This window comes from Pinus tabuliformis, chromosome J, assembly GCF_031772625.1.
Source record: "Pinus tabuliformis cultivar Carrire ecotype Pingquan chromosome J, CPIR1, whole genome shotgun sequence".
NCBI classification, from domain to species: Eukaryota; Viridiplantae; Streptophyta; class Pinopsida; order Pinales; family Pinaceae; genus Pinus; species Pinus tabuliformis.
In genome coordinates, this window is record NC_142295.1 from 1,444,941,011 (window position 1) to 1,445,013,099 (window position 72,089).

Here is a 72,089-nt window from a genome sequence, read left to right on the forward strand (position 1 = left end):
TTTCTGTTGGAGATGTGGAGATCCCAATTACAGGGACAAACATGAGGCTCCTTACCAGGACGAGGCACAATGAGGAAAAAGAACTTGGTGTTAATAACCAAGGCATAACTCAACCTTGCGAGGTTGTGCATAAACATCGATTTGCAGGCTTGAGATACACTAAAGGAGAATTCAAAGGTGTCAGATGCTTCCGAGACATCGTTAAAATCATCAAGGAAAGAGAATGATGAGAACACATCACCATCATCCCATGGCAATGGCCATTGCAGGGAAAGAGTTGAGGCAAGCTCTCATCGCCATAATGACACCAGAGACGACAAGGAAAGGTATAACCACTCTCGACATCCGAATGTTCATTTCGATTATAATCATGTTTTTAATGATGAACGTAAAACATGGCATAGAAAGACATGTAACATTTGTGGATTACAGAACCATGCATTTTCTAAGTGTTGGAAAAGAATAGCAGCACCCAAAAGGAGGAGGCATGAAAGACCCTCTCAACTGCAGGTAAAGAAACATGTAAAGCAAATATGGAGGAGGAAAATGTATTGCAGTCATTGCAACAGAGGTGGCCATCAAAGAGCCACTTATTGGAGGATACATCGATAGCAGTGCCTTAAAGACAAAGTGTCGGTGCATGAACCAGGTAAAACAATTGTTCGACAAGCAAAACCACCACAAGGGGATGACCCATTCACAACGATAAGTGAAAAATGATTTCTAAATATGTTGTCTTGTCATGGTCATGCTTTTGTAAATCATTTGTTGCATTTTAAAATGTAAAAGTGATGATGTTTTCCATCACTTGTTAGGCAACAATGATGTCTAGTCTTATTTTTTGTTGCATGATAAACTGTGAAAGTGATGTCATGTTTCCATCACTTGTTGAAGCAACAATGATAAGTTGGCCTTGTTTTCGTAGTTGGGGTATTGTTTCCATTTTGATGTAAACTTGACCACCGAGTATGTGCTATAAACTTGTGGCAAGTATGGGAGGCTTGGGTCATTAGTTGGTCATGAAAGTCAAGCATGTAATTTGCAAAACAATGTACTACAGGTTGCAGAGGTTGCAGGTGTCAACTCACTGCTTAAGGCTCTGAAGAACAAAGGTGAAGGAGATGGGAGTGAGGCCTTTCAGGATGCCTATGATGCAGACAAGGTACAAAGAAGTTGCAGATTATTTTTCATGCTTTTGGAGGACCAAAAGCTCCTTAGTGGGGAGGATTGATCCAGGTGGCTCCAGAGACACACACAGGACAAAGAGGGCTTATGGAAGCTCAAAAATCAAAGTGTTTGGATTATGCTCGAACCAATTTCATGTTAAAGATCTTATCATCGTGATCGCGGTGGTGCAAACGGTTCGTCAATCCGAGTCCGGATGAGGAAGATAGAGGTAATCAAAGTTTTGGTTGAGTTTCACTGACTGGATAGGCTTAATGGAGCCACAATTTAGAAATTTTATGGCGAACAAAATCCGATCAACTCTGGCTGGATTCTAGGTGAAATTGTCGCCTTGTTAAAAAGACTCCTTCGGTCAATGTTTGAAAATTTTCAAAAATCACATTCTTATATATATAAAACAAAAAAATATATAAAGGAGGTGGTGGGCCACCACCCCCACCACCCCACACCTTACCATATGCCATAATCAAATGTACACACCATATTAAGAGCCAAGTTTACGGAGGCCGATGGGTATCGAGCCCGCGCCAACCATGTGGGTTGGCCCGCCACCATGCGGCAGCCGCATGTCACACCAAAAAAATCAACGGTACCATGTCATATCCATTTAACACACAAACAACCCACCAATTAAATACATGTGTGCGGAGGGTGCAGGGCGGGCTGCCTAATGCAGACCCGACCCCCTAGACATATATGCGGATTTGTTTTAAAAAACTATAATGTTTTAAATCTAGAGGGGTGGGGATTGACCAACCGACCCCTCCTCCACTAATTTCGACTTATACCAATTTGCCAAATGGATTCATTGATACCTCCACCCAAAAATTTTATATTAACACGTCATTTCATCTGTGTGCCCAGGAAGCATGGAGGAGTAGGAGCATGCATGGAAATCGAGGTGATATTTTTTTTAATTAATTTATTGCAGGTGGAACCATGACTGAGCAAAGTTTCCAGGAGGGTAAAATTTTTGCAGTGTCCAAATTGGACAAATGTTATGTAAATCTTACACCTCTCAGTGACACGAACCTGATGGCACAGTCAATTTCCTGATCTTAGCATCAAATTTGCAGAGGACCTGGAGGAGGGAATCTTTGAGGAATCTAGGGGGAATCTAAAAGATTCCTTAAACCCCAGATTTTCATTTTCTCAGAATTCAGAAATTTGACAGTCGATTTTGCACTATTCGACGCCACAAATCTGATGGTGTGTTCAGATTTTCCATTTGCTCATTTCATTTTTCGACCACTTTTCAAAGTGGAATGCAGGTGTCAGCATTCAATGTGTGAGCAATCCTTTCCATGCGATTCGACGCCACGAGATTGATGGTACAGCCAGCTTCAGCAGTTTGACATCCTTTGCTTCATATGGCCCCAGGATGTGAGGTATATGCAATATGTTCATGTACTTCTTTTGCTATGCATTATGCTACACAGATCCATGTTTGATGTTTGATGTGGGATCTTGTTTCTTACTCGTTTTCATGATTCCTACTTGATGTGATGTAGAATCATTTGTGTGATGTACTTGTTGTCATGATTCGTCATGTTTTATTTGAGATCCCTTTGTCGTTATGTTGATGGGATACTCATGTGTCACCATGTATGATTGCATTGAAATCCCTTTTATGCCATGTTGGCGGGATGTTCATTATCATCATGCATGAGTTTGTGTCATACTGATAGGAGTCCTTTTTGACTGAGAGTTCTTGTAGCGGAACATCTCTTGGAGCCACTCCTACGTGAGGGAATTTTCCTTGTATGATAGCGACATCACCTCTTATGTACATCATCACTATTGACAGCACTTAATGCAACAGCCTACACCATCTTGACATCGGGGCCTAGAGACGTAGTCCCTCCTGGACGAACTCCGTTATCAACGGCTTATGTTTTCATGTGTTGATGAATGTCATGTTCCTCTTCTTTACAGTATGTAGATGTATTCATTTATGTTCTTTTAAAAATGCAATTTAACACATCACGAAAGTAAAAGGTCTTGGAAGAGTCCTTTGTCACACTCGAACTTGGATCAAACCCACTGGTATAAACACAATGAATACCTGCCAAGAAATCTGGGACATCACTGTAATGATCCCCAAAAGTTTTATAAATGCAAAAGCCAAAGCACCTAGTTTAGTAGGAATCATTGTGTCCATTGCACTCTAACCAGTTGATGCTCGATTCAGTATTCGCCCAAATGGAGTTGCATTAAAGGACATTGGTGCACGAAATATACACCTATGTAGATTGTTGAAAACACGATTGGAAATTTTAATTCCAACCAGTGAAGGAAGCATAGACCTCACAAGAACACACAGAGAGCAACTTAATGTCAAAGCAACATAAACCAAAATGAGAAGGGATTTTCTAATAGGGGAACTCTCATTTTATTTTGTAGGGTTTTCCCATGCCACCCAGTATTTACTAATTATTTGAAGTAGCTGAAATATTATTTGGACCATTAGTATTATAGGTATCAAACTACATAACAGAGAGAAAGAAGATGAGAAGTGAGTTCCGTCAGGAAATTTGTTAAACTTGGTTGACTCTATAGGCAATGGAATTACAGGGATCATAAGGAGTTTGGGTTTTTTCATCTTCCTCTAGTTGGTCTACTGAATAGTCTACTAGCTAACCAATGATTTCTAACACCATCTGAAAAAATTATCTCCTTCTAGAGGAGAAACCTATGATCACAATGGTAGTGACCTACATCAACATTATTTATTATAATCAAAAACATAGATATTGTGTCTATTAAGAATAAAGATGCATTGAACACAAGGAAACATACGAGTATCACAATCTAAAAATGTGAAAGTATGTGAAAAAATATAGCAAGATACATTTAAGAAGACAATGGAATTAGAGGTATCATAAATAGTTTGGGTTTTGTCATCTTCCTCTAGAGGGTCTAGTGAATAGTCTACTAACTCATCAATGATTTCTAATGCCATTTGAAAAAATTATCTCCTTCTAGAGGAGAAACCTATGCTCACAATGGTAGTGACCTACACCAACATGATTTATTATAGTTAAAAACATAGATACTGTGTCTATTAAGAAAAAAGATGCATAGGACACAAAGAAACATATAAGTATCAAAATCTAAAAATGTGAAAGTATGTGAAAAAGTATAAAATGATATGTTTAAGAAGAAATATATTAAATCTCAACGTCATAAGAAAAATTGACAAGAGAAAAGGAAGAAATGAGGCCATGTATTTACATGGCTAAGGAGTTATGTCAAATTTTTTCTTACAACCTGATTGAAATTCAATTGTACTTAACCAGATGTTATACAACTATTTATGAATTGTTATGAAAATTTATTACCTTATATTTTAGTACTGTACTTGATATCAATGCTTTTTTAGATCATTTTATCTTACTAGTAATTTGGTTTGGGTAACATTGTTTGTTTTTGTTTCATATGCTTGAGGATATTCACAACCCATTTGAAAGGTTTGGACCAGTAAAAGATGTTTATCTTCCCAAAAATTACTATACAGGGTATGGCCATCTTGATTATTTTAGATATTGGTATTTATGCTTGTTTATAACTTTTGAAGTTTTAGCTTTATGAAAGATTGACACAATGTTCATGTTATGCATTAATTGGAAATTTATATGAACATCTAATGTTATTCGATATCACTTATGATTTTATGTGAGACCCTGTTTTTTCAGAATTATATTTATTTTTATAGTATATTTTCATAGTTTAACTTGTCTTTGTAATAAAAATCATATGTAGTTGATAAAGTAATAATGGTATTGAGCATTGTAATTTCTTTTTGTAAAGGGGCCATCACTAGGAGATCTAGAACTCATGAATCTATGGAGAATCTTATTCTACATATTAGTAACTACTTACAGGGCTTGTTAGGTCCCATATATGTATATCTATAAGCAGGAGAATGTCAATAAACCTTAGCAGTTTCTTGGTACTGGTAAAGATGATGTGAGTTCTTGTCCAACTCCTGTTGACCTAGGCACCATATTGTGTTCAATGCTTTCTATATATCTTGTATTGTGCCAAGACTTGGCATGATTTTGGATGTGATATATACATATATTTTTTGAAATCGCATACATTGTTCACCAATCTCTCTTAATAGACATTACATATGTTGAATTGTATTTGATCAGTCTCTCTATCTAGTTTGCTTAAAAGTTGTCTAATTGGAATCCTTGAACTCCTAAAGTCAACATGGAGAATCTTGGGCATTAGTCAAACTGTCCATGATATGTGCTATACATGAGTACTGTTTCGGCAAGTTTATTTAGAGTCAATCTAAATCTACATGTTTTATATGTGGTTATCCTAACTATTGGGATAGGGAAACCATTTTTGTACATTGAGTGCCATCATATGTGCAATAAAATTATAGACTCGGATCCTTTAGTTTCTTGAAAATTGTTATCAGAGGATCACACCTATTTTCTGTGGTAGGGTGCCCTCTTTACATTCCCAGGGCAAGCAGCGTGCAACCCATCTCTTTTGGAAGTGGTGCCTCCCATTGTTTATGTAATCTTTATTTATCACACTTGTTCTTTCACAATTGTTATTTTACTGTTATTTCATAAATATGTGTCATGTTGGGTTTATTATGTTGCTCTATCAATGCATGCTCCATTTTTGATAATTTGTGGCCGGGGTTTCTTGTTTTGACACCTTCAAGCAATAAGTGAATTTTTTATATGGACCACCTCGAGTTTTGGGTGCTGCTTACAATTTTGGATAGAAGACACTGGTGACTATATTTGGTAAAATTTCTTCAAAGTTGGCATAAGAACCATGGAGGTGCAAACAGTACAAGTTAGTGTTACTACCTAGTTCTAAAAACTTGCTAAAACTATTAGGGTATACCAAGATAAAATTAAAGTGAACCTACTCCATCGAAAATTAGACCTCTGGGAAGATTATGGTTCCAATTTTCATTTCAGTTAATGCACAATCCATAGAGATGCAACCAATGCAAATTCCCTCTGCCAAGAGAGATTAAAAGCAACAAGGCTTGGCAAATTGAGCATACCTCCACTAGCAGATCCAAATTAGGGGAGACTTGTTACATTCAGGAAGGGGCAAGTTAGATTGTTATAGGTTGAAAATACAGAGAAGTCAGAGTATAAATCTTATATATAGCAAGTACATTGTTGCTATATATGAGCAAGGTCTACATAAGAATGCCATAATTGTTGATGGGAATGTATATGTGTGAAAAGTATAGGAAAATTTGGATAATATTTGTAAATGTATGGGATTGGGAAGTTGGGTTTTGGGAAAGCCCTATTTTTTCTAAGATGTGCTTCACAAGAACCCTGATCTTTCTAGTTGCCTTGAGAGTCGCTCTCCAGCCCAGTATGGTAGAGATGTTAAAATGTCCTGTCTGATCCTGTCCTCAAATCATTTTGACTCAGTCAAACTACATAAGAAAAATGGGTTCGGGGGGAGGATGTGTTACACAACAGGGGGACATGGGGGTCAAATGTGATTCACATGTTTACATCATTACCTTATATATGCAAAAACTTTGCCCTTGTGGAGGTGTAAGGCCCTTAGTAGACATCATTATACTTATTGCAGCCCCAATCCCCAATATCCCCTCCTGCAATGGATCCTAAACTTGTAACATGATTTTAAATATGATATTCACCATCAGTATGAACATTTTCACGGGGTTTTGAGGTTATTTCTATGGAAATATCATATATGTGAAGATGAAATTGAATGAAAAAAATAAGAAGTTGAGAATATGCAGAATATTTGCAAGAAACCCTTCTCCAAGAGTTGAAACAAATCACACATTTTCCACTTGCAAACAATCACCTTATGCCTTCAAAATTTTACTCTCCAAACCTGCAGTAACACCCTACAAGACTGTCTTCTTTTTAGAAGTTGATTTATACAACTTGCAAACTGACCCCCAAGGTCACAATGTCTTGTACTATAGCTTCCTTTGTAATGCAAATCTTTGAACTTGATCTTAGAGATTTAAACCTCCCCCTTTGAAGTTGATGGTCACCATCAATATCCAAGTAATGGTATTTATCTTGGGCTTAGTGTACCACTTTTTGGATCAATGATGCTATCATTTCTTCTTGACATGGAAAGGCTCTCTCTCTCTCCTCATATAACAGAATCTAATTTGGCTTTTTGTACTTACTTTTGATGCAACATTTCTTGCTGATTAGGCTCTACATTTAACCAAGGTGATGCAAATAACTACCCAGGTTTAAATTGAATATACACCCATGTGTAGTTTGATGCCATTTTTTCCCATGTAACAAAGTTTGAAAGTACCCCACCCTCTGATCCTATAGGCAAGGGTAAGATATTTTATTTATCTATTTTTTACTAAGTGGAGTGTTCACTATAAATATTGATGTTTCAATTTTTTTTATACAGTTTGTTTTGAGAAAGTGTTAAGTAACAACATGAATAACTGTGAAAACTTACATTTTAACTTCGTTGGAACATCCAAAAATATTTCAAAAAATTGAAGTAATAACATGAATAACTATGAAAACATATACACAAGGAATTATAAATTTGTTTGAATATCCAAAGATAATAATTTATGTATCCAAAATTGAGTTGTTGTAAATTGATTTGTATACCTCATGTTTATAATTGATTATGTATGTATGCAAAATTATAAAGCATAGGTTCATACATATATCAAACTTTCTAAGACACGTTGATTTGTAATAGACTATGGGAGACCTCCTCTGCTAGCACCAAAAAATTGTGAAATTTGATCATAGTACTCTTTCCATGCTTTATTGTGTGGTAAATGGGTTGTTATTACATATGTCCTCTCCTAGGTGCCTGCTTTCCAAAACCCATGAATCATGATAGTGGGTGGAGGAAAGACAATTTTTTTTCCACAGCATGTGGCATTCCAAAGGGATCAGTGGGTGGAGGTGTGTCTCTAGGATCTCCTAGTTGGCTTGAGACTAGTCTCAGTTAACTACAACAAAGGGTATGTGAAGAGAAAAGGATGGCACACTATGAGTTAATCCCTGAAGTTTGAAGTTAGACATTTGGACAAATTGGACTACTTCTTTATTGCTTTAACTTGATGAAAGAGAGACATCTACTGCTATTGTTGGATTATGGGACTGGAGGAATTGCCTAAATTAGGTGTGTGTTTCCTCAAAAGAGAGAGACATTTGTTGCTGCATTATGACACTGAAGAAATTGCCTAAATTGAGTGTGTTACATGAGAATGGGATGATGTGGAAGATATGACTAGGTTTCCTAATAAGACGAGGCAACTTCAATTTTCAAAATCCATAGGTAAATTTAGTAGATAAATCTTTTTCTCTCATGGAAGCTATGGGATATTTAAAACTTCAGCATAGAAATCTAATTGCTTTAGAATAATTGGCGAGAAACAAACAAAAAGAGTGAGTTCTAAATGTTCAAATTCAAAATTGAGATTGCTATGGTCTCATATGGCATTTGTATTTGTTCAATCTCCAAAGAAAACTGGGAAGTGGTAATTAATGAGAAACAATCATGTTATGATCAAGAAAGTAAAATTAGTTGTTGGGAGTAGGTTGCTTGAGCAATATTTTAGACTTTCAGCTAAATAAGTCACAAGTTTTATGATTATGAACATTAATGTAGGAAATATGCACCTTTTTGGTTGTGCAGAAAAAATAGATTTATAATTCAAAACCATAGAAATGTTATCACATATATTGAGAATGTTTATGTTTAGATTTAATAACAAGGTTCCAAGTCATTATGACAAAAAAATCCCAATTATTCAAGACAAACTCAATTAATTTTCAATTTAATAATAAAAAATAATTTCCATTTTTTTCGTTATTACTTTATAAAAGGGATATTGTGTCCTTATTCTATTTTATTTCTTTGGAACTTTTGGCTGGAAACATTTATTTTTTGGGTCAAATCTTGCTTTTTGTTTTTAAATTCAACCCCTAAAAACCCAACACTATTATACAAAATTCACAAATCAAATTTTTGATTCTAATGAATTGCGATCAAATTCAAGCAAATTTGACCAAAAGAATATAGCCAAAAACTGTCGAAACATAGACTACGGCTTATAAAAATGCACATCAGAGTGTAAACACACCTGGCCACTTTGAATGCAATTATTTTTTCATTTGGTTCTTTGTTTGCTTATCTTAAATTCTTACGATGCGAGTCTTCTACAGTTGTGTTGTCTGCACCATGACATATCATTTTCTTACATTCCTGTCACTGATAGCATCCATCCATTGACCAACCAATAATATATGTGTTTAGTGACTTGGAAATTTTTTTACATGCGACATTTCCATGAAAATGTCCATGTAGTTGGAGAGGATAGAAAATTTTGCGGTGCATTACCTATGGTTGTGGGTATTTTTCCCATTCTAGATGTTGTGATCCTTGCCAGGTAGGTTTAGTTTTTGATTTTTGGAGGTTGTGGTGTTGCTTCCAAGTAAGTTATTATTTTTTTGGAAATTAGAATTCAATTATATTATTAAGCTTATTATAATTTTAAATATTTTATTTTAAAAAAAAAAGTAGATTTTTTTTTTAATAAATAATTATAGTAAGCTTGGCAAATCCTTTCTATTCCATTTTAAAAAACAGGCATGAATTACATAAACATCATCCATAATCAGATGGCCTCAACTTTCTCATTGGGAAACCATGTATGTTGGCCATCTAACAACATTATAGGCCATCCAAAATCTGAAAAGTCTGAGAATGTTAAGCAAGGCTACATAAACTCGAGTGCCTTTGAGTCTCCTATTTATTCTACGTCTATAACATAAAGATAAAAATTGCATACTATTCATTTATACATAGAAAAATTAAGAGTTAAAACTATGCTAAGAAAAATGCTAATCATCAGAATATCTAATTGGCATCGGGTCTTTGGCACTGGAACCCGACAGTTCAATTTGTGAAAGGGCAAGGAATATGGTTCTCAATACAACTTACAAGAACATTTTGTTGTTGAATCTGGCGTTGAATGAGCTAGAATTCCTTGTGGATTTCCTATATTTCTGTAGCTAACTCCGAAATTCCTACAAAGGTGGACGTCAAAGCTTTTTCCAAGAGATTTTTCATCATCCATCAAAGGTAAAGGGTATGTTGGAACTGGGTGTATTGGCCTTTGGTATGGCCTGGGTTAGGAATGAGATCCTGCCATTCATTTAGCTCCAGTTCATTATCCATTTCCTGCTGCTTCAATTCATTCTCCCAGCCCAAAATAATTTGACGAGCCTGTGAGTGTGCATTAGTTCGATAAGGCCAAGTTTCTTCCAAGATTAAAGCATTGTTATTTCTGCAACCTCGATTTCGGGTGGTTTGAGCTTGAGCTTGATCTCTTCCACAACCACAACCCTAGCCCTGGCTATGACCTTGAGCACCCCTTACATTTCTCCCTCGGGACGAAAGAGTAAGGAGAAAGAACATTAGGGAAAATATTGGACTTGAGGGTTGCATTTTGGAGGGAAAGTAAATATGATAGATGGACTAATTGCCCAATAGACTACAGACTCAAAGAGTTAGAGACCAAACCAACCATGGGATACTAAATAAAAATTCATTATATGGCAATATACCTGAATGTCTTTGTGTTAAGTAGAGAAACCTCCTTGAGAATTAGAAAAACTCTACTACCGGTGATGCCTGCCAAAGGCTATCGAAATAAAGTGTATGGGCTGTTGGCAAGGAAACGTAACGAAAAGAGGTAAAGGCACTAGGCTAGGAGGGATTCGTCCTTCAACTTACTTGGTTGTTTAGGCAATATGCTAATATTTTTCCCCTTCATGCTTTGATAATGCCATGCCCTTTAGTGCAAATCAACAACAACAGAAAGAAAATTCCTAAACACCTCCTAAAATTCCCATAGAATACATCAAGATCAACACTATATTCAATGACATCATCCAGTTTCTTTAGTGCTTTCATTATGGAGTGAATGCAAAGAGATAATCGTATGCTCGAATGAATGTTTGCACAAATTTGATTCAATTCCATTTGCAAACTCTCCTTGATTTGATGAATTCAGTGACGTGTCATGTAAGCCAACCTCAATTGGATACAACTACCCAGCTTTTTGATCCTCTTCACTCATGCTTAACATAATAGTGTGAAAGTATCAAAATCTAAAAATGTGAAAGCATGTAAAGTCTACTATAAGGGGGGCTTCTAATGCCCCCACAATTTTCCACAAGGGGGGCTCTTAACGCCCCCAAAAGTTAGTACAAGGGGAGATCCCAACGTCCCCAAACATTGCGACAAGGGGGTTTTAAACCACCCTCATAAGTTGTTACAAGGGGGGTTGTAAGCCACCTTTGTAGGTTTGCTACGAGGGGGGTTTTAAATTTCCCCCATAGGTCAATTTTTGAAGGGGTTTCAAATTGCCCCCAAAAGTGACTTTTTGGAGGCGATTTACAACCAACCTTGAAAGATGACCTTTGAGGGCTATTGCAATCACCCCTAAAAGTCACTTTTGGGGCTGGTTCATATCTCTTAAAAAACCTTTTTTCTGGTCCTCACAATGCCCTTAGGCTAGCCCACATAAAGGGCCCTCATGCCTAATTGACCCAACTTTTGGGGCTTGACCCTGATGAAGCCAAGGAGAATTGAACCAACACCTCATAATAGAGGTCCAATGACTTGGTAGGGTAGCTTCAAACAATCATTTGGGCTACCCATCAATGATATCTCTTCAAAAACCTTCCCTAAAGGCTTGACATTTAAAGGTGATGCTTTGAAGGGAGGGCGGGGGGTCTAAAAAATTGCAACCAAAAGTCACTTTTCAAGTTTGGAATCCCCCTTGAAAAGTGACACATTTGGGGGCAATTCATATCTCTTAAAAAACATCCCTAAAAGGCTTGATTTTTAGAGGTGATGCTTTTGGGGGGGGAGGTGGGTGGTGGTGAGGGAGGGTTCAAAAAATTACAGCTAATGCTAATACCACTTCTAATTCCCACTTTTGGAGGCAGATTACGAACACCCCTCCCCGCCCCAACACACCCCCCACCCCCCCTCCCTCAAGTCTTTTTTGTAGTAGTGGTAGTTATTATTTTTGTCTCCAGAAGTCATTATTTTTAATGATTAACTATGCTTTTCTTCTTTCTAGGATCTCCTCTCAAGCACATGTTTCAACCAATTCTAAAGTTCGTTCTTCAAATTAATTTTACAGTTATTTTTTAGATTTATACTTCCCTAATCTTCTGTAAGGAAAGGTCTTTCATTTTATACAGGCTAGATGATTCCTTGAGTTAGAGGAAAGGAATATTCGTCCCTCACTAGTAAAGGGATTTCCCTGTAGAAAAGGAAAATGATTTCCTTTCTTGAGAGAGCTACAAGGTTTTCCTTATCAACGTTGATTGCATTACCAACAGATGCATTGTCAACATTAAAAATAGATGGTGAAGTCTCTTTTTTAATCTCTGCCTCCTAAGTAATTTTCTTGTTATTCTGAGGAAATCCGCAACCTCTTCCCTTCGCATTAGCATTATGAGATACAATCTTAACTACTTTTGTTTTATTCAAGCAATCAATCATGACCGCTTCCTTATAGATATTGGAAAAATCTGATAACACTGCATGTCCTTTAAGGGGTTCAACAGCAACATTGGATCCATAAATATTTGACTCTATCGTTGAACGCTTTCCTTTTGGTTTACTTTGGGCTGGAAAAAGAGGTGGAAGGGGATTGTTCAATGTGGAGTTTGTAGCCCTTGCTCGTGTAATGCGAACATTGGATGTCTGGGTTCTAGTCATTGTTATTTTGTAAAGTTGTGAAAAACACAACTATACACCTTTGAATTTGTTTAAACCGAGTAACAAAATTCAAAGATCCAACCACGGAATTTTACCAGTCATTGCAACCCACCCAAAGGATCACCATGGCCGATCAACTTGTTCCAAATAATGTTAGTAGGACCAACGAAATTGCGGGAAAGAATCGCCAGTGTTTGTTGTACATATAGAGGAGCTCCTTGAGAAGATTTGATCTTGGGTTGGAAGCTCCTCTTCCGAAGCTTGTACCACTCCCTCGTTTCCTATGCACCTTAATACGAAGAAAAAACCACCCGGAAATGTCCATTTACTCACCAAACACCACATGCCTACTCATTTTAAAATTTCAAACTATGTCATGAAACTTTAAAATGTACATAACTAGTTGGTTTATTTTATGGCATATTCTAGTGTTATGCCATATTCAATTTGTAAAAGATTAAATGTAGAACTCAATAAAACAATGACTTAGATTGTTCAACTAGAATTCTCGAATGTTAAGGTGCATAATGAATTAAGGTGTGTACTTCTCAAACTTTCTTCTAATCCAAAATAGTGGTTGAGTCATATGCTTTGTTACTAAGCAAGAGTTGGTTTGAAAAAATAAATGGATATTTTTTTTATAGAATGGTCACATCTTTGGCTTCCATATAATGGTAAGACTAATCAAATTAAAATAACAAGGAAGAGGCATATGAAGCACACGATAAATGATTAATGATTCAAATGTGTTCATTGTGTTTTTTTTTGGAAATTTATTGTTGAATTTTCACCTTTTGTAGATGTGTGTAATCAATCTAAGATATTTCACTCAACTTAGCTTGTAGTAAATAATTCTATAAATTATGTAAGAACATATACAAAGTCATTTTCAAAATTAGTAAATTTAGATGTAAATTAGAATGTATGGTTTTTATATTTTGATGGCTCTAAGTCGATTTCATGTGCAAGGTCTAGATGCACTCTTAGTGATCTGTATCTGAATATTATTTTTCTGTGCTAATTTTGTTCACATATTTAAAAACACATGCTTGTCTATTCCTTTATGTGTAGAGTTCTCTTATGTTGTTTGTGATTTGAAATTGGTAAATTTTATATCAAGTTTTATGTGAAATCATGAGCATAATAGCATGAAAGTAAGTACTAAACAAAAGTAAGCAAATGAACAGAAAACCATCAAGAAAAACACTCAACACAGTGTTTTGATAAAGGATTTCGCCCCTCCTGGGCTACATCTCCTTGGTCCAGCTTCCATGGCTTAAGCCTTTGTACTTGCTCAAAATGGAAAAAAATACAATTTGCAATGCTCTACAGCTCTTAAAACCTATTTCAATGGAGTCAAAGCACTCCAAAACCCCTAAGATGACTCTCCAAACTCCTCAAATGGACCACAACTGTTTTGGGCATGACCTCCTTCCTAGTGGCCCTTGGCTTCATAAAACTTCAATGTGGAAAAATCACATACATAAGTGTTATATTGCTCTTAAAATCTATTCCATTGTGTTCAAAGGACCCAGAAACCCCAAAAATGACTATTAGATCTCTGAAAACTAACTGTAGCTGATCTGGGCATGACCTACTTCCCCAGTGTCCCTAGGCTTCCCTGAACTTCCCTGTGGAAAAATCACATGTAGAAGTCTCATATTGCCTCTATAACCTACACCAATGATTTCATAATGTTGAAATCATCCAAAATTAACTATTCATTTTATAAAATTGGTTGAAAAATGAGAAATCTATGGCTTTCTTCAGTTTTGCCTAGAAAACCTCTGCTAAAACTGGAAAGACTCCAGTTAAGTACGCCAAGTTTGGTGGCGGTTCTAGATTTGGTGGCTCCACCATAAATGCCTCCAACTTAAAAATTCAAATTAATTAATTTTAAGCATGATTAGTGGTGCATTAAGCATGCTTATGCTTGGACTGGCTCATGGTCATAGCTTATGGTTGTATGGTGAGGGGGTTGGCCCCGTGGGGCTAGCTCCCTCCACTCCCGTCGTCACATACACGGTAAGTTTAAGTTACGTTTGGTGGCCACCGGTTTAACAAGACCCACGCTAGCTCATTGCTATTGCAACGGAGTTGGGAGGGGGAGGTCACGAGTTCGACCCACTCTCCACCCGTCCCTCATACATTTTGCCACTCCATTTATAACATTGCCATTCAAATATATATGTGGACTTTACCATAAACATTTAAATGCGCCATTTTATATGTATGTGTATTTTGTATAAGGTTTGAAGTTATAATAATATTTATATATAATATATAATATATACATACGAATTATAATATAATATATGATATAAAAATCATATAAAATAATATATCTATATATATATACATATATATATATATATAGATATATATATATTCTAAAAAATAATTTCCACATAAATCCACCATGAATAATAATTCCACTTTGGAGGACACTGGGTAATTTCACCTTCACACAATCAAACTGGCGAACCCTAAAGTGACACTTGTCACAGCCTCATTGGGAAAAAACTGAAGAAGATTCCTATCATGCTGACTGTACTGCCATGTCATCATTCTATCTTGTTCTGCAATTTTTTTAGTTGTTTAGGAAAACAAACAGTAGGCATTTTCTCCTTCATCCGGACTCAGTTTCAGTGAAACAAATTGTGTTGTGATCGTCTTGATGAGACGGATGCAGTCATATAGGTTTCAAGCCAATCTGAGAACATTGATTTTTTGAGCAAATTTTGGCCCCTAATCCAGATTCTGATCACTCCTTCCCACTAACGGGCTTTTGGACCCACAAAAGCTAGTTATTTGATGATAGCTAAACACTCTTCTCTTTCCCAAGTTCTATCAACTTATTCTACTTGAAGAAATCTCCATGACAACCACTTGGGTACACTGACATGCCTTGCATTGCAGCTAATGATGTCCATCAACCACTATTCTTCTTTTCCTGCTGACCCAATCCAACAATTGTTGGCTACTTGTTGACTGATGATACACCTTATTGTACCAAAGTGATCTCTCGGTGTTTGGAAAATTGACTGATAGCCTTCCCACTGAGAATCATGTTCCGCCTTTGCAACATATGCATTCGATGCAAGCTTCTCCTTGGAAACCACTTTTCCAAGTTAAGCCCATCTGAGTGAACTACAACAATGAGTTCCAATATTGGTAACAACAGGAAAATAAGTGACCATTCTTTTACCTCCGTGGTTCCAAATTCCACCTCTGGAAGAATGCATTCGCCATCTCTTTTGCTTCTTAGCGTCAACACAAAACAACAATCTTCCATGTCTGAAAAGTTTTGGAATTTCATCCACTTTTTGCTTCTTGCCTCTATCGTCCTTCAGTTCAACATTCCGCTCATGTCATGATTTTGAGAATGAAGGCTAAGCATGAGCATTTTTCTCAAGAATGGACCTTCCACCATCCTGTAACATCTTGTCACAAGAAACACCCATTAAATGGAAAAACACATTATGCAAGAAATTGTAAATCGACGACCTCTTCTTTTGCTCCTTCAAAGCAACAATTGTCACAACATGTAACATCGCCATGTACTCTTGCATCTTGGTGTACAAAATATCGATTAAACACAAATCGAAAAAACATCATCGACCAAACATAAGTCGATAAACATGCTCCAACAATTGACTTGACTTAAGAGCCAAACATAAGCATGTATAGAAACTTGACGATTCTTTGCATAAACAACAAGAATTTTACATCTCATGCAATAACATGTCAACAACTCCCTTTCATCTTCGAAGATAAAATCAACTCTTCCAAGTTGATATGACATACATGTGACAACAATCAACACAAATCGACACTCATGCATGTATCTAAACACAATGAAAATTCTCAAGTTGTCAATCATACATGTTAACAAAGCAATCGACCAATACAAGTCAATCACTCATGCATGTTGCTAATTTCATTGTTCACACACACACAAACTTTCATGTATGTGTAAAATTCTTCAACTCTCCCTCAAGTGCAAACACAAGTGCAATAAGCCCAAAAACATGTATGGGTATATAAGGGATGAATTGACAAATTTACTGCAATTGAAGTGAGTAACATATCCAACTTTCACACACCTTCTTGGAGAAATTATGCAACATCAAGAATGCTTTCAAAAGAAATGCATTCACATACAAACTTGTAACCACAAATTGTCTTCTTTGTTGCATTAAAGTGAGTCAAACAGAACTCCACTTTCAACATCTTGCATCATACAAGTTGCAGCATACTTTCAACAGAAAAGTAATGCATTCATAAGGCAAAGAATGCATTTTTAAGGAAAAGAATTGCATCTATCAACAAAAGAAATGCAAGCCTTATTGGATAAGAAATCAATCCACCTTTTACCAAACCATTTCAATGGCAATTCTTGCAACTACACATCATCTTGTGAATCATCTTTACACACATCAATTATGAAATCTCCTTTTCCATCCTTTCCAAAGTCTCTCTCCACCTTCTTCACATGTTGTGGATGAGTTGTTAGATGCAAAGTCCAACATTTGTCTATGAGACGACCTTGCTTATGGCAATGAGTGCAAAACAATTGCATATTCTTTGCATCATTGTTTTCATTATCCAATGGACCTCTAGTTTTCTGTCGCTTTTGCTTTGAAATTTTCCTGTATGTGGTCATTTTATTCCAACATCTTCAAACGTTATGGTTATTCAAACCACAAAACGAACATGTAAATTCTCTCCAATTCTTATATGAAGATTTACCATGTTCAACATAATCAAAAGAAACTTGATTAAAGGCAGATTTATACCTTGAAAATTCACCTTTGTCTCCTTCTTGAGGAGGTGAACTTGAAGAGGTAGTGGCTCTCTTTGGAATACCAACAATGGTGTTAATAACCTTAGAGCTTTCATCATTCTCTTGTTTTCCCTTTTCACTAGTTGCATGCTTATGAGCATCTTCTTGCAAAGTGGGTATACAACTTTTGCATTCCTCATGAACACAATCTTCACAAGATTGAGGGTATGAACATGTAATGAAATTCCCTCTTGGAACACTTTCATGTGCCTCCTTGGCTTTGGAGCATTCTCCATCATGTTCTCCATAACCAAAAGCCAAATACCTAGGCCTTTCCTCAACCACTGGCTCAACTATGCCTTGTGCATGTGTGCCTAACCCTTTACCTTTATAGCCCATCTTCATCAACAATTTCGACCCTATTCCTCTAGTGTGTCTTTCAAAAGCACAAAAACATTCATTTTGAGACGAAATTGAATATAAAATTGTATTGCATACCTCATGTTCATGCACATATTTGACTAGGGTGTCTTTGGCATCATGGAGTAAAATCTCCATCTCATGCATCTTTTCAAGAAGCTCTTGCTTCTCCTCCTTCATGGCCATCAATTGCTCTTGAAGTATAGTGTTCTCCTTCCTATCTTCAGTCATCTCTTGCACCATATCTCTCATGATGAAAAACTCCTGCAACATCTCTTCATCAAAGAATCTTGCTAAGGAAGAGAGATTAGAGACATCACTTGTTGAAGCTGCCATCACATAAACTTGCACACTATTAATTCTCCTTGCACAAATCTCAAGCAATCAAGAAAATAAACCTTTGCTCTGATACCAACTTGATCTATATCTGAATGTTAGTTTTGTTATGCTAATTTCATTTTTAGATTTAAAAACACATGCTTGTGTATTGATTCATGTGCAAGGTTCTCTTAAGTTGTTTGTGATTGGAAACACGTAAATTTTATGTCAAGTTTTATGTGAAATCATGAGCATAATTGCATGAAAGTAAGTATTGAATAACAGTAAGAAAATGAATAGAAAACCATCAAGAAAAACACTCAACACAGTGTTTTGGTAAAAGAGTTCACCCCTCCTGAGCTACATCTCCTTGGTCCAGCTACCATGGCTTGGGCCTCTGTACTTGCTCAAAATGGAAAAAATTACAGTTTACAATGCTCTACAGCCCCTAAAACCTGCTGCAATGGACTCAGAGCATTTCAAAACCCCCAAGCTAACTCTCCAAACTCTTCAAATGGACCACAACTATTTTGGGCATGACCTCCTTCCTGGTGGCCCTTGGCTTCATAAAACTTCAATTTGGAAAAATCACATACATAAGTGTTATATTTCTCCTAAAACCTATTCCATTGTGTTCATAGGACACAAAAACCCCAAAAATGACTATTATATCTTTGAAGACTGACTTTCGCTGATCTGGGCATGACCTGCTTCCCTGGTGGCCCTGGGCTTCCCTGAACTTCCCTCTGGAAAAATCATCTGTAGAAGTATTCTATTGCCTCTGCAACCTACACCAAGGATTCAGAATGTCGAAATCATCCAAAATTCACTATTCATTTTCTAAAATTGGTCAAAAAATGACCAATCTATGGATTTCTCTAGTTTTGCCTCGAAAACCTTTGCTAAAACTAGAAAGACTCCAGTTAAGTCCGCCAAGTTTGGTCGCAGTTTCGGATTTGGTGGCTCTGCCATAAATGCCGCAAACTTAAAAATTCGGATTAATTACTTTTAAGCATGATTAGTGGTGCGTTAAGTGCGCTTATGCTTGGCGCTGGCCCATGGTCATAGCTTATGGTTGTATGGTGAGGGGGTTGGCCCCCCAGGGCTGGCTCCCTCTACTCCCGTTGTCGCATACATGGTAAGTTTAAGTTACGTTTGGTGGCCACCAGTTTAATAAGACTCGCGCTCGCTCGTTGATATTGCATTGGAGTTGGGAGGGGGAGGTCACTGGTTCGAACTGCCCTCCACCCATCTGTCATACAATTTGCTGCCCCATTTATAACATTTCCATTCAAATATATATGCGGACTTTACCATAAACATTTAAATGCGTCATTTTATATGTATGCGTATTTTGTATAGTGTTTGAAGTTATAATAATATATATGAATTACAATATAATATATGATATAATGAAAGGGAATTGAGGGAAGATGGCTCTGAAGTCGTCGGGTCAGGTTAGCGCACGCGAAGGGTTTGGTTAGGGTTTCGACTAAAGTTTTGAAGCTGCAGTAACCGTGCCTGGGTCTCCGTTTCGCTCTCGCCGCTAGTGCAGACTCCGCGCTCCCTCCTCCGTTACAATGCCGCTGTAGACTTCAATGCTTCGTGCTGAAGGACTCCTTCGCCGTGACCTCCGTGACTTCCGTTTACTTATCTGTGACGGTTTACATCTTTAACCTAGCACGGTCCGTTAGCTGTTACTGCAACCTGACTTTTTCCCTGGGATTCTCTACCCCATAAGGTGTCTGCCGTCCCGAGGTGCAGCTGGCCATGGAGGACTTGGAGGCCGTAGATTATTCCGCTGACCCATTGGAAGGGGTCTCCATCTGGCGCACTCCATATGCCACATCAGAAGGTATGTTTAATCTTGATTTTTCCTGAAATTTTTCACAGTTTTCCCTCGGTGAATCATCTAGGGCTCAGCCTGTGGTCCTCCCGGATGAGCCCCCTACATCGCCTGCCCTCTCCATGCCGCCTCACTCTCCGGCAACCCTCGGTTTTGTCTTTGGATGCTTAAACCCTAACCCTGGGTCAGTTCCCCCGGAATCTGGCTCTTTTTCTCAACCGCCGTTTAACCCTCCCCTGCCCTCATCCTCCGCCGGTCTCGCAGCTTCTTTTGGTCACCACTCTAGCAGTTTCAATACCGTACCCCCGCTTTCGGGCCCCCCTTTTGCATCCGGCTTTGACATTCCTATCACCCACCAGTTCGCGGCCCCTTTGAATGTTACTGCCCCGCCTCCGGGACAGCCACTGAACCCTCCACCTGCTCGCGGCTCTAAGCGGAAGTATAAGTGTTTCAAATCCAAGGAGGACGATATTTTTCTCAGACTCGAAGAGGACATTCGGTGGGGAGAATCGATGGACTTTGCAGATCGGGTCTTGGTCGGCCGCATCAGGGGATGCAGCTACTTGGCGGCACAATTGAAAACTTGGGCAACTGAAGTATGGGGGCATCATTTGGTGAACATCCCTCATGTGCAGACTTTCGTGAGGGGATGGTTCGCACTGAGGTTCGCGCGTGCCGACCACACAAACTGGGTCTTGTCCTCCTACTGGCATTTTGAGCACGCCCCTGTGCTCCTTAAGAGATGGACACCCTTATTCGACCCTGAGACGGAGCAGATAGGCATTGTACCAGTTTGGATTCGGCTTCCGGGGTTACCTCTTCAATACTGGTCCGAGGATATATTCAAGCGCATTGGAAATGCACTTGGCACTTTCATGGGCTATGATAAATCTTATCATCAGACTGGCATGATGGCTTATGCTAGAATCTTAGTCAACATGGATACCAGAGGCGGGCTATATGAGCACATTACAATTCAATGGAGAGACTCTGCTCGCAGACAAATCATTGATTATGAAGGCATTCCCTACCGATGCCGAAGGTGCCACAAAGTACGGCATCTCTATAAGGATTGCCCTCTCCTCCGAAAAGGGGCTGGGAAAGGCAATGGAGCTGGAGACGACCCTCCCCTGGACACCTCCCCAAATCAGCAACCCTTACAACATTCGGGGCCTCAGCTGCAAGCACAAGAAGGAGTTGTCCCACAGAACTCTCCTGCGGCCGCTGATACTGTCTCTGCCCCTGAGGCACCTCCAACTTCAACGGCACCTGTTCATTCAGCACAGCCGGAGGACGCTGCGAACTCGGGTATGTCTTCATCTTCCCCCTCTTTGATATCTCATGCATCCTGCACTGCATTGGGCATATCTACTCTCCCTTCATGCTTCGTTCCCCTTCCCTCATTATCTCATCCCGATCCGCAACACTCTTCCTCTCACTCTCCCCTTACTTGCTCCCTCCCGCTCCCTCCGCCGTTGGCCCCCCCTCTATTGATCACATCGACGCTGGCTTCCCTCTCTATCCGATCGACTCAGTCATCTCCTCGGTATGCTCTGCGATCTCGGATGAGGGGCAAGGGTCCTGATGCGGTTGGTCTTGACTCTATGAGTATCCCTCCTCTCTAAAGACCTCCCGAGGTCGACCCTCCCGTATCACAAAAGCTAGGCATACTGCCGACGAAGAGGTTTCCCTTGGGCGACAACAGACCATTTTTGGGGCACTTAGAGCAAAGAATGGCCCTCTTCCCCTTCCCCCATGAAAGTTTTATCCTTCAATTGCCGAGGTTTTGCTAGTTCACCAAAAAAACTAGCGCTCAGGAGGTTGCTTACTTCGACACAACTCGACATTATTTTCCTACAAGAGACCCTATGCTTGGCTGAACCCCTCACTCTCACCCTCTCCTCTTGGCTCCCTAACTGGACCTTCCACGCACTGGACGCAGCTGGGCGATCTGGAGGATTGGCTATTGGGGTCTCAAACAGGGCTGTGGATATTCGGAACCTCTGGGGTGGGAGGGGCTTCATAGGTCTTGACATTTTTGTCCACTCTATTGAACGAGACTTCCGCATTATCAACATATATGGCCCTTGCACTGATCGTGTGAACTACTGGAGATCATTAATGGCATCTGAACTTCTACAAGCTGATAACATCATTTTGGGAGGGGATTTAAATTTTTCCTTGGGTTACTGTGAATCATGGGGGCATATGGCTCAGGTCGACTCCCTCTCTGAAACCCTCTCCACCTTATTAGAGGATCATAAATGGGTGGACATCCCTTCTGCTCGTTTACAATACACCTGGTCAAATAATAGGAGTGGGGAGCAGAGTTTAGCCAGGAGACTCAATCGTTTTCTTATCAAGGAAACCCTGTACAACAGCCTCCCCAGAATACGACAATGGGTCGGATCAGGTGGCATATCCGATCACAGACCTATCTTCCTGGAGGCTGAGGACCTTAATCACAAAATCAAGAGCCCCTTTAAATTTAACGCCTCTTGGCTCCAGGACCCTTCGTATCTTCAGCTGGTCCAAAATTTCTGGCAGAACAATCCCATCAGGGAAGAGGAGGAACTAGCAGCAGGTTTTGTCAGAAAGCTCAGGGAACTCAAAAATATCACCAAAACCTGGGCCCATCAGAAGCGAATCCAAGATAACCTCATTCTGAAGGAGGCAGAACAGGTTATTGCGGAGTTTGAAAATGCATCCTCTGGGACTTTCCCCTCACAGGAGAGGAAAGAACAGTACGCTTCACTTATTGCTAAGCGCACTCAAATTCTGAAAGAAAGGGAAGAAAGTTGGAGGCTGAGGAGCAGGGCTATCTGGCTCACTGAGGGAGATAATAACTCAAAATTCTATCACAAATTCGCCAATGGACGCAAAGCCATCAATACGATTTGGGAGCTTAAGGATAACCAAGGCCATACTGTTTCATCACAACCGAACCTGGCAAGATTGGCCACTGATCACTTTCGAGGTATATACTCTGCTCCTGGGGATATAAATATCTTGGAAATCATGAGAGTTGCGGAACTCTTTCCCAGATATGTTGAACAAGATGAGTTGGATGAGCTACAGAAGGAAGTAACCATGGAGGAATTGGAAGCCACTCTCAAATGGTTTAAGAAAGATAAGAGCCCGGGCCCAGATGGCTGGACCATTGAATTCTACACTGCTTTTCTCGACACCTTGGGGAATGACCTTCTGAAGATTGTGGAGGATAGTAGATGACGAGGCAGGATATCTGCAGCCATCAAGACCACATTCATCGCCCTTATCCCTAAATCCGATGATCCGTCTTCCTTCGATGATTTCTGGCCCATCTCACTCTGTAACTGCCTCTATAAAATCATTGCTAAGATTATCGCTAACCGCCTCAAGCCCATCCTCTTGCAGCACATTTCCCCTGAACAATTCGCTTTTTTACATCACAGACAAATCCATGAAGCCATCGCCACTGCTCAAGAGCTCTTGCACACCCTGCAGATCAAAAAACAAAAAGGAATGATCCTTAAAGTGGATCTCTCGAAGGCATTTGACAGAGCAAACTGGTTGTATTTGAGGTTGTTACTCACTCATCTTGGCTTCCCCTATGACTTCATCAAATGGACAATGAGCTGCATCACCGATGTATCTTACAGTGTTTTACTCAACGAGGAAGCCACCCCTTTCTTCACTTTTGAGAGAGGGCTTAGACAAGGATGTCCCCTCTCGCCTTTGCTGTTCCTGCTAATCATGGAAGGTTTAAGCAGAATTATCACTTCATCCAGGGATAGACATCAATTAACAGGCATCAAAATGGTGGACAATTTCTTCCTCACGCACCTGTTATTCGTTGATGACATCTTGATTTTCCTAAACGGCAGCATTGGCGACTCCACAACGCTTCACAACTCTTTCCTTCTATTTCAGCAAGCCACGGGAATGAAGATTAATGAAAACAAATCCACGATCACCATGGTGGGCTGCTCCATACAGGAATCTGCCTATATCACTCAGCGATTTCCCTTTGTTCTTTTGAATCTGAAGGATGGGATAAAGTACCTTGGATTCAGATTAAAACCATCCGGATATAAGATTGCAGATTGGTTATGGCTAATTGCAAAAGTGGAAAAGAGGCTACAGGTATGGTACCACCGATACCTCTCTCGTGCAGGCAGATTAGTACTCATCAAAGCTGTTATTGAAGCCACGCCAGTCTACTGGATGGCCCTAGCCTGGATTCCAAAAGGCATTCTGAATAGGCTTCAAAGTATTTGCTGCAGATTCCTTTGGAAAGGAAATCAACAGGGGAGACTATTTGCTTGGGTCAAATGGGACACCATTGCCAAGCCAAAGAGTTGGGGCGGATGGGGCATCAAGAGATTGGATTCCTTCTCCAAAGCTCTGGCTGCTAAGCTTGGCTGGAGGCTACTCACCTCAGATGGCCTCTGGTCACAGGTGGCATACGCTAAATACATCAAGCCCCAGCCCGTATTGGATTGGATTTGTACTCATCATGGCACCAATCATCAAATCTCAAATATCTGGAAAGTTGTCATGGGTACCTTACCTCTTCTGCGTGAAGGCATCACCTGGCGCATAAAGGAAGGCAACGCGGTACGCATTGGGCTGGACCCATGGGTGGGATGTGGAAATGCCCACAGATTACCTGCTGAATTAATTCGATACCTTCAGGGCAGAGGTATTACACACATCAAGCATATTGGAGACAATGCAAACTCATCGTTCCTACATCAAGCTTGGTTGACTGCTCAAGCTCTGGAAGTACCTGCACAATGGACAAACGAATGGACGGAGTATACATGCGCACTATCTCAAGCACATATCAGGCTCACTGATGGTCCGGATGAAATCATATGGGCTTTTGCCAAGCATGGTGTCTATACACCGAAGCATGGATATCTAAAGCTCATGGAACCTTATAGGCCCCCGGAAATTCAACCCACCTGGAAGGCTCTCTGGAAACTTAAGTCAGCCCCCCGGACGAGACTGCTGATGTGGAACATCCTTAACGATAAAATTCCCACTGGCACCAATCTCATGAAGCGGTCCTTTTATGGACCCTTCCGATGTCACCTCTGTCATAACGCAGAGGAAAGCACCGAGCACTTATTCCTCTCTTGCAGCTCTTCACAGCAATTCTGGCAATCTCTCACATCGCAGATCCCGCTATTAAAAGACTGGCATGGCAACAACCTCATGGAAGCCTGGAATGCCTGGTGTCAAAATCACTCTGGGAAAGCTATTAACATGCCACTACTGGCATGTTGGGCCATTTGGATCGCTCGGAATCAGTCTATTTTCAAGCTTAAAGCCCCTCATTGGCCTTCTATCATTCTCCACACGGTTGCAGACTACAATATGCTACCTGAAGAGGATCCCCCAACCCCGCCCCGCATTCTCAGACCTGTACCCATTGATACATCCAAACCATGGGCGTTCTTTGATGGCTCGGCTCAAGAAGCGGGCTGTGGGGGAGGAGCTATCCTCCACCTAAATGAGAGGCATTGTTATAAGCTACAAATCAACCTTGGAAGAGGCACTAATAATTTTGCTGAGCTATGCACCGCCAAACACATCATTCATTTTGCTCTTCATAAGCAGTGCAGACACCTACAGCTTTTTGGAGACTCTAAAATTGTTTGTAATTGGCTGAATGATGCATCCCATTGTTATGCATTTACTTTGAGGCATATACTTGATGAAGCAAAGAGATTAACTGCTACTTTTGAATCCTTTGTCTGCCAACATGTTTACAGGGAGCATAACACCGTCGCCGACCAGCTCTCCAAAGAGGCCGCGCATAGAGATGGAGAAGACTGGTTGATACAGGAGGAGATCGATGGCACATACTACCAGCATTACCACAGACCTTTTGACGACCTCTTCGACGCGGGGCTATGAAGCCCACTTTATATCAGTACAGTTTTTGTTTATAATATGTACATAGATACTGTCTAGATATGTTTACAGCACACTTTATTTTTGTTTATACACAGTATATATATTGCTCTCTGCGAAGAGCACAGTCATTTTGATCTCTGATAAACTTAACAGTTTTATTATTTTGGAAATGCTCCCTGCGTGGAGACATCATGGACTGCTCTACAGTTATTTCTGAAACTCTGATAGGCAATGCTGCCTTCATATGAATATGCTACGGCATCTGCAAAATGTAATTTCTTAACTCATAATAGAAATTACGAATTTTTCCCAGGGGAAAAAAATATATGATATAAAAATCATATAAAATAATATGATATATATATATATATATATATATATATATATATATATATATATATATATATATATATATATATATATATATATATATATATATATATATATATATATATAATTTCCACATAATATTCACCATGAATAATAATTCCACTTTGGAGGACATTGGGCAATTTCACTTTCACATAATCAAATTGACGAATCTTGAAGTGACACTTGTCACAGCCTCATTGGGAAAAAACTGAAGAAGATTCCCATCATGCTGACTGTACTACCATGTCATCATTCTTTCTTGTTCTGCAATTTTTTGTTGTTCTTTAGAAAAATGGAAAGTAGGCCTTTTCTCCTCCATTCCGACTCGGTTTTCAATGAAACAAATTGCGTTGTGATTGACTTGATGAGACAGACGCAGTCATACAAGTTTCGAGACAATCTGAGAATTTTGATTTTTTGAGCAAATTTTGGCCCCTAATCCAGATTCCGATCACTTAGAGATCTTAAAGGATACAAATATTTGATCTCTTTTCGCTTGGATTTCCCATGCACAAATAATGTCACTATGTATGAGGCTTTCATACAAGGCCTTAAAAAGGTGGATTTTTGAAGAGGACGCTCCCGGAGCCTGAACAATCGGAGACTGCTGCCCCCATGGCCGCCCCTGCAACCCTTCACCATGAACAGCAAGAAGCTGGGAAAGACATCCCAGGCAACGTGGAATCGAAACACGGAACTCTGGATTATGCCCGAAACCCTCATGCACCTTCACAGGTAGCATATCTCGACCACAGCAGAAGGGGGGTTCTGAAACAGAGAACAAACAAAGACAATGCAGCACTCATGCCCACTGCAACAAGGATCTGGACGAGCCACTCTCAGAAAAGCACAGGAAAGTCGAATGCTCAGAACAATGCCACGAGAGGAAAAAGGAAGGGGGTCCTGGGTGCTGTGGGTATTGGATCTACAGGATTTCCCATCGGATCCAACGCTGAAATCAACGGAGGTTGGCCGCACAAAGCAGATCTGCTCCCTCCCGCTGTGAATAGATACAAACATCCCAGATCTGGCCTGGATCTACCCGATCCGGACAACAATCAAAGGAAACGCCAAGATCCAAGAGCTCTGGAACTCTGGTTTGCAGAAGGCCATCGGGACTGGGACGCGCCAAACTTCAGCCACCCGGTCCACTACGCTTTCAACAAGCATTGTTCGGTAGTGGTGATGGGTCTTGCACATGCACTCTTCATCGCTCTGGTTCCCCAGATCTCAGAAGGGGCTATATGGCACGAGGATAGCCTGAATACAAAACAGAGGAGAACAGCTCCCACGGTCTCTGTGGCGGAAACTTTACCAGATCCATGCTTCCAAATCATTATAAAGCCCCCCTCTGGGAAATCAACCCTAATCTGGGTTCAAGCTTCAGACAGTGTCTCAAATCTGAAGAAAAACATTGCCAATCACATTGGCTTCCCGAAAGGATATCAACATCTTCTCTCTGAGGGAAGATCGTTACAAGATCACAGACCAATTGACGACTACAACATCAAGCCAGGATCTAATATTATACTCAACATGAGGCTACGTGGAGGTGTAGTAGCCAGTGGCCCACAAAAACAAACAGAAGGGGGCAGTGGATCTAAAGAAAAACACAGCCTAGAACCACACCAGCAGCACAGAAGCGAAGGAACATCTTACAAGCATATTCTACAAGGGGGAAAATCTTCTTCTGCAGCTCCACAGCAGGCCGGAACAGAACCCAGCCCATATATCGTGGAGCAACTGAACTATACACCTGAACTAACAATAGATATAGCAGAAGTAGAGGAGGTATGTAACATTTACGAAAGACAAGCCCTCATCTGTCGCTTCAACGGTTTTTGGCCAAAACCCATGGACCTTTTTCACTGGATTTTCACAAAATGGTCTCTTAATTGTGACGTCATGCTCTGTTCCAAAGGCTTTTTTATAGTCAAACTTCCTTCAGAAGAGGTCAGGGCCCTAGTAATTCAGGAGGGACCGTGGTTTTGGGGATCTTCAGGACTCTTCATTACACCTTGGACCCCAGAGTTTGATGCAAACTCCTTCATCGTTTCCAGGATGCCAGTGTGGGTATGACTACATAACCTCCCTGCACATTTTTGGGACCAAAAGACTCTCGCATGCATCGGAAACTCCTTTGGCAGATATATTAAAATGGATACTCAGTGAGTGGAAGATGGAATCTACACTTTCGCACGTATCTGTGTGGAAGTTGATCTCAGCAAAGGATTACCGGACCGCATAGTACTGAAGCATAAAGATCGTAGCTGGATGCAAACAATAGATTATGAAAATACAGCATTCCGATGCAGAATATGTCGGCAGACAGGGCACCTACAAAATGCCTGCCCAGATTTCAAAAAAGACAGCCAAAGAAGGAGGAAATCCGGGAAAAAAAAGGGTGGACATTCCCCCCACCAGACCCTGAGGAAGAGGAAGAAGGTGAGGAGGAATTGCCCATCCCAAATGAGAACAACCAAGCAGAACCACAGAAACAATCTCCACAAGTGCCCATGGAATCGCAACCGGAAAAGGCTTCCGACACAATGGAACTCAGTGGAACCAAAAGGCAGCATAAATCGGACACCTCGGACTCTGACAAGGAAAACCCTCGACCCGGTGAGGAAAACCCACTTCAACTCGTTCCCATGCATCCGGCCCAAGGCGAGTGGCGCAAGGTAGAGAAGAAAAAGGGGAGGAAAACTTGATCTTCCCCCTATCTGGCATCTCAGTGCTCCAGGCATGGTTTATTTTATCAGTTTTTTTCGCTGTACTTGACACTTGTGTCAACCATTTTTTGTCAGGCTACATAGCCTTGTCTTTGCAATGCTTTGGCATCTACAAAATGTAATTTTCAAAATTAATGGAAATTACGACTTTTTCCAAGGGAAAAAAAAGGGCCTTAAAAAGGTGATGGATTTGCAAGTTAAAAAGCTCCAACTAATAGGGATTTACAAATAGTAATCAAACATTTAAGAAATTAAATTCATTGTATTTTAATCACCTTAAGAATTATATAGATGAGGCATGGACTATTATTTCTAATTGTGATACATTCAATATTAATTATGTACACTGAAGTCAAAATGCAAATGCAAATTTACTTTCAAACACAACTCCTATATTTATACCACTGTGAAACTTTTCTATGGACATGTTTTCTAATGAACAATTTTTCAGGGCTTCTATTCCAAACAATATTAGAAACTAGATATTTTGGTGATGAAGCCCCTATTTTAGAATTCCTCACATAGGTAGATACTTTTAGGGGATCAACCATTGATGAAAATTGACATTGTGATCAAATTAATACATTGCCTCTAGATGCAAAACCAAAGAGTGAGAACTTATTTCTTAAATATGTAGTTCGAATGGAGAAGTATCATGACTTGGAAGATAAGTTCAATGGGGAAACAAACTATAAATCCAATACCTATGCAATGCAGTATCAGGTAATGAATCTCTATAACAAATAATACCGACAAAATATTAATCTAGGTATTGTATACATACATAATGAGAGGGCTACATGACACTAAAACCATTCAGGATGTGATATAATTCGAGAAATATATAATCCTATTCAACAAACATTCTTAGATATGTATTCAACAATATAATAACAAATAAAAATGAAACTCAATAAGTTTTTGGAGGAAAAAATAATATTTATAATTCATCATCTGCTAGAATTCTTTTAGCATGCAATATTGTTATGCTCTTGTATTTGTGCTAGAAGGAAATCTAGCACATGTTAGATTTATTGTACCTTGCAATGTTGTTATTGATAAGGTGTTTATATTTGCGCAAGAAGAAAATCCATCGTGTGATAAATTTATTTTACCTTGCAATGGTGTTGTTGGCAATATAATTGTGGTTGTGCTAAAAGTAAATCTAACATGTGTTGAATTTATTTAATCGTACAATTTTGTTATGTGCTTGTGCTAGAAGAAAATATAGCACATTCTAGATTTCTTTTGCCCTGCAGTGTTGTTGGAAACATGCTTGTGTTTGTGTTAGAAGTAAGTCTAACAAGCACTAGATTGTTTGAAGCTATAATGTTGTTATGTGCTTATTTGTGCTAAAGGAAATCTAGCACTCATTAGATTTCTCTCATCTTACAATGTTGTATTAGCAATACACTTGTGTTTATTATAGAATGGGATCTAGCATGTCTTAGATTTATTTTGCTTGATAATGTTGTTGTTGGCAATAGGCTTGTTTTTTTGCTAAAAATAAATATAACACATGTTAGACTTTTTCCACCTTACATTGTTTTTATGTGCTTGTGTTTGAGCTAGAAGGAAATTTAGCATGCACTAGATTTCTTTCACAATGTAATGTTATGGTTGGAAATTTCATTGTTTGTGTTAGAAGGAAATATGCTAGAATTATTTGACCTTGCAATGTTGTTATTTAAAATTTGCATGTGATTGTGTTAGAAGTAAATTTAGCACATGCTAGATTTCTTTTATTGCAATGTTGTTATTGGCATTATGCTTTATTTTGTGCTAGAAGTAAATTTAGTGTGTGATATATTTCTTTAACCCTAAAATGTTGTTATGTTCTTGTGTTTGTGCTAGAAGGAAATCTAGCACATGTTAGATTTGTTTCATCCTGTAATGTGCTTGTGTGTGTTAGAAAGAAATCTAGTGTGGGCTAGATTTCCTTGCCCTGTAATGTTGTTGTTGTCAACATGGTTGTGTTTGTGCTAGAAGTACATCTAGCATGCGCTAGAATTCATTCACCTTACAATGTCTTTGTCTGCTTGTGTTTATCCTAGAAGGAAATTTAAAACACATTAGATTTCTTTCACCTTGGAATGTTGTTATTGGTGATGTGATTATCTTTGGGCTAGAAGGAAATATTGCATGCACTATATTTATTTCACAATGCAATGTTGTTGTTGGAAATATGGTTGCTTGTGCTAGAAGGTATCTAGCATGTGTTGTGTTTCCTTCAGCTTGTAATCTACTTGTGTTTGTGATAGAAATGAATCTAGCATGCAATAGACTTCTTTAGTCCTACAATGTTGTTATGTGCTTGTGTTTGTGCTAGAAGGAAATATAACATGCATTATATTTCTTTCAAATTGAAATGTGTTTGTGTTTGTGTTGGAAGTAAATTTAGCACAGCCTAGATTTCTTATACTCTACAATGTTGTTGTTGGCAACGTGCTTGTATTTGTGGTAGACATAAATCTAGCACTTGTTAGATTTCTCACTCTAGAATGTTGATATGTGGTTGTGTTTGTGCTAAAAGGAAATCTAGCTTGTGCTAGATATGTTTTGTCCTATAATGTTGTCATTGGAAATATTTGTGTTTGTTTTAGAAGTAAATATAACACAGACTAAATTTTTCTCACCCTACAATGTTGTTATGTGATTATGTTTGCATTAGAAGGACATATAGTATGCATTATATTTCTTTCACCTTGTAATGTTGTTATTTGCAATGTGTTTATGTTTTTGATAGGAGGAAATATAGCATGTGTTAGATTTGTTTTGTCTAGTAATGTTGTTGTTGGCAATATGTTTGTGAATTTGTACTAGAAGGAAATCTAGTACGTGTTATATTTTTTTTTTCACAATGCAATATTATTTTTGACAATATAGTTATTTGTGCTAGAAGGAAATCAAATTCTTTGCATTGTTTTTATTTTGCAATGTGATTCAGTCTATGCTAGAAGGAAATTTAGCATGCACTAGATTTCTTTTTTTCTTGTAGTGTTGTTGTTGACATTATGCTTTTGTTTGTGATAGAAGTAAATCTATCACATACTAGATTTATGGCACCTTGCAATGTTGTCATGTGCTTGTGTTTATGATAGGATGAAATATAACGCGCATTAGATTTATTTCACCTTACAATGTTATTATTCGCAATGTGTTTTTGTTTGTGCTAGAAGAAAATCTTGTGGGTGCTAGATTCCTTTTGCCTTACAATGATGTTATTGGTAATATGATCGTGTTTGTGCTAGAAGTAAATCCAACATGTATTAGGTTGCTTTAACCATATAATAATGTTATTTACTTATGTCTGTGCTAGAAGGAAATATAACATGTGCTATATTTTCTTTTACCCTGCTATAATGATATTGTTGACAACATATTTGTGTTTGTGCTAGAAGTAAATCTAGCACATGTTAGATTTCTTTCACCTGCAACTGTTGATATGAGTTTTTTTTTTTTGTTATATTACCAGAAGGAAATGTGGCATGCTTAAATTTATTTCCCCTTCCAATTTTGTTATTGGAAATGTGCTTGCGTTTGTACTAGAAATAAATCTAGCATATGCTACATTTAATTTTCTTTGCAATATTGTCGTTGGAAACATGTTTTTATTTTTGCTAAAAGTAATTCTAGCACATGCTAGATTTGTTTCACCCTATAATGTTGTTATGTGTTTGTTTTTATGCTAAAATTAAATTTGATGTACGATATATTTATTTCACCTTGCAATGTTTTTATTGGAAATGTGCTTGTGTTTGTGATAGAGGGTAATATAGAATGTTTGTTTTCACAATGCAATTTTGTTGTTGGAAACATGCTTATGTTTGTACCATATCTCATTCTTAGACCACATATTCCATATGAAGGGCCTTCTAATCATTTGAGGGTTTAACATTTTTTATATTGTAACAATAGTCTATGTAGGCATGGACTAAAACCTAATTGTCTCTAAAAGGCAAGGTCAAATTTCATAACCATGGATATGTCTCAGGAAAGATTATTATTGCAATGTTTTTATTGACCATGTGTTTGTGTTTGTGTTAGAAGGAAATTTAGCATGCACTAGATTTACTTCACAATGCAATGTTGTTGTTGGAAATCTTCTTTTATGCGATAGAAGGGAGTCTAGCATGTGTTACATTTCCATTTCCTTGCAATATTTTTAATAACAATGTGCTTGTGTTTGTGCTAGAAGGAAATCTAGCTTGTGCTAGATTTCTTTTGGTTTGCAATGTTTTCCTTGGAAATATGCATGTGTTCGGGCTAAAAATAATTCCAGCATGTGCTAGATTTCTTTCACCATACAATGGCTTTGTTGGCAATATCCATGTGTTTGTAATAGAAAGAAATATAAGATACAAAAATTTCTTTTTCTTTGCAACATTATTTTTGGAAATATGCTTGTGTTTCTGCTAGAAGTAATTCTATCACATTTTCTATTTCTTTCACCTTGCAATGTTGTTATTTGTTTGTCTTTGTGCTAGACAAAGATATAGAAAAAAATCTAATAATCGCCATAATTAATGTTCTTTAATTGTGTTTTGCTTTTATGGTTTCTAAAGCAAGCTAAGATTATACATGACTATGAAAGATAAATTGTGTGTAAATATGATGTTGTTGTAGTCTCTACAATTGTTTTTATTTATTCACAATGTAGTCTCTTTTGGAAATGTGCTTATGTTCATGCTAGAAGGAAAGCTAGCAGGTGCTAGCTTTCCTATAGTCATGATTAAAAGAACATAATAAATTATTTGGGGGTTCCCTTTCTCTAATCAACACCATGATTAGCTACTATTATGAGTTCTACACTTTTTATTTTTCTTATTCATTTTGTTACACATATAATAATGCGAGTAGTTATAGTATTTATAAATTCATACTTTCTTCAATAATTCGAAACTGTGATAATGGTTTTTTACTTTTTTTTCCATAAACCATGGACTATGAAGCTAGTGAGAATTCAAAGGAAGCATCCAAGGAAAAAGGAAGTTCAAGAAACATGACAACAAAATCTTTAAATGGTATGACAATTTTAAAATTAGTTTATACTTTGTTACAATGGTTATATATTATTCTAATAAATGGTTGTTGATTAGTTTATATTTATTATTTTATCAGGTCGATTATGAAATGTTGTGCTCCTTCTACCATCCAATTATAATTTTTTCTGATAAAAAAATTCTCTTATATCTCGATCAACCTATTTGGAATAAATGTTGCATTGTTTTTAACTGTTACCAACTAAGAACATTAAAGTGTTCTCCAAGCCAACCTGATTTTGAGAACTACAAGAAAAATAGTTTACACAGTTTGACAACATCTACTCTTCAGCCCTTTCAGGGATTAACCATGGAAGAAATTGCTTCAGTAGAAGATAAGCTATTAGATGGAACCATTTGGTTTTCTATTCCACTTAATCATCCAACAAATGCCATAAAATTAAAATATTATTGTTCTGAATTGAAAACCAACAGAACATTATTGGATGCAATGGTTACATATTGTCAAAGTCGTGATGAGAAATTGAATGAGAAGACTCTTACCACATTCAACATTCTTGAGTATTATGAAATTAACGATATCATATTTTCCAATTTTTGCAACACGATGGAGGGGTTTCCTTATGTAAAAGGAACACTTAATATAAAGATAGAGTCTCTTTCTCAGCAAGCATGTGGAATCCTTGACAGAATGATAAATGGATCAACAAATGCTCAATAGGTTGAAAAAAAAATTGAATTTGGTTGTCATTTTGGGGGCCCTCTTCTTTTGTCAACACTTTTGCACTCTTTTACAATGTCAATTATAACTAGTTTTACATACTGACCTTGTTGTTCTGGATACACTAGCTTTGAAAAAAGAACCATTCCACAAGGGATATTATATTGAATTTTTTTGATTTCTTATCAAAAAAATGAGTTGAATGACTTTGCTACAATTCTCTTAGTAGAACTTAGGTTTTATAATGATGTACGCGAGTCTTTAGAAATTACCATAAAGAACTTCGAGTTCAACTATAAAATGACTAGTGGCATTTATGAATATAAGTCTCAAAACAGTTATAGTTATGATATAGTTTTTTAATACATCTCTATACTTCATAATTAAAAAATTTGGAGGCTTCAAAATACTCTCACACATTTGAAGGCACATTTGATGAAAATGAGAGAGATTATGATTTCCAGATGGATTTATTAGAAAAACACCAACAATGTAGTGATGCAAAAGTGGTTATTTCTCTTTATGTGGTGACAAATTTAATCAAGGCTTGTTGTATATATGGAAGAACAATTGCATGTGTTGTGCAAACAGAGTCACAAAGGATAATCATGTTGAATAATTACAAATCGTTTCAACTATCAAATCCAAGATCTATTAACTTCTTAGAAAATTCAGGTACTATAGTTCCTTTGTTGTTTCTCTTATAATACTTTGGATAATATTTTGTTCATATTTTTTAATTGTCAAGGTGTTTACTAAAATGACTAATGATGGAGATTATAAAACAGAGAATGATGAAAGTGGGAAGCAAAAAAATACTCAATATAATGCTTATGATGTTGAAAAAAGTTTAGAGATGGAAACAAGAGGAGAAGAAATTATCATACCAGGTACATAATTTGTTTGGTTGTTGCTCTTGTTATTTTTTGAATTTGTTTAATTTCCATATTCATAACATTTTTGGATGTCTATTATAGGGAATTATGAGAAGAATGAAATTAATCAAGACAATGACCATGGAATGGTGGAGGTAGAAATGGGTATTAATCATTGTAACTTTTTTTTTTAATCTAAATTATTATTTTTATTATCGTGATTCATAGCATTTCATATGTTGATTATAGTTGGAAATAAAGAGAATGCATATAGTGACCAAGGGAATGTCCCACAAAACTACAATCAAGACCAAATATTATATGGACAATTGAAGATGGTTCATTTTTTGTATAGTTGTTTAATGAATTTTATTCATTGTCACAATTTATAACATTTTTTTTATGTTAATTATAGAAACAAGCAAGGAGAACAAAGACATTGATCAAATGAATGTGAAACAAAGCTTTAATCAAGGATAAAATATAATATCAGGTACTTATAATTTATACACTTGTTTTCCTTATTATTTAATGATTTTATTCATTTTCAGAATTCAAAATATTTTATATGTTTAATTTATAGATAAATAAAGGTAACAAAGATGATGATGAGGTGCAAAGTTACAAATATGAAGATAATGTCATATCAGATGCTTATAACTTGTCTTCTTTTTTATCTTATTATTCTTTGAACTCTAATGCATGTAACTACCATAACATTGTACATTTTTATTATAGGAACAAATAAAGAGGACAAAATTAACAATCAAAATAATGTTAAAAGTGTGTGTGTGTGTGTGTGTGTTTCTTTTTAAAGGTTGCATTACAAATGTTTTTCTTGGTATTGGTATTTGATTGAAGGTTTAATAAGAAATACTATTGGTATTTGATTGAATGTTTAATATGTTTACTCCAGGTTCTATCAAAATGATGAAAGAAATTATTATTTCATCTATAAATAGTGAAAAATCCATTCAAGGTAAGTGTATTGTTTCAACAATTTTTTTAGTAATTTTTGTAACATGAATAAAATGGTTTGACAAGATTATTTTTCATTGTGTTGCAGCCAAAATAATGGAAAATAAATTAGTTAGTTTTGAACTAGGGACATTTTTTATCATAGCACTGATGATGAAGCAACAAACAAAGGGCATATTGAGAAAATGGGAACTAATGTTGATTACACAATAGAGAAAAAGTTACTTTGGATTCATCCACATGCAAAAACATTTTTGAAATGTGTTTCAAAAATGAATCTCTTGATATTGAAATTTGGATGACAACTTCGAAACAAAGCACAACAAGAGTTTTTAAAAAGTTGGTTTCAGAAACATTACAAGATAAACTTGTGTTTATGTGGACTGCTTAAGATTGTAAAACACAAAAGGGACATAAGGTCACTAAGAATCCAACCAACGTTATACACACTAAATCATTGAAAAAAGTGTGGGAAATGCATACCCAATATGATGCAACCAATACTATTGTAGTGGATTGTTCACTTGAGAGAGTGAAAGAGAATCTTAAATAAAATGTGATTCTTGCCCCTCCATTCATTGGAACAAATCAAGAGGATAATTGGTTGATCGATGAGCTATGGAGAATGTTGCATAAACTCAACAAGGCTACAGATGTGCGAGCTACTTTGAAGGATGTTCAATTACATTTAGAAGTACCTTAAGATGACCGATGTCTATTTCATGCTATTATATGTATGACATCATGAATTATTACTTTTATTTCACAACACTAATAAAATAATTGTTGATTTGGTTTGTCATTACTAAAAATAAAATATTTTTATTTTCTTTATTTTTGGTGAGATATTGTGTTGATAACAATTATTGATTTGAATGGTCATTTAATGTTTTCATATCAAAATTTCCCATGCTATAGAATTTTTTACAATGGATTACATTATATGTAAAAATTAATAGATAACTGGTCTATTTGTTTGAATTAGATCATTACAATTATTTGTTTCAATTGTGGTTTAAGTTATCATTATACCTCTTATAAATTAGTAATGTGAAGGATGGCCCATTGCATCCTTGTAACCTTTTTTAATCCATATAAGTTGAAAAACTATATTAGGTTGTGCGTAGCACCAACAATAAACATACAATTTATGCTAAAAGAAGCACCAAAAGCAACTAAGGTAGAGACTCTAGAAATTAGCATATAATTAACTAGGTTTGAAATTTAAAAATTGTATTGTATTGTATGTGGAAATTAATATATAATTAGTTTGTTTACTTGCACTAGACCATTGTAATTATGATTCTCATCGCAATTAAATAAATCATTATAAGTATTAAAATCAATGATTTAAATGGTGGGTCAATAAGTTCTTAGAATACTTTTAATCCATACAAATTAAATAAAGGTATTAGATTGTATGTATAAAGTAAACATATCATTAGTTTGTTCATTTTAATGGGGTCATTGTATTTGTATTTTGTGATTACTATTAACTCATTGTAAAAATCCCTTTGCATACAAATGGAAATATTTCATAATAAATATTAACATCAATTTTAAATTGGTAGGTTTTTATGTCCTTAAGCAATGAAGTGTTGAAGTGGAGATATGTTAATATCATACATGTAGTTGCAGTGCAGATGCAGATGGATGTTACTACGAGTCAAAAGATGTTGATATTTGAAATGGAAGGAGTATTCTTCCAATCATATGCCAAATATGAACAAAATTTTCATATTCAAAGAGAACCAGATTGGTAGTTTGGTGATAGGTCCTATTTTTTAAGGCCTTTTCAGTCATAAGTATTAAAATGTTGCTTAAAAAATTTTGATGTCACAATATGGACATTAAATGTCACTGAAAAGTACATCCGAAAAGTAGTTGAAACAACAAATATTGATATAGAGGACTTTAAATTTGCATGGGACAGATCTCATTGTCATTTGCAAACAAAATTGGAAGCGGAGAGAACAAGACAATTTTATGAGAAAAAGTTGATTGATGTGTTGTCCCAATATGGATATAATGATGAAGAATCAAATGTATTGCTAATAGATACAACAAAGCATGCTTCTCAATTCATTGGATATCGATCAAACCACATCTTGATAAAATCATGTACATGAAAAGAGCAAGATACTTGGCTTATGCAAGTTTTATTCCCTTTTCTTAAAACACTTCATCATATCAAACAAAAACATTAGTACATTCAAATGTTCAGTAGAACATGTACTTCATTATAGTGGATGGAGATAATTTCCTTTATAAATTTGTTGAAAAGTACATTCCAATTTTTTGATACATTTTGGACATAGTTTTTGTTGAACCAATTTGTATGATTTTATATTTTTTGAGATATATGGGAATTACCAATTATATTAATATGTATATTTCTTATTATTTATAATTTCTTTTGCAATGACTTTGTTGTATCGATTTTTTTTCCCTAAGATGTGTGTGTGTGTGTTTGCATGTGTTCCTAAAATAATTCTTTGTCATTTAAGTTATCTTAAATGAACCATCGAGGCACGTTATTTTTAATGACTTTTGTTTACTTATATGCATCAATAATCATATATAAATGTGAAATATAAGTTTTGAAATAGAACTCCTTGCAAACAAAGGTGTAATTCTTACTAAAGAAATTATAATGATTTACTTGATAAATTTTATGTGCACTATTCACAATGCATTATTCACTATTAAGGCTAATGGGAAATGTGTCATAGGTGAATGATTTGAACTTTTTGAAGCATAATATATGTGATTTCTCAATTCATAATTTCATAAATTATATGCCTAAATCAATTAATGGTCGTAACTGCAATCATATCATATTGAAAATCAACAAGGCACAAGTCAATTATTCATTGTCTACATATAAAATGCACTAATATGAGTGCATAAATGTGATTTGTAATTTTTGAGATAAAAATCTATTGTAAATAATTTTGTATTTCTTAAAAAAAATATAATTAATGATAATGATTGCTAAGTGGATTATCAAGGTTTGATTAGACACTATCATGGATGAATAATGTCTTTGAACTGTAAGGCATCTAATTTCATTACTTAAAGTTATATTTTTGTAAATTTGTATTTTAAATAAATTGAAATCATATCATTTGAGCTAGAATTATATTATTGACTTGTACCTAGTTATGCCCATTAATATGAGTGTATAAATGTGATATATAATATTTGTATGCTATTATGCATTTCTTCCAAAAATAAGTCTTATAATTTGTTGATAATAAGTATTAAGTGGACACTTTAGGCTACTGGGTGATGGATCATAGGTGAATACTACTCGTTAAATTGTAGGGTATTCGATTTTTAATCCATAATTTTTTTATTATGTATTCTTAAATTGACTATTTGTATATGCAATCATCTCATCTCAGATAATTTAATAAGGAATCCATTTATTGACTTGTATTTTTCTATCACTTAATTTATTAAGCGTGTATTAATGTCATATTGTATTGTTTTGAAACAAAACTCTACATAAAGAAAAATTCTCTTCTTAATAAAACATGGAATAATTAATTAACAATGTGTTAAGTGGACCATCTAGACTCATTAAAGAGATGGGTAAAAAATAGTTGTATTTAAACTTTTTGCACCATAAGACATTGATTTTCCCATCCATATTAATATTTTGTCATTTTCAATTCTTAAATAGTTTATTTGTGATTTAAATAATTCATAGAATCTAATAGGACTTGAATAATTCTATTTCGTTATATGAATTGATAGAAGTTTATAAATGACCCGAATGCGGGTGATTATCTAGCTAATTAAGTTGACAAGACGGTCAGGCGGCGGATGGGCTGGCCACATGGCCGCCTGTGTCCTTCCCCAAGCCCGCTGTTGGGCAATTTATTGGACTTAAATTGCTGCATAAATTATCGACCAGGGAAACTCGTAAGCTTGTGATGGTGCCAGCAATATATATGCAGGAGTAGGCAACTAACTCTATGTCTAACTAAATTATTTAGGATTCAATACAATATGTAAGGGAAGAGGCTCCTAACTAAGGAGGTCCTGGTTGTCCTTCCCTACAGTATCATAAAGAAATCATTGATTACATAAAACTAAAAAAAAAAACTTGAAATGAAGACATGAGAATGAACTTAATTATTGTTTAGATTCAAGTAGAGAGAGAGACTAACTTAGTCTTTTGATTGTCCTCTCATGTACTAATCCAAACTAAACTAAGATTCATTCACAAGCATAAGAAATGAATTAACTTGAAACATGAAAGCAAAATGATGAATTTCAATTACCATATAAATCATTGGAGAGAGAGCCTAACTTAGACTCTTGGTATCTCCTCATATGATACTTGAAACATAAAAGCAAAAGAATGAATTTTAATTATCATGCAAATCAAATAGAGAGAGAGTCTAACTTAGACCCTTGGTTGTTCTCTCACATGCTGATAAGATTTTAATTCAAAACTCATTCACCAATCAAATCCTTAAACATCTAAACAATGAAATGAAACAAGATCTAATATGAAATAACATGTTTCTCTCATCCTTTTAGAGTGAGCTCAATTCTCTTAAGAACAAGACAAATTATTCCATATACTACATTAAGGAAAATTAAATCTAAAACTACATAATGGAAATATATGTAAAACTTATATCTATAACTACATAATAGAAATATATGTAAAGTGAAGCTTTATTCTATTCCATCATCAATTGGATACAATGCTCTAAGAGTCCTCCTCTTTGGAATGGAGGAGGTGCTCCTATTTATACAAAAACTATGATAACAACCTCATAAATGTAGACCCACTATTCTCTCCTTTGACCCACATATTTCTCAACCAATGATGACACATAACCCTATCCTCCATGATCTCCTCCATGAGGTCCATGATCTTCTCCATGAAGCTTATCTTATCAAATTCGAATTTGATCATTCAAGGCCACATAAATATGCCTTGGAAGCTTCCTTTGTGCCTACACATGTCAACAAACTCATGCTAATTGTTAGGTATAAGTTTAAGCATATTATTTTCTAAGTTTTAGCCATAAATTCACTTAAAAATGTTAAGAATTAATAAACTTTGGAAAAGCATTGTTAGAACCCAATAATGAGGTAAATGTAATGATATGGAGGTGGAATGGAGGTGACATGAAGGTAAAATGTGAAAATATTGGTGAATAATGGAGTGAAAATAGGGACTATTTTGAGGCCCAACACCCGCCTGGGGCACATTCAAGGCACTTTACAGGAGCCATTAAATGCGTCCCAAGGCTGAGACTGCTCCACCTCCTTCATAGCACTAGAGTCTACAAAGTATTATGTTATCCCTCCCCCCTTGCTCCACTATGTCTGCCCCTCGCAAGCCTCTAAGCCATGCTCTCGCACTATCACAGGCTGCCAATACTGGCTGCTAAGCTTCATTGACCTAGGTAATGGATTTCATTTTTCACAAACCAGGCTCTGCAACCTAGCTCTAGCTCAGCCCTCCCCGGTCCATCCTCTGCACAATTACTCCACCACCTCCCCGACTGCTAACCGTGACTTCAATCCCGCCATGGTTCATCATAGAATGAGAAGCAGGAGGGGCGGCATGCGTGACAATAGCGTCCGCCCTCCTGCAACTCCTAGCTTTGCCTCGGCTTCCCCTGCTTCTTTAGAAAACAACCCCAATCCTTTTGGCTCTTTCCTTGGCCGATATCCAGACACCCGAAGCGGAAGGGGAAGAACCTGTTTTCAAGGATTTGAACGGCGGGACGCTGCAGTTCATATGGAAAATTTCCCCCTCCCCCCGCATCCAGCACCCCATACCACTCAATTTCGTTTTCGTAGCACTCTGAACCGGCCCGTCATCACCGCTACTGTCACAATTACTTTTACTGAAGAACTGGACCAGTCGGCACCTCAGGGTTCTCATAGCGAAGAGCTGAATAGGGCAGCTCCAAGCAACAGAGGAGTTTACAGCCCAGGTGAAATGCAAGTAGACGTTGATAGAGCCACCCTGCATGGCAAAGCACCGGCTAGAAATCAGCAAGCTGTGGGGAGCATGCTTGGCAACACTCAAGCTTCTGGCAGCCGACGAGGCAACACATCTGGCCTGCATGTGGGCTCGGGAAACGCTGAAACAGTCCATCCAACTCAGGGAGCGGACATGTCAGCTGAAGAGGATGACTGGTACTAATATGCATGCAGGATTGAAGAGGAACTGGCCCCGAACAACCTCTAGCCCTGACACGTGGCTTCCAAGTGGCGCTTTTTTTGCCAGGTCAATGATTCTCATGCTGACTAGGAGTTTTCGATTAAATTCATGTTTTATGCTTAGATCAATGCAATGTTTGAAATGTCATCTTGTTTTTTGGTCAAAACTATCAACCCATATGTGGGTATTTTTTATTTCCTAGATTGGTTTCCCCTCTATTGGGGCAGTCACAGCTAAACCAAATTATTTTTTGATGGTCGACGCTTAGTACTTTGGATGTCAGGCCTCTCTGTAATTACCTTTTTTGTATTATATTAATAGATTAATCCTACTTAGAAAAAAAAGGTATAGAAGTTTATAAATGTGATGTAGTTTTGAAATATAGCTCTTAAGATATATATATATAGATTACAAAACAAATTATAAGTAATTGATAATGAGTTCTGAGTGGTCTATATAAAGCCATTTATCAACTTTTATTTTCCTATCATGAGGTTTAATATAAGTGTATAAATGTGACATTTTTTTTGAAATAAAACTCCATGTAAAATTAAATGTTTTTCCTAACAACACATGGAATAATTATTTAGTAATGAATGTTAAGTAGATTGCTCAAGTTCAGTCAAGATACAGGTCATAAATAAATGTATTTAAACTTTCTGCAACATACCACATTTGATTTTCCCACCCCTATTAACATTTGGTAAATTTCAATTCTTAAATACATTATTTTTAATTGAAATAATCTCATAGAAGCCAACAAGACAAGTATGTATTAAATTCTATTTAGTATGTATGTATGTATAAATGCAATTTATTTTTGAAATAAAGTTCTTAATGTAAGTAAAAATATATTTTTTTAGAAAATTAATAATTTAAAATCAATTGTTGATGAGTTCTAACTCGTTTATTCTATTTTGAATTGACAACTTTTTCTAACTATGCATTCTTAAATCAATTATTTCTATATGCAATCATGTCATATAAGTCAAGAAACCATTAATTGATTTTTATTTAACTATCATGTGGTTTAATATGAATGTATAAATGTGACATTGTTATTTCTAGAATAAAAATCCATGTAAAAAAATGAATTTTCTAATAAAACATGGATTAATGAATTCACAATGAGCATTAAGTAGACTATTTAAGCTCATTCAAGAGATGGGCCATAAATGGATGTCTTTAAACTTTTTGCACCATATGACATGATTTTCCCATCAAGATTAACATTTTGTAAATTTCAATTCTTAAATAAACTATTTGTACTTAAAATAATCTCATAGAATCCAACAAGACTTAGAAGCTATTTATTCAATTCCATTTAGTTATATGTATTGATATAAGTTTATAAATGTAATTTATTTTTGAAATAAATCTCTTAATGTAAGTAAAGATATATCTTTTACAAAACTAATTAGAATTAATTGATAATGAGCTTTAAGTGGTTTATTCATACTACATGAAAAATCAAGTGTCATAGATGAATGCCTTTTAATACATATTTAATCTTCAAAATCAATATCTTAACGATAATTTATTTGTATTTACATTAAGTATTTAATAATTAAAGAACACGAAGACTTATATAAATTTCAACTAAAATCCATGAGTTATGTTTCACAGTTATTTCTTCCCCATTAAAAGTTCTTATCATTTTCTCCTCGTAGTGAAAGTAATGGTCAATCATGGTTTTCCATACAGTTGGTTGGCATTATTACATCGAGACTATTAATGGTTTTGACAATGTTGACAAGGAGAGATAAATATCCACACTACCACTACTTACAAGAAGACCACTAATTCTTGTTTACTTCAATTTGTGACATTGTCCATCGTGACAATGGAATGACTTGAATACCCATTTAAGAACTCTCATTTGATATACTTAGCTTTGAGTGGAGATAGATCAATGGTGCCTAACCTTCTTGAAATACCTAGATCAACAATGCCTAACTTTTATAATGGATGCATGGATGCTATGAATGAATGATCACCCCCTCATTAGTGCTTCATAAAGGCACGAAGGGACCGTAGGAAATTGAGCACAATTTTTTTTTACTAAGTTTTTAGTAGACTAGTTTCAATGCAATGCAAGGGACACACATCCTTTCCATTTACACTAAGATCCTTACATATCCATCATTCAATCAAGAAATCCCCTCTAGTTTGTGGGAAAGGGGTGTTACACAATATTTTGTCACGCCTCCTGCACTTCCCCGTGACATACCCTGAAGTGCTTGAAACATCATCATTATACAGTATACTCATTAATGTGTACAACTCAAATCCATCCTTTAACTTTTCTTGGAAAATATCTAGAGCTTTCCCTGAAGAAATAGCTCATGAAACCCTAAAATGAGAAACACTTCCCTTATGAAGCTCAAAACCGTGATGATCGCCTGTTGCACCTTGTTAAGCCAGCGATGGCATCACTCTGTTCTCTCTCATACCCGTGATGGTCTCAAAAAGGAAGTTTTCCCAAATAGGATGAGAAGTTTCATGATCTAGAAGCTTCCATAGCAACGAGTTGGAGGTGGTTTCGCATAGTTGAGGTCGAATCCTCCTAATTTGACCTCTTGGTCTCATCCCTATGAGCTACCTCCTTAAGATGTGGGCCTAATCCTATCTTTGGAGGAGTTCTAACTCCCTCTCCCAGCCTATAAATTTCCCCTCTACCATTTCCAAATGGTTGATCAATGTCCATTTGCACCCCTATGATGAGCTTGTGCTTAGAGGTTATTCATTAGACTTGGATAAGGAGTGTTGGAGATTTTCTTGGCTTGGACTTGGATTACCACTCAAGGAGAGCCTTTCAACATCAAGGCTATGGTTGTAAGCTTCCCCTTTATTCTTTAAATAATAATACAACTGTTGGTTCATCTTCCCAAAATATATATGTTCATGTATGTATTTGTTTGGCATTCCTTGATCAACTAAATAGATTATTATTGGATTTTCTATTGGTTTTGGTATGCTTTGTTGTCTCTTGGATACTTGTGCAGGTACATAAGCACTGAAAGAAGCAGGAATGAGTCTGTGACAAAAGCAATTCGAGGATCTCAACAAAGGAAATCATATTAGCATCAGAGCAAGGTAGGTCATCTCTCTTGTTCTACTTTTCGGTTATAATCTAGGAAGATGTCTAGTTAATTGTTGTTTCAAGTTGCTAGACCCACTCATTGGGCTAGAGGGATCGTCTTTGTCCACAAAGAGGATTAACCTTGTCAAAAATATGGCAACTCTATTTGGGAGCGTATGACCCTTTCCTTCCTTTCCTTCACCTTGTATTTTGAAGAGTTTGATCAACCATTGATTTTTAGACTTCTTTTCTTGCTTGCAGTTAGTGTCATTGCCAGGTGGATGTCTGAAGATTGTTAACTTGAGATTTTTTTGAAAATTTTAGATTTCTTTGTCGTTTTCCTTGACCATCGCGGATACGAGCCTAACAATCATGATGATATCATAGGTTTTTTAGTTCCAGTAGTAATGATCACTACTTTACTGATGACAAGTGCGATGAATGTAGAAAAAATTAGAAATTTATGGTTTTCTCTTTGATTTTTAGTTTCAGTTGTCTTCTCCTTGTGATTTATCAGTGTGTTTCTCATTGACTCTCTCAGTGTCTACTTGCAATTGCGTTTTGAATTGTCTTGAGTTTTCTTCAAGTTTGATTAGCCTTTTAGGGTTCTAGGTTTTCTAGGTCAACCTTAGTAAACTCGTTGGTCTTCCGATCAGAGATTAGAGATTGATTTCATGTGTTAAAAAGTCTTTATGTGTTCAGACGTGCTTGTAGATTTCTTTTGGTTCTTGTGACTTAAGTTGTTTTCATTAGAGGATATAGTGAAAGTTTCTTAAGCTTCATTTGATAAATGATAGATTACAATTAAATCGTCTCATTGGGATCAAAATAAAGTGTTTTATTCGAAGTTGTTTATGTTTCGAACTGAAAGCGAAAGTGATATTCTTTTCCTAGTTTTCAGAACATTTTGCATTGCATTTGAATCATTGATGTGAAAGTGATTTTCATACTTCAGGGTTTTCTTGCATTCTCTTTCCCTTTGCACTAGATTACATTTGTTGCATTTTGAAAAAGAGAAAAACCATCATTTCGTTTTAAGGAAATTTTTCTTTAAGATTTGTTTTGGCGTTGCATTTGCTTATCATGTGAAAGATTAGATTTCATATTTTGCATTTAGTATTTGAAGATGGTCATAGATGCATATTTCTTTTGGTTTGATGCATGATTTGAGTGATTTTCTTCCCTACATATATAGCCTTCGTCGAATTGAAAGATTTCATTTCATCATCTAGTTTGCATTTTAGGAAGAAGAAACATCATTAAGGCCTCGAAACTGAGACATAATTACAAGATCAACTTTAAAATCTATCAATTAGCCTAAGGAGCATTTGAAACATTAACGATCATATCTAGTGGTCTAAGTTAGAGACGTGTTCTAGCGTCTTTAAACATCATTAGACAGCACTAGCATGGATTTGTGCTCCCCATACCGTCGCGTATATAAAGGGAGACCCCTCTAGGTTGCAATCCTTTATCTGTAGGAAGTCAAGTCTGCCACATTGTAAACATGATACATCGAACATAGCATTCGGGGAGATTGTCTTCACGTACGTCAAGTCCTTGGTCAATTTATTGGCTAAGGTGTATATTGTAGTTCACGGTTACTTTCTACACCTTTTTCCTAGATTCACCTGAGTAGTCATTTGATCTTTTCTGACTCCTTAAATTTGAAGAGATCATCGAGCAACTTGTCCTTTCACGCTCGCAAAACTATTGAAAACGAATAGAGTCACCTTTTCACCCTTTTATTGACTCTTAAAACATGAAAAGACAATGTTTTGTTTCTAAAATTTAACTGCTCACAGTAAACATGTCAATCACAAGCAGTTGCTTCTTAGACCAAATTGAATAATTCCTTGTTAATGTTAAGATTGTTAAAACCATAATCAAAATTGTTTCCTTTCCTTTTTTGTTGTTGAGGGGAAGCCATCATGGTTGAACCATTGAGTCCATCTCATAGTTCCCCTTCGCTGTCTGACACTGAAGGGTCCTCCCAAGGAGTTCATCCGGAACTTCCTCAGCCGCTTGAGGATCAAGGTGTTGAACTTGGAATTGTTCTAAGTATCCAACCTTTGTCTTCTCATCCGCTTCCATCCAATTCATAGTCACCACAAGAATCTGATTCAAATTCTTTTGATAATCCTATCCAGACACCCGAGAGTCCACAGACTCCAGAAAGTCCGCAAAGACTAGTTGTCTATCCTCCGAACCCATTGTTCAATCTTGTTGTGATATCTCCAGAGCGTCCGTACAGTCCATACAATCAGCCTGGTATTCCTTTGGAGTTATCTCCTCGGACATCTCTGGTTCCTCGTCGCTAGTTGTTTCCATCTATGGATTCAGAAAGCGAGATCCGAGTCTCCTCTCCAAGTCATTCGGAAGTTTTCGCTACCCACACTCCTCACGTAGATGGTGAGCATGGATATGAGTTCCCTCCAGAAGGCTTCCATTTTATGGGAAGAGTCTTGTCTCTCTCTTATCCTAAGTTTAATGAGACAATATTACCACATGGTTATACCTCTCTAGCTCAGTTCATTTCAGACACTCCTAGTGCCTCGTCATTGTATCAAAACCCCATTTTGTCTTCTGCCGTTATGCCTGTGTCAGGTCCGTTCGTTCAGAACATGACCTCTTAACTAATTGTGTAAACTGCAGTCACTTTAGTTTCGATTCAACCTACCATTCCGTCTCAACCTGTTTCGTCGTTTTGACCGACTCTTCTGGTTCAACCGATAGTCTCGGGTCAGGTCTCGGTAAGTTCATTTATCCCTCCAGTGAGTGGACAGATTGTGCCACCGCCTAGGGGGCAAGATTCGAATATCCCTATGATTTCTGGCGAAACCAGTGTGAGTGGATTACAAACTCACATGGTTGGAATGAATCAGCCCTTTTACAACACCATTCCTAACCTTATTGGTCCATCTGGGTTAGGTAACGTCCAATACCAACAGCCATATATGGCTCAGGTTCCATTCCAATAGCTTATGTCCCATATGGTTCGCAAGCTATGGTAAATCCGCCTTGCATTCCTCAAGCTGGGCCTTATGTTCAGCCTGCCCAATCCACTGTGCCTGGTGGATATAGACAGATCCAATTCAGGAACTATCAATACCCTCAAGGTATAACCCCAGGAACTATCTAGATACCCTTGCAGCAACAAGGACAACCTTCGCAGCAACAAGGGCAACCTTCACAGCAGCAAGGGAAACCTTTGCAACAGCAAGGGAAATCTTTACAGCAGCAAGGGAAAGCATTGCAGCAGCAAGGACAACTACTACAACTGCAAGAGAAACCTTTGCAAAAGTCGCAAAAAACTTTGCAGTCGTAGACGCATTTTGTTCAGCAGTCCTCCCAACCTTTGTCCTCGCAGGGTCAACCTTTGCAACCACGGGGCCAACCTTTACAACAACAAAGCTAGCCTTTTTAGCAACAAGGTCAGCCTTGGCAGTAGCAAGCCTTATATGCGTATTAGCAAGGTCAGCCTTTGCAAGGTCAAGGTCAACCCCTGCAACAGCAGGTTCAAAATCCTTACGTCCAGGGTCAGCAAGTTCAACAAACTTATAATCCGTATGCCACGTACAATGCTCACTAGCTGCCTATGGCAAGGAAGTATCAAACCCACCCAGGACTGAATCCTCTTTATGGGAAAGGTAACCCTTAGTGGGGACAGAATCAGATTCCATATGGACAAATTCCGCCACTATGGGGGCAAAATCCTTACCAACAAGGATGGACTCCGCAGTTTGGGTCTCCTCAAAGGCCCCATATGCCATTTAACATGTAATTGCCTTTCTTGGCTACATTGGAGCTGCCCGATGTTTCGAGGCTCATGAATGATCCCATTATTCATTCATTGTACTAGCCTCTAGTTCCATCAAAGATTCCGAGCGATTACCCCAAATTCAAGGGAAAAGTGAAGGAGGATCCACAAGCCCAAGTGATGACATATCACCTCTGATGTTCCTCCAATTTGTACGTTGATGATTCTATCCATCTTCGACTCTTTCAAAGAAATCTCACAGGTGTTTCTGCCAAGTGGTACATTGAATTGCCTCGAGGTACTACAATAACTTCAACTATCTCTCTATGGCTTTTCTCACTCATTTCTAGCTGCCAGTTCGCTATGAAACTGGCACCCATTTGCTTACGTCACTAAATCAAGACACCATGACCCACATCTCTGATCATATCCATGAATGGAGACGTCGGCATTGCCTCATCAAGTTTGAGATTGCTGATGAGTTGTTGACAGAATGGTTCACAAAATCATTCGTCAGCAAAATTGCTAAGGACATAGCCATGGGTGGATGTGTTACCGAAGAGCAAGCTATCGCCCATGCTCAGTATTTAGACCTAGTCTATTCGCAATCTGGCACATTGTATGAGATGTTACCTGATGCTCTGAGACCATCATCGGATCTAATAGCATCGAAGTCTCTAGATACACCACCTGTTGATAGTGTGATTGGTTCCGTGTCTCAGACTCCTGCGAAAGCTTCTTCGAAGCAGAAATTGGTCTCGAACACTGGTTCCAATAATCCCTCTAAGAACTCATCCAGTCCTAGTAAAACCTCTGAGGTTAGTGATGTTCATTCTACCACAATAGATAAATCCTCTAAACATAAAAACAAAGGCAAAGGTAAGGCCAAATATGATTCCCCAAAACAAGACCCTCTTAAATCTTCTATTGACGATGCTTCTCGTAGAAAGCCAAAATATACTTGCCTCATCTGTGAGGAGGATCATTACACTAAAGATTGTCCCCAGTGATCTGAAGTTAGTCGTTTGCTAAAAGGGACTCTGGCTGTCTTAAAAGAAACTTTTCCATCACAGCAGACCCAATTGGTAAAGCAACCTCAATCTTCTGCTTCCTCAAGTTCCCAAGTGTTCATGATGCAAGGTTCATCACCTATCTCGATCGCTACTCGAACCAAGGACTATCAAGCTACATCTAAACATACCACAGAGAATGAAGCCAATGATGCTCCTTCTACTTTTACTCTATCCTCTTCTGTTTCGCTCCATATCGAGCACCTTGTTGGGTGAAGAAAAAGATATGTTTTCTCCTTGTAAATAGCTTTATTTAGCACTCATCCTCATATGATTATCATTGTTTATGGATAAAAGTAGAGGAAATAACAGCTAAAGTTGGGTAAAAATAATTAGTAACAAATTAGATGAATCTAAGCAGAAAAAACTGACTTTTACTATCTTTATGTGCAGAAGACGCGAATTGGACAATGGTTGTTCAATCGACAGAACAACAAAATCTCATAAAGGAAAAATACAACGTTAGAGGCAAAGCAGGACAACGGAAGACTAGGTAGACTGATGCTATTTTATTACAAAATAAGATCGAGTATTGTGAAATCCTCAGGATCCCATGATCCTGAGGATTCACTTTTATCTATTTACTTTTCTAAACGTTATATATAAGGCCGAAAGGCAAACTACACAGGAGTTCAAAAATTCATAGTTTGTAATTATTCTTTTGGACATATAATAATGTTACCTTGGTGATGCTATAACTCTGTTACTTGTTTTAATGAAAAAGACTGCATTTAAATTGTAAGAGTATCTCATAGCGGAGACTTCTGGCAACTCTAGGCCCAGTCAAGAGAAGATCCACTGCTTCACCTGTGCTATAATCTTTTCTATTTATTCTTTACTATTTGTTAATGTTGAGTTAATATCATTTTAATTACTGTGAAGATTATCGATTCCGATTTACATTTTCCATTCATTTAAATTCATATTTAACTGTGTTATATATGAGTGATGCTTCTGATTGAATTGGTTATGTTAGTTCCAGCATTAGGTCCTTGTTCATTCTAAGTAATGTTATCATAGATTTCAGAGATAGAATTGATTGCTTTTCGTAATATGCTCATATATTTATTTGCTGTTCAATTATCATTTTCTGTTCAATTAGGATTTGTTGTTCAATTATCATTTTTTGTTCAATTGTATCAATTCTCTTTAAATGATTAAGTGAGTTAGTTTCAATTCCATTTAAGATTGCCAAGTGTGATTTTTACAGTTGTATTCAGATTCATCTACTTCTAGAATTGGTTAAGTAGAATTGCAAAGTGTGTTGTGAATTTGTTTCATAGTAACTTCTTTCAGAATTGTTTGGATTGAGTTTGAAGAGATAGTCATTAGCAATTGCAACGATTTATTATTAGCTAACCTCTAAATTCATTGCATATATAGTGCTGACACTCTTGAAATAAAAAGACTTGCCTTGGGTTGACAATTAATGTAGGAATTAAGATTGCCAGTAAAAAGACATCTTAGTCCACCAACATTTTGGCGTCGTTTCAAGGGAGAGTGTTTCAAAGTGATTTCCTTTTTATCTTGCTGTAAAATAATTGGGTTTTAAAAACGAGAGGTAAGAACCTATGTACCTAGCAAGTAAACTGCTTGCTTACCAGCCCACTTTTCAGCAAAAGATTAGAGGTTAAATACAAATAGGTTTTTATGAATGACTAGGAATAGAAAGATAGAAAAAGATCAGAACCCCCCATCTAAATCCACAAAACCCAAGGGATCGGTGAACCTTGGGAGAATAACCTTTATAGACGAAATTATCAGAAAAGCAGAGTCTCAAGCATTAGTAGGATTCTGGGTTGTATCTAGAGAAAGTCCTACTGTAATCCCTCCGGTAGCAGGCTCACCATCTGTAGCTTACGCTGAGATTCAAAGAAAAATTGGAGGATCCGAATAGAGTCTTCAGGTTACAACAAATTTACATTATGATCCTCTATAAGAGGGAAAATAGTGTAACTTAAGAGAAGGAGAGGGAGAAACCAGGGGGTAGACAACCAAGGCAATGAAAGATGAATAAGCGATGGTTCTAAGAAATAAAAGGAGAAGGGAGTAGGATTGAAAGGGGATCTTTTGCGGCTTGAAAGCATAGGATTGAGGGAAAAAAAGGAGAACAATTTTTAACACAGAGGTATAGATAGGAAGAAGTTAATTTTTTGAGTCTTGATTGTGATGGAGTTTTTGGGCACGGGGATCAGAATGCTTTCCAATCGAAGCATTCTGAGACTGAGTACCTAGGTTGTACCCAGTTCGGTAGGGAGGTTTTGGCCATTTTGGTAACGTAGCCAGAACAAGAACTACAACAGAGCATACATATTTACAACAAAGCAGACAAGTTGGTATTCATTAGATAAATTGTTTTGCATTTTATATTTAAATTACATATTCTGGTATTCTAAATTTAGGGTCCTTACATTTGGTATCAGAGCAAATGTAAGGACCTTAAATTCAAATATCAAAATATGTAATTTAACACAGAATTTAGATAATTTAACTAATGAATACCAACCTGTCTGCTCTGTTGCGAAGCTCTACTACAATTGTTCTATTGTAATTTTGTCCTGGCTGCAGTTCTTGTCCTGGCTACGTTACCAAAACGGCCAAACCACCTTGTCGAACTGGGTACAAGGTCTAGGCAGTGTTGCAAAGCCAACCTAGACTGTTAATCCGCCACTTACTCAAAAATAAGCCCTTGAAATACCTGAAGGATATTGGCACATCTTTGACCAAATGGAAAATCAACCCCCTCAAGGTCAAACCTCGACATTGGAATACCCCATAGTCGATCAAGTGGTCAATGCCCCCATGAAGGCTATTCCTCTGCAGAGCATCCTAACTTCTCATGGGATGATCACAGAGGATCTTGATGCCTTCCTGTTCGAGTTTGATGTCCTCTGCAAAGGGTATGACTACTCCACTGACCCTCAAAAGCTAAAATTGTTCCTTTGTACTCTGAAAGGAGTAGCTTTAAGATGGTTCATGGGTCTGTGTGGATGTACTATTAATTCTTGGGATGATATGAAGACTTCCTTTCTCACAACATACCAGGACTTTTGCAAGACTAGGGAGCTAAAATATGAAATATTTAAGATGGTTGCAAATGATAATGAAACTCTAGAAGAATGCATTGAACAGTTTCATTATAATTTGCGGAGATATCCACACACCACCTTACCAAAAGAAGTCCTAAGAGCTATCTTAATTAAAGGAATGAAAGAAGAGTGGATAGAAACTCTAAACTTAATGGGGAAAGGGGATATTTCTCAAGAATATTATGATGAAATTGTTCACTTGTGTATCAGGTGTTCGCAAGGAAGTACACGCACAGGAGCAGGAAGCCGAGATCCCATGAGCAGAGGAAGCAAACCACACAGTGGAGGCATAACACAAATGGAAATCGATAACCTCCTGGAAGATTTCAAGACAGACATCCTGGGCACCCTCACAACGCAGTTGGATGTCCTACAGGCTAAACAGAAACAAGCCTTAGCAGAACAAAACTTGGTCGTTTTCTGCCCACGTTGTCAAAAGAAGCACAACCAACGGGAGTGTCCATTAGACATGGTTCAAACATGCGCTATTTGTACCAAGGATCATGCCACTGAACAATGTCCATCACTGTCGGGGCTGAAAGCAGTTTTCAAGGAAGAAGAAGAAGAGACAGAGCTAGTGTATCTAATGAACCAGCGTTGATAGTGGTAGGCCAAACCTATAGGTATGTCACAAGATGCATCCCATTTCTTTCCTTCTTCACAGTTTAATCAACAACAGAACCTTGGGGCAGCATGGCAAGGCCAATCACCTTACTCAAATTGTCAATCGCAACCATTCCTTATGACACTGTGCCCAAATCAATCCTTTCTGGGTAACGATTGGCCAAATCCTCCTTTTGCTCCTGTTTGGAAGGGTAATCCCTATCAATTCCCGTGGCCTGCCTCCACTTCTCAAAATCAAAACTGGTCTACAAATTGGCAGCAACCTCTAGGGATATCCAATACACCTATGGGATAGGTCCTCAACCTCAACCTGCATTATCAACTCCTTATCCATTATAGCAAAACCATCAGCCCCTTATGCACCCTTAATTGCCAACTCAACCGAATCTGAATCCTGATAACAGACCGGTTCAGCTGGTGCAGATTGTTGAAAGCTCAAACCATGAGATTGAACAAAAATAATGTAATGAACTGAGATTGAGGTCGGGACGTATCATCACCTCTGAGGAAAACTAGGACCAACCATCAATTGAGATCAAAACACCACCTATACATATACCACCAACTATAATTGATACTAGAATAAAACAAGGAGAAGAGACAAATCAACATAAATTTCCTAAGGAAATTATAGTCACTTCTCCCTAGTTCCCCTAAAGGTTAATGATACCTAAGCCGATTGTTTACCTAGATTTTGATCTTGTAATGGAACTAAAAAATCTTTGTATAAAAATTCCTCTCCTCTAGGCCATCTAGGACATTCTCATCTATGCTAAAATAATTAAAGAGATATGTGTAAATAAGCCTATGAGGAAAGCAAAAAATTCACGAACCATTCATGTTGTAGGAACCTTTTCTAATTTACTCTTGGGAGGGGAAACTCCAGTAAAGTATGAGGATCCTGGAAATCCCATAGTGACAGTTCAAATATATGGCCGATCTTTTCCCAAGATGCTAGTTGATCTAGGTGCAACCATTAACATTTTAAGAGCAGAAACCTGTCAAGCACTTGGTATTATAGCCTTAGAACCAACCACCACTTTACTAGAACTTGTTGATCGTTCGGTAGTAAGGCCAAAAGGAACTTTATAGGATATTACGGTTTCTGTTGATTCATGCGAGTATCCAGTAGATTTTCTTGTTATAAACCCAAAGATTTGATTGGATAAGCATCCTTTGATTCTAGGCCAACCATGGCTGGTGACAACTGATGCTTATATAGGCTGCCGAAAGGGCAGCATGACTATTGCAAAAGGGGATGCTGTAAAAAATCTTGTTTTATATCCCCCTGCAAAACCAAGTCTGCCCATTGTAAAAATATGTAAACAACCACCAGCATACATGGAATAAAGCACACGTTCACTACTCACAGTAGTAGAGGCACTTGAATTCAAAGATCAGACTGAAGATGACGTTATCAACAACTTTATCAATTAGCTAGCTAATGTGAGCAACGTAAAGTGTCAAATGTTAAAAGCAATTCTGGATAATGAAGCCTTGGAAGATCTCTTGAAGGATACTAATGATCAGCACATCCAGACGATTGTTGTTCATAACAAGAAGCCTGTGGAAATTGAACCAGACAAAGTTTTAAACATTAATGATAGCCTCGACAATGATCAATAGCAAAAGCTCATTGAGGTCCTACAAAAATATAAAGGGGATTTTTCCTGGGATTATCCAAACATGAAGGTTATAGACCCACAATTGTGTACACATCACAGCTATACCAAAAAGGATGCTCGTCCTATCTGGAAACCTCAGCGGAGATTGAATCCACATCTCAAGGACATTGTGAAAGAAGAGTTATAGAATATGTTGGATGTGAATTTAATTTATCCTATTTTAGATAGAAAATGGGTCTCTCTATTGGTGGTCGTCCCCAATAAAAATGGGAAGTGACGTATTTATGTGGATTACCAGGAATTAAACAAGGCAACACAGAAAGATCACTTCCCTCTTTCATTTATTGATCAAGTCTTGGACACTTTGGCAGGGAAGCAGTTCTTTTCTTTTCTAGATGGCTTCAGCAGCTACAATTAGATTCAAATCGCCCCTGAAGACCAAGATAAAACAACCTTCACCTGTCCTTGGGGTACATTCGCTTACAGAGTGTTACCATTTGGCTTGTGCAATGCCCCAACTACATTCTAGAGAGCTATACTCAGCATTTTTTCCGACCTGATAAATGAAGGACTTGAAGTTTATATGGATGACTTTACTCCATATGGGGATGAATTTGATCAAGCACTGCAAACATTAGAAAAGGTTTTAGAATGATGCATTGCTACCAGGTTATGTTTAAGCAATGTCAAGTGTCACATGATGATGACCGAAGGCGTAATCTTGGGACATTATATTTCTGTAGTAGGGATATAGGTAGATCCAACAAAAATACAAGTAATTCTTTTACTGCCTACACCTTGTACTCAGACGGAGGTACATATCTTCCTAGGATATGCATGCTATGATCGTAGGTTTATTAAAAACATTTCACAAATTGTTGCAGCTTTATATGAGTTAACTAGAAATGTTGATTTCAAGTGGTCTGAAAAATGTGACACAACTTTTACAGGTTTAAAGAAACTAGTCTCGACGGCACAAGTATTATGTGGACTAAACTGGGAGTTGCCTTTTCACATATCCACAGACGCATCAGATGCAACGATAGGCATTGTCCTTGGCCAGGAGGAGGACAAAAAACCTTATGCTATATATTATATCAGCAAAAATCTTACTGCTGCAAATCTTAATTATACAGTAACAGAAAAAGAATTCTTAATTGTCATTTATGCCATAAACAAATTTAGACATTATATAACCTGCTACCAAGTTTTTCTGTATACTGATCACTCTGCCATTCTGTATTTAGCTAACAAACATATCACAAATGGTCGAGTGACTCGTTGGCTATTGCTCTTGCACGAGTTTGACATCACTATCAAAGATCGTCCGAGGAAGGAAAACCCAGTCATTGATTTTCTGTCTCGAATTCCGAAGGTAAATGATCCACTGGCAGTAGATGACCAATTTCCAAATGAACATATATTTTCCATAACAGTCAAGACGCCATGGTATGCAGATGTGGAAAATTATCTGGCAGTAGGGAAGCTACCCAGGCATTTGGCAGCAAGGGAAAGGAAATAGATCATCCAACGCAGGGCCCGATTCTCTGGGATTGGCAGATATCTTTTTCACATAGGGTCTAATATGTGTATACACAGATGCATTCGCAAGGATGAGATTTATGACATCTTCAAGGCTTGCCATGATGACCCCTGCAGGGGACACTTTGCAGATCGAAGGATAGGGCATAAGGTACTACAAATGGGCTATTATTGGCCCACTATTTTTAAAGATGCTAAGAAATATGCCCAGGCTTGTGATAACTGCCAAAGGATGGGCCGACCTGGATAATCTGATGAAATGTTGCTGCAGCCCCAACTAGTCATATAACCCTTCGAACGATGGGCATTGGAATTTGTTGGCCCATTCCATCTGCCATCAAATCAGAAAGCCTACCTACCGGTTGCGACAGATTATGTGATGAAATGGGTGGAAATAGTAGATTTACCAAGATTTACAGAGGAAGCCATGATTAACTTCCTCTTTGGACTATTCGTGCGGTATGGTTTACCGCAAGAAATGATAATAGATGGTGGAGGGAAATTTGTAGGACAGAAGATTACATCCACTCTCAGAAATCATCACATTACACATAGGATCACTTCCCCATATCAACCACAGGCAAACGAGCATGTCGAAAGCACCAATAAGGTCATTGAAGAAATTTTGACCAAGACAGTCTCAACACATTGGCGAGACTAGGTTGCTAGACTGCCAGAGGCCTTGTGGGCCTATCATACGACTTAGAGGAATACTACTGGATACTCTTCGTACCAACTCGTGTTCAGAAAAGAACCTATTTTTCTGATTGAATTCGAAATAAAGACTCTAAGAACGGCTCAGGAAGTGGCATTGGATATAATAGAAGCTCGAACCAAGCGACTTAAAAAAATCAACGAACTAGACGAGGATTGACTGCTTGCTCTGCAATGGACTACAGTTATTCAGCAGCAAAGGAAAACGTGGCACAACAACCTTATAAAAAAATATGTTTCAAAAATGGGATTGGGCACTCCTCTATGACCCCAGATTCCATGATTTTCCAGGCAAGTTGCAAACAAGATGGCTCGGCCCTTATGAAATTCAAGAAGTACTTAACAATGGTACTCTCACTTTGACTACCATTGATGGTTCTGGCCATTATTTCAAGGTGAATGGGCATCAGTTGCATCTCTATCACAAACCACTCATCAAGGAGTCTTTCTTCCAGTAGGTACGCAAGGACCCCTCCATGCAAATCTTAGCTGCAGGGAGTGATGACCCGACATTTTTTCTTTTGTAAAATTGTGATTTTCTTTAAATTGTAAATAATGTATATGTTCTTTTTGATTGATTGCAATTCAATTAGGCATCACCATGTAAATATGAAATTTTTCTTGTTTTAGATGTTTGGTAAGTGTTATTTAATCGATTGAACATTGTTGTTCAATCAATTAAACAACACTTATGTTTGTTTGTGTGTTGTTATTCAATTGATTGAATGATTTTTGTTCAATCAATTGAACAACACTTATTTTTATGTTTATATTGTTGTTCAAATGATTGAACGATTGTTGTTCAATCAATTGAACAAAAACTTTTTGCATGTTTTAATTTTTGTTGTTCAAACGATTGAACGATTGCCATTCAATCGTTTGAACAACACTTTTTTCATTTTTTATTTTCGTTGTTCAAACGATTGAACGATTGTTGTTCAATTGATTGAAAATCACTTTTTCATTTTTTGATTTTTGTTGTTCAAATGATTGAATGATTGTTGTTCAATTAATTGAACAACACTTTTTCATTTTTCGATTTTTGTTGTTCAAACGATTGAACGATTTCTGTTCAATCGATTGAAAAACACTTTTTGTGCCTTTTCAATTTTTTCTGTTCAATCGATTGAATGATTGTTGTCCAATCAATTGAACAACACTTTTTGCCTTTTTTTTCCATTTTTGTTGTTCAAATGATTGAATGATTGTTGTTCAATCAATTGAACAACACTTACGTTTTTTATTTTGTTGTTTAAACAATTGAATGATTGTTGTTCAATCAATTGAATAACACTTTTACATTTTTTATTTTGTTGTTCAAACGATTGAACAATTGTTTTTCAAACGATTGAACATCACCTTTTGCGTTTTTTTTTTCAATTTTGTTGTTCAAACAATTGAACGATTGTTGTTCAAACGATTGAACATCACTTTTGCGTTTTTTCTTTTCTTTTCAATTTTGTTGTTCAAACGATTGAACGATTATTGTTCAATCAATTGAACAACAGTTTTGTTTTGTTTTTGATTTTGTTGTTCAATCGATTGAACAATTGTTATTCAATCAATTGAAAAATTCTTTTTGTGCTTTTGTAGGAAGAACTGTGATTTCTTTTACTGTTTCATCGTCGGTCATTTTGTCATCTTTCTTTTTCTTTTATGTTTTGAATAAACACCATCTGATTGGATTTGTGTGTAACATAAAGGAAAACAGTAATGTCAATACCATTATGACTTATGAAGCCTTTTGATGGTTATCTTTATTCAAAAGCTAACATGGTGCATATCTATAATGACTGGCTGAACATCTTTTCTTTGGACACATCATAAAATGATTCGTTATTTTAAAACCATGCTGGCTTATTTTTCACACTTTCAAATGGATAATCTCTTTGATATGATGATATGGGGGTAAAAGTATAAAATTTCATTGGCATTTTTCTTAATTCTTACACCATCCCCGACTCTTAAGGAGTAAATGAGCCTCCCTCTTTTTACAATAAAGGCATCAAAATATGAAAATACAACAAAAGAGGATAGGGGGGCTCATCACAAGCCAATCTACCATGATCATAAGGATGTAACCGATGACATTCCATTTTGGCCACCAAACCAAGGTAATGACCTTCTTGATAATTAAAACTGTCAGAAGGATAGGGGATCTCATCACAAGCCAGCCTGATCACTTTGTTACATCCTGGTGAATGGCACTATGATTATCTGGTCATCATGTCAGCGTAGTGATATCTTTAGGACAAGAAAAGAAAGAATCATCTACATACTAAAAGGAGGACTCTGACTCATTTTTGGGGTTAAAAAGAAACCCTATCGAGGCTATGAACATCTACTGGTAGCAGTGGCTCTGCTTGTGGTATAAGAGTACTATCTTACACTGCCAAATTCTCTCTATTATATTACCACCTATGGATTCGTTTCTAAAGGAAATTTCCCATTTGAATAGCACTCTTACAAGCCAACATGCATGGTAACTTATGTTATATATTCATTATATTATAGTTGTCCAATCAATTTATGATAGTCATTAATACTTACTACCGATTATGCGTTTGTTACTAATACCACTTAAGGTGAAAATCTTTTGACATAATGATTTAAATCTATATTTTTATTTTTCATCCGTTTCACCTCTAATACATGTATTTCTTTAATTGATTTGTCATATATCATGTTGCTTTTATGGATTGGTTGCCTGGATTTCTGGATTACCAATTCTTTCTCTTACTTTTCACATGCTTGGCAGATGTGGACGCCCTTTTCTCATTGGAGGGAGGATGGTCTGTAGACTAACAACATGTGTGACAGTTATGGATAATTGTTTGATAACTATTAAATTGATTTCTGGGTAAAGGACTGCATGATGATTATGTATGCGTAATAATTATCAAAGTATTTCTAATTGGAGAAAGGATGGCAACCATTATAGATGTCATGCGGATTGATTATGAGCCTCCCTCAAACATTGTTGAAAATACAAATGACTTGATTGTATATGATGTTAATTCCCAAAACAACATCATTTTCTTGTTAATTGCTTTAACGTTCTTTGTTGTTGTTGTAAACTTTGAAAGTGCAAGAGAAGTGCATGCAAGTGAACTAGTCACAGGAAAACAACAGCCATGGGAGGTAGATCCATTTAAAATGAACCCACAGTGATCATGGTTTCGGACCAGGGTCATGCAATTCTCGAGCACACTATCTAGCTAAAATATCTAAATAAATTGCAGGGATTTCACGAAGATATGACACTCGAATTCCTGCATAATTTGCAGAATGGAAGCACCACAGTAAGAGGCAGGGACATAACGGTCTATGAAGTAGTCACAATCGAAGTCACTGGAATTCTGGCTTAGGGAACAAAATGGACAGATAGACACATCCTTCTGTACAATCGGTCATAGTATTCCAGGACCCAGGCAAGCAATTGGTGCGAACAGGGAAAAGGATTCACCCTTCAGCTTTAAGACAACCATGGCAGAAATTGGTAGTCATTGTGAAAAGTTACATCACATGCAACGATCGGCAGGATGTGGTAAAGCCCCGCTAACTCAAACTCTTAGCCATCCTAAAACAAAAAATTTCAGTTAATTTGTCATTTTATTTGAATTCCCTATTACATTATGTCGCTCGTCGAATTAGGAAAGCAAAGGATCCACACATAGTCACTAGTCATCATGGACTGATCAAATTGATTATCACGCATGGAATGGCCTACCAGTAGCTAACCTAGGACAATTTTGTAAATCCCACTTTGGCCCCACCTATAGAAAACCCCGCAATAGAACAACAAGGGCCAAGAACCCCATGTCCGAGAAGGACACTAAAAAGGAAGAATTCCTCTGTGCCCTTGAACTCAGCAAAACGTAGCTGCTCTGTGTGGGTGAAGTCCAAGCAACATACCCAAATTCAAATAAATGAGGCCAGGACATCTCACACACCACCTCCAAGTCTGCAAAATTCCCCTTTGCAAGAATATGAGGAAGAGGTGGCTAGGGTATTGGAAAACATGGGGATATTTGGTGAGGGAAGAGAACAATCTGAGAATGTTGAAGGATAGAATTGTACCCCCAACCAGTCTGCCTCTGCTGACAGCCCTGGTTATGATCAAACCCTGTCGTTTACTGATTTTTTGGAAGAACAGAGGGAACTAGTTCCTTCTATGGAAAAACCCCTTAAAGCCGAGGTGCATGAAGAGGAAGCCATTAGAGAAGAAAATTAGACAGCAGATACTGGTCTAATGGACCCCCCAGCTGAAGAAAATCCTGCAGATGGAACCCTGAGAGATGAAAATCAACCAGGAAATGCTAGTTTTTTGAAGTCCCCTAAGTACGAGGCCCACCTAGACGAAATCTCGGAGAACGATAATGGCTCAGGAGACATTGTTCCGTTGGGGTCTCTTGAGAGAGAAATTCATGATGAAAAAGAGCTAGAAGGTGAAACTCCATCGGGAGATACAATTCCAATTGAAACCCTTCCTGATACTAACATAATACCACCTGAGCATGAACTTGAGGGAAATTCAGTTGCACCACCGTCGGTTGGAAGTATCACAATAAAGAATACCTACAAGGACATGCGTAGAAAAATGCTTAAAAAGTATAGAAAACAAAAGATAATAATTGAGCAGCTAAGACAGTGGTTAAAAGAAGCAGTCATAGCCAGAAAATTGAAAGTGGAAATGGAGACCACAGGGACACAGATAGAACATTGTTTTGGAAAAGATGTTGAAACCCAAACTGAGATTCTTTTAGTTTGTTCAAAGGAAACTCAGACAGAGCCATGTCTTGTAGAAGACAGTGAAATGCACACTGAAGACCCCTATGTTTGCCCACAGGAGACCAAAATGGACTTCCCTACTATGAATGTTGTCGTTCAAACTGATGCTGAAGAAAGCATCCTAGTTGATTATTACATGATTCAAGAAGCAGTCGAGGCTACTGTCCAGACTGAGCCTATGGAGACACAAGATAATGAAGCCCAAATAGAGGAGACACCTACTTACATTCCCTTAGTAAGGGAGGCAATCATTAGGATATTGCAGAATGAACTACTAAAGGTTTAGTAGGAATTAACTTAGCACAAAGAGGAAGTAGTGCCCCTATGTGTACATCAAGAATTAAGGAAAATTTTGAGGCACTCACAGCTGTTGAGGATGAGACCTTCGCTCAATACAAGGCTGAGCAGAAAAAGGTTGAGAAAGCACAGGACAAATTACAAAAGGCTAAAGAGCAGTTGGAGACTGTCTACTCTCTTTATTCATACACCCTGTCATGCCAAGCTCCTGCTACAAACTATGAATTATTCCTCCTAGAAAGGTACCTCCTGCTGAAAATCAAAGTTGTTAAGGTTGGCAAGTCTATGGAAATCAAGACTACCCCGGACTTTGTCAAGTGCTTCAGAGAGCATAATGACCAGGTACAACACCTCCTATGTGAACTTTACATGCATAATTTCTTTTTAGAAGATGACAGAGACAACAACCTTGGCCCCTTTATAGGGAATGTCCAATTCCAGGCATTTCTTTCCTTTGTTACTTACCAACTCAAGTGGGCCAAGGCTCATAATACTTTTAGGAAGTGAGAACATGGCATCAACCTATGGGATAGGGGGGAACCTACAAAACCCCTTCATCTCTCTGTCAGGCACAAGAAATTTATGAAGCAAGATAGTGTTGTGGGTCAATTAGGGTTGTTCCACACAGATATTATACAAGCTAGGAAGGAGTACTTCCAGGAGATCAAGGAAGAAGCCTTGTCTGCAGCCAAACAAAGGTGGGAAGTCTCCAGCAATACTGTTAGAAACAGAGAACCATTTGGATACCAGAATTTTAAAGCTGCCTCCTCTCGCTTCCATAAATACAGTGACATGGTCTTAACCGTGGGGCCTGAATGGATAGGATGTTGGTATAGAAACCCAATCATATGGTATCCTCCAAATAAGTACTGAAGTGACTACGACTTGAAGGATCAAGAAGTAAACCAGGCTTTCACTGTACTTAAGAAGAAAAATGGCTTCAAAGTTTATAAGGAGGAGGTATATCCTGCCTATTCCCTAACTCAACTGCACCTAAACCATTTAATTGCATGAGGACATGCAACAAGGTAAGCTAGGGAGTATGTTGGGTCAAGAAAAAGGTATGTTTTCTCCTTGTAAATAGCTTTATTTAGCACTCATCCTCACATGATTATATTTGTTTATGGATAAAAGTAGAGGAAATAACAACTAAAGTTGGGTAAAAGTAATCAGTAACAAATTAGATGAATCTGAGTAGGAAAAACTAACTTTTACTATCTTTATGTGCAGAAGACGCGAATTGGACAATGGCTCTTCAATCGACAGAATAACAACATCTCATAAAGGAAAAAGATAGCGTCAGAGGCAAAGCAAGACAATGGAAGACCAGGCAGGTTGATGCTATTTTATGACAGAATCAGATCAAGTATTGTGAAATCCTCAGGATCCCCTGATCCCGAGGATTCGCTTTTATCTATTTACTTTTATAAATGTTATATATAAGGTCGAAAGGCAAACTGCACAGGAGTTCAGAAATTCACAGTTTGTAATTATTCTTTTGGACATACAATACTGTTACTTTGGTGATGATGTAACTTTATTACTTATTTTAATGAAGAAGACTGCGTTTAAATCGTAATTATATTCTGAGTATCTCATAGTGGAGACTTCTGGTGACTCTGGGCCCAGTCAAGAGAAGATCTACTGCTTCACATGTGCTATAATTGTTTCTATTTATTCTTTACTGTTTTTTAATGTTGAGTTAATATCATTTTAATTACTGTGAAGATTGTTGATTCCGATTTACATTTGCCGTTCATTTAGATTCAGATTTAACTGTGTGTTATATATGAGTGATGCTTCTGATTGAATTGGTTATGTTAGTTCCAGCATTAGATCATCGTTCATTCCAAGTAATGTTATCGTAGATTTCAGAGATAGAATTGATCACTTTCTGTAATATGCTCATATAGTTATTTGATGTTCAATTATCATTTGTTGTTCAGTTAGGATTTGTTGTTCAATTATCATTTGAAATTCAATTGCTGCAGTTCTCTTTAAATGATTAAGTGAGTTAGTTTCAATTTGATTTAAGATTGCCAAGTGTGATTTTTACAGTTGTATTCAGATTCATCTACTTCCAGAATTGGTTAAGTAGAATTGCAAAGTGTGTTGTGAATTTCTTTCATAGTTACTTCTTTCAGAATTGTTTGGATTGAGTTTGAAGAGATAGTCATTAGCAATTGTAACGATTTATTATTAGTTAACCTCTGAATTCATTGCATATATAGTGCTGACACTCTTGAAATAAAAAAACTTGCTTTGGGTTGACAATTAATGTAGGAATTAAGATTGCCTATAAAAAGACATCTTAGTTCACCAACACACCCTAACAGTGAGTTCATCATCCAACCACCCCCTAAAGGGCGTTCTTCGGAAGTCATCTTTCAATCCGAATTCCAGAGCTGCGCAACATTACAATATTGTTGAGGATTTAGCTCAGGCGCCTTCGATGATGTCTGGCTTGGAGGTTCTTCAATCTTGTCCAACGCAGTGCAAGTCACTGTTGTCTGTTATAGGTGCTATCGATCCTTCTGATTCAAGTCTGATTACTTTTGATCTAGAGAATCATGTACATCGTCTTCCCCATCAGATCACATTTCTGATTCAGGTCCTTATCAAAGGAAAGATGATTCATTGAACGGTTACTGATGAAGGTGCCTCGACCTTCATCATGTCAATTTCGTGTTGGAAATCCATTGGCTCTCCTCCTCTTAACCAATCTTCGAACATCTTGGAAGCCTTTGATGGAAGACGTTCGTGACCATACGGTATTCTCACAAACTTATCAATTACGTTAGAAGGCAAGACTGTTGAATTAGAATTAGAAGTTGTATATGCCAATCTAAACTACAACCTTCTTGAACTCTTGCCAGAAGCATTTTCTCTTGGCATTAGGGATTTAGTTGTTAAGTTGGATTCGCAGCTTGTTGTGTTACAACTGAATAATCATTATTCAGTAAAAAATCCACGAATATTGCGTATGTATCTACCTGTTAGATTGCTGGAAAGAAATTTTGATTACATTACATATCAACATATTCCACGTAATTTAAATACATTATTTGATGCATTAGCAAATTTTGTTCTTGATAGATATTTGCGTCATTTGTAAAACTAAATAATGTTATGAACACATAAGTAGAAATAATATATATAATATATATATAGATATATATCTATATCTATATATATCGTGTCTTCCAGAGTGTTTACATCAAAATGTCAAAAAATAGAGTGTTCTGAGACACTTGGCTTTCAAAGCCTACAAAATGTGTAAAAGACTAAAAGACAGATCAAACTGCGTGGTGCTCATGGTAGCACGTGACTACTCTAATCACTTGGCCTAATAGCCGACGCAGTCTCGTAGAGACTCCAATTGTATGTCTTTGCCAACGCAGTGGAACATCGTCGATGGTGGCATAATCTGGAACCCCTCGGGTGATTGCCTCCATATTACACTCCATCTCGACTAAGGGGTCAGCCCCTTCCTCGTAGTCTACAACCACTATCGGATGGGCAACTCACCGTCCTATTGGCGACATACCTGGTGGTCTCTCTGGTCCCACATCTGCACATTTATCATAAGTTGAGTCTTATATTACATTCTCATAAAAATCATAATAACTTGAAAAAATTCAAAAAACAAGTTTTTACCTGTGTCGGTCCAATGTTCGCCTGGTGGCAGAGGTAGATCTAGATCCCATCTGAAATCTGTGCCGACATAAGCATAGTCATCACTGTAAGTAATTTGCGTTCAAGCCAAGCAAAGAACTGTGGTCGTTAGTGCATATGTTGGCATGTGCCTCCTCGAGGCATGAGCGGGCTTATCTCACGAGCCTCGGATCTCGGGGGCCAGGATGTGGTACTTCTACCCACTGATACCAAAAGAGTGGTATTTGCTCCAAGAAGAAGGTCACTATTATGGAACCAAACCCGAATTGCTTCAGGTGTTCGTGCTTAACCTTGGTCAGCTAGTGCTTCATGTTCACCAAAATACCTCCACGCTAGTTGAAGATGGTAGGGGTCAAACAAGAAATAGCATACTAAAACTGAGACATGGAAACCTCATGAAGAGCTTGCATGCTGGATACATGCGCCATGGTGAACAATATTGTTCTCAAAATGAGGTTATTGTTGATTTTTGCAATCTTCACCTTACCTCCATTGGTTATCTCAGGTCAAGGACAATATCTATGGACTAGACTCCTAGTACTCTCACCTCCTTGGCGAGATCCAAAGAGTTGAATGGCTTCTCCTCGATGGGATAATGCCATGATGAAATAGATGTCCATTTCCTCTAGTTCCAGTTCTTTCCCTTTGATTATGAAGATCTCTCGATCTACATCCCAAAGGCTGATCAGATAAGGTAGCAACTCCATATGTGCCCTCAACCCTGTGGTCCGGAAGAATTTCAATAGGCCACAATCCCTCAAAGCATTTATGCATGCCAAATCTTGATATTCTTGGTGATCCTTGGCCTCATGGCCTCTTTCTTTCCACTCTAGGACCATATTTCTCTTGCAAACAACATTTAAACACTTTTTAGTTCTTTTTTCCATGGACAAAATCCAACATTTTTTGCTTCAAAATGAGTTTTTAATCTCCAAAAATTGCTCTCGATGCCATCGCGCCTGTTTTTAAAAACATTATGATGGCATTGTGTGAGCCTTTGGGCTTGAGCATGACCATTACAGGTCCGATGACCATACCCGCGATGGTCGCTGACGACCTAAATTGTTAAAATCCTCTTTTCTAGCTTAAAATTCACCGTTAAAATTGCATAAAAAGGTAATGAAATGAAAGAGCAAGGATGAGGCTCTTACCTATCATAGACAGATTGTGAAATGGTTCCTCAGATCTCCCAAGGTAGCCATTGGAAAATCAAGGACATTAGGGCACAAAAATACTTTTAGAGTTCAGTTTGGTAAAATGGTAAAAATATGAAATTACTTTTACCTATTTATAAGTTTTGAAAGTCATTTTGTCAAATATTGTTGTAATATTTTAATATTTTCTCGATATCAGTGATGGGTGTGTTTCATGTATAGTTACAGGTGCCTTCAATGTGAACAGTGATCATTATTGACCAATTCTAGGAGTTTTATTTTATCTCTTTTTCAGACTCCTTAAATAAACGAAAAAAGGAACCCCCCTGGATTCATCTTTCAGCTCTTTTCTGACTCTCAAAAATTGAAAAGATTTCCAAGTACTTGTCATTTCAAACTCATTAAAGTAAATGAAGCGATGTCACCTCAATATACGTTTACCCCTTTTTCGGGTTGAGACTAACTATTTACGAAAAATGTACACCTTGGTCGACATGGTTAGGAGGTTCCCTCAGATATTATTTTCTACCTTTTCGAGTTCGAGGGACTTATTACAAAAAGGGACATGATGGAGTTTTATTTTTTCATTTCTTTTTCAAACTCTTTAAACATGAAAATGATACCGACTTATTCTTATGTCAGGCTCGTTAAAATTTTGCGACGAAAGGTTCGTCACCCTGACGGGACTGAGATTCTCCTTCCTAGGGCTCGTAAAACTTACTAGGATGGATTCATGCGAAGAATGAACTTATATAACAAGCATATGCTATGCCCTTCAAGCTTGTGATAAAAATAATTGGGGTACTCGCTATAAATAGCGGGGGAAAATGAAGATGAGATATCCTTTGTATAGGCAGCATGTCACTCTTAAACATGACACTCTTCTACTCTCGTGTTGGGTTTGGGATATCCTCACTTAGTCACTTGTCCTCCCGAGTTTGGGTGATCCATCTTGCCTCTCATTTTACTATTCCACACTGTCATCATGACCTTTAGTCCCGTGTTGAGTCAGATGCTGCCACACTCTAGAGTCGTGTTGCCAATATGTTCAAGAGAAGTCCAATCTGCAGTTATTTACCTATACATTGTTTGAGTCATTGCTACAGTCCTAAATATCATTCCACTTTATTCCTTGTTTCATGTCGATTATGGGGGATTCATCATTTCCCTCCTTCGACGGGTCACTTCCTGTTGACTCCAGCTCACTATCCAGGAAAATGACTTAGGAACTCCCTTTCAGTACCTTACAGCTGGCATGACTTAATGCTTAGTTCTTTGCATCCGACGACAGGTCTTCATTATTGGCTTTCAATCGGGTGATTCTACGAGTGTTTGACCTCAACTCATTATCACATTCATGAATTGTACTATTGTACCTTAAGGGCCATTGTCATTATTTGTGGTTTCTCGCATACCTGTTAACAGTCCACATCATTGGCAGGTAATCAGGTAGTTTTCTAGCATGTTAACTTCAACACGTTTATTCGCATGTTAGGATTCATACATTGATCAGGTCAGGATGGAGTGTAAGACCCTGAGTCCTGTATGTTATGGCTCAGGCTGCATGGAGTTTTACGTTATTCATAATTGTACACATGTTTCTACTATACAGATGGTTGTGACCATACCGTGAGACTTAATATTTATATTGATCCTTGTTATCTGGATGGCCGCACCCATACCATGGATTTTTTTATATAGCCTTCATCATCTGGATGGCTGCATCCATGCCATGGATTCATGTCTTAATATCAAATATGTATATGTATATGTGTCCTTGATTTGCAGGGCTCCTGACAGTGTGTGTCCTCGTCCTTGCCAAGATCTCGTAAAGCATTTCAGCCATCACTCCTCGTTCTATCTTCATGCTTTAGGGGGCATCTGTTACACAGTATTTTGTCATGCCTCGTGCACTTCCCTGTGACATACCTTAAAGTTTCTGAAACATGATAATTATACAATATACTCATCAATGTGTACAACTCAGATCCCTCCTTTCACTTTGCTTGGAAAATATCTATAGCTTTCCCTGAAGAAATAGGTCATGAAACCCTAAAATGAGAATCATTACCCTTATGAAGCTCAAAACCACGATGATCGCTTGTTGCACCTTGTTAAGCCAGCGATGACATCACTCTTTTCTCTCTCATACCTGCGATGGTATCAAAAAGTAATTTTTCCTAAAGAGGATGAGAAGCTTCGTGATCTAGAAGCTTCCAGAGCAGCGAGATGGAGGTGGTTTCGCATAGATGAGGTCAAATCCTCTTAATTTGACATCTTGGTCTCATCCCTATGAGCTACCTCCTTAATATGTGGGCCTAATCCTATCTTTGGAGGAGGTCTAAATCCCTCTCCCAGCGTATAAGTTTCCCCTCTACCATTCCCGAATGGTTGATCAATTTCCATTTGCACCCCTATGCTGAGCTTATGCTTAAAGGTTATTCATTAGACTCAAAGAAGGAATGTTGGAGGGTTTTTTGGCTTGGACTTGGATTACCACTCAAGGCGAGCCTTTCAAGATCAAGGCTATGGTTGTAAGCTTCCCCTTTATTCTTTAAATAATAATACAATTGTTGGTTCATCTTCCCAAAATATATATGTTCATGTATGTATTTGTTTGGCTTTCCTTGATCAGCTAAATAGATTATTATTGGATTTGCTATTGGTTTTGGTATGATTTTTTGTCTCTTGGATACTTGTGTAGGTACGTAAGTGTTGAAAGAAGCAGGAACGATTCCATAACACAAGCAATTCGAGGATTTTAACAAAGGAAACCAGATTAGCATCAGAGCAAGGTAGGTCATCTCTCTTGTTCTACTTTTGAGTTATAATCTAGGAAGATATCTAGTTGATTTTTCTTTCAAGTTGCTAGACCCACCCATTGGGCTAGAGGGATCATCTTTGTCCACTGAGAGGATTAACCTTGTCAACAAGGGGTTTAGAGTCATCAGACACAAAATTCAAACATCGAGGAATCTAGTATGTTATCCATAACTATAATATCTTTATTGGATGTTAGACATACTAATATGATTTAGCTTGAATCAGTTGCTTATAAGAGTTTGATTTCACATTCCTATTGTGTATTGATACTATTGTACATAACAACCCCATGTTTGACCCATTCATGATCTCTAATTGGTTTGAAATTACTAAAATTATTTTTATGTTGAATTGAGTTAATATGGAGATTTAAAAAAGAATGAATGTTGTTAAAGGTCTTGTAACAGAAAACTTCCAAATTTAATGAAATATGTGGTTTATGTAAGAAACTAGGAAGACGGTATGACTCAGTAGAAGTGGAAGTGCAGGGCTCAGTTGGGGGTTTGGAAATTTATTGGAACCCCCAATCCCTGATTTTTCTGGATTCTGAAGCCAACATAGCATATATGTCAGTAAAAATGCAAGTTATAGGAATCCCTGGCACAATGGTTTTCACTAATGTGTACGGGCCTCAAAGGCTCAAAGAAAATATCAAGTTGTTGCAAAATCTAAGAAGAATAAAAATCACAAACGGACATGTCCCCTGGGTGGTGGGGGAGA